General features: G+C 44.4%; 2 protein-coding genes across 2 annotated transcripts; one reads left to right on the top strand and one right to left on the bottom strand.

The window, feature by feature from the left end:
• Positions 1-28,444: 28,444 nt before the first annotated feature.
• kcnip1a (Kv channel interacting protein 1 a) lies at positions 28,445-61,284 on the top strand. Its single transcript, XM_083785781.1, has 8 exons — positions 28,445-28,586; positions 48,949-49,073; positions 54,860-54,929; positions 55,163-55,233; positions 58,015-58,122; positions 58,865-58,969; positions 59,928-59,990; positions 60,424-61,284. Exons 1-8 carry the CDS (start codon positions 28,529-28,531, stop codon positions 60,469-60,471), a joined length of 648 nt encoding a protein of 215 aa, XP_083641907.1. The 5' UTR covers positions 28,445-28,528; the 3' UTR covers positions 60,472-61,284.
• Positions 61,285-64,632: 3,348 nt separating this feature from the next.
• Positions 64,633-67,006, bottom strand: tlx3a (T cell leukemia homeobox 3a; the record flags this gene model as incomplete). Its single annotated transcript, XM_083785688.1, has 3 exons — positions 64,633-64,816; positions 65,460-65,697; positions 66,598-67,006. 3 exons carry the CDS (start codon positions 67,004-67,006, stop codon positions 64,633-64,635), a joined length of 831 nt encoding a protein of 276 aa, XP_083641814.1.
• Positions 67,007-72,089: the final 5,083 nt, after the last annotated feature.

Below are 72,089 nucleotides of genomic sequence, written 5' to 3'. Positions count from 1 at the left end.
TAGGAGCAACACTCCTCCCTGCTGACGGGTACCTCCCCACCCCATAGGAGCAACACTCCTCCCTGCTGACGGGTACCTCTCCACCCTGTATGAGCAACACTCCCTGCTGACGTGTACCTCCCCACCCCGTAGGAGCAACACTCCTCCCTGCTGACGGGTACCTCCCCACCCCATAGGAGCAACACTCCTCCCTGCTGACGGGTACCTCCCCACCCCATAGGAGCAACACTCCTCCCTGCTGACGGGTACCTCCCCACCCCGTAGGAGCAACACTCCTCCCTGCTGACGGGTACCTCTCCACCCCGTAGGAGCAACACTCCCTGCTGACGGGTACCTCCCCACCCTGTAGGAGCAACACTCCTCCCTGCTGACGGGTACCTCCCCACCCCATAGGAGCAACACTCCTCCCTGCTGACGGGTACCTCTCCACCCTGTATGAGCAACACTCCTCCCTGCTGACGGGTACCTCCCCACCCCGTAGGAGCAACACTCCTCCCTGCTGACGGGTACCTCCCCACCCCATAGGAGCAACACTCCTCCCTGCTGACGGGTACCTCTCCACCCTGTATGAGCAACACTCCTCCCTGCTGACGGGTACCTCCCCACCCCGTATGAGCAACACTCCTCCCTGCTGACGGGTACCTCCCCACCCCGTAGGAGCAACACTCCTCCCTGCTGACGGGTACCTCCCCACCCCGTATGAGCAACACTCCTCCCTGCTGACGGGTACCTCTCCACCCCGTAGGAGCAACACTCCTCCCTGCTGACGGGTACCTCCCCACCCCATAGGAGCAACACTCCCTGCTGACGTGTACCTCCCCACCCCGTAGGAGCAACACTCCTCCCTGCTGACGGGTACCTCTCCACCCCGTAGGAGCAACACTCCCTGCTGACGTGTACCTCCCCACCCTGTAGGAGCAACACTCCTCCCTGCTGACGGGTACCTCCCCACCCCATAGGAGCAACACTCCCTGCATGACGGGTACCTCCCCACCCCGTAGGAGCAACACTCCTCCCTGCTGACGGGTACCTCCCCACCCCGTAGGAGCAACACTCCTCCCTGCTGACGTGTACCTCCCCACCCCGTAGGAGCAACACTCCTCCCTGCTGACGGGTACCTCCCCACCCCATAGGAGCAACACTCCCTGCATGACGGGTACCTCCCCACCCCGTAGGAGCAACACTCCTCCCTGCTGACGGGTACCTCTCCACCCCGTAGGAGCAACACTCCTCCCTGCTGACGGGTACCTCCCCACCCCGTAGGAGCAACACTCCCTGCTGACGGGTACCTCCCCACCCCGTAGGAGCAACACTCCTCCCTGCTGACGGGTACCTCCCCACCCCGTAGGAGCAACACTCCTCCCTGCTGACGGGTACCTCCCCACCCCGTAGGAGCAACACTCCTCCCTGCTGACGGGTACCTCCCCACCCCGTAGGAGCAACACTCCTCCCTGCTGACAGGTACCTCCCCACCCCGTATGAGCAACACTCCTCCCTGCTGACGGGTACCTCTCCACCCCGTAGGAGCAACACTCCTCCCTGCTGACGGGTACCTCTCCACCCCGTAGGAGCAACACTCCCTGCTGACGTGTACCTCCCCACCCCGTAGGAGCAACACTCCTCCCTGCTGACGGGTACCTCCCCACCCCATAGGAGCAACACTCCCTGCATGACGGGTACCTCCCCACCCCGTAGGAGCAACACTCCTCCCTGCTGACGGGTACCTCCCCACCCCGTAGGAGCAACACTCCTCCCTGCTGACGTGTACCTCCCCACCCCGTAGGAGCAACACTCCTCCCTGCTGACGGGTACCTCCCCACCCCATAGGAGCAACACTCCCTGCATGACGGGTACCTCCCAACCCCGTAGGAGCAACACTCCTCCCTGCTGACGGGTACCTCTCCACCCCGTAGGAGCAACACTCCTCCCTGCTGACGGGTACCTCCCCACCCCGTAGGAGCAACACTCCCTGCTGACGGGTACCTCCCCACCCCGTAGGAGCAACACTCCTCCCTGCTGACGGGTACCTCCCCACCCCGTAGGAGCAACACTCCTCCCTGCTGACGGGTACCTCCCCACCCCGTAGGAGCAACACTCCTCCCTGCTGACGGGTACCTCCCCACCCCGTAGGAGCAACACTCCTCCCTGCTGACGGGTACCTCCCCACCCCGTAGGAGCAACACTCCCTGCTGACGGGTACCTCCCCACCCCGTAGGAGCAACACTCCTCCCTGCTGACGGGTACCTCCCCACCCCGTAGGAGTATGTGCAGCGAGTGACAATTATCACCCGGCTACCCTCAACCTAACACGGGCCAATTGTGTTCGTTAAGATGCTCAACAGTGCCAGATGCACAGCTGTGTGGACTCAAACCCCGGCCTAGACTCAATGGTGATAAATAAACCTGACTTGACTTGACTTTGGACGAAAACTCCACTGTCCGACTCCTCGGAATTGGAAATGGTGTAATGGACACAGGCAGCTAGATTTAATCTATACTATATCCTCATTATATTGCGTTCATGTGATGTGATCAATTTTATCAATTAATTGCATGACATATGGAGTTCATGTTCTTCACAGAGAAGCTGAGATTTGACGGTTTGTAGCGGTCAACAGTACTTGCGTGCTCTGCTTGCGCACTAGTAGGCCAATTATGGCCTACTTGTGTGCAACAAGCAAGTAGGCACTCGACAGAGTGCAGTTCTAGTTTGACATATGTTTTCTTTCTTTTCTATGTGTTGACAAATGTTGCGCACATAAATATTTTATTTAAAGTTTGGCACTATTATAAGCTTTTGTCTTATGCCTCCGAGCAGACGTGAGAGAAAGCGCCCCTCCTCTCACCCACCCTCCTTCCATCTATCTATCTGATGCGAGGCGGAGCCAGTGAACCCAAGTGCAGACGAGGTAGTGACAGTATTTATTGACATAACATGCAGGCTGGTAGATGGGAAGTGGGAACCAGTTGGGTCAGGAGTGGGATATAAGGGAGCAGAGTTTGTGGGGGTCCAGGGCAGTGAAGTAGGGCTGACGAGATGAGGGACTGGACACCGTCTGTCAGGAACCAGACTCTGAGACGGCAAAGGCTATGATCGGGCAGTGGCAGCATGGAAGTGGCAGGGTATGGATGTCTGTCCACGTAGCGACACTGTGACTGCAAACATGCCTAATAATTCCGCTCTAAAGGTGTCTTCTGAAAATAAGTTTAATTTGAAATTTTGCATCTATAATATGCATACAAAGATCATTACTTGCACAAGCAGAGCGCGCAAGTAATAGTTTTCGTCCAGTGCTTCGATGTGTATGTCGCCGTTTGATGTGTATGTGCCGTGCCAGCGTATGACGTAATGACGTCTTGATATGGCAGTGGTGTCAGATTACATACATGTATACAGTACATAGGGGCATTACCTTTAATCCTCCCGACACTAAAACATATCGTCATTACGTCACCATCGAAAACCAATTACACCCTGGCATTGGGTACTTTCATCCATTCATCATACGTCATCATTGAGAGCTAGTTATACCAGGTATACCCTGACGTCATATGCTGCTACGATACATACGCATCAAACGGGGCATACGCAAAGTAACCACAGTATATCAATTTACAAATTACATATACATTTCCGTTAATCCACCCGACACTGATAGACATATACGTCGCCATCGAAAGCCGTCAATCATCTGTATTAATTACAACATTACGTAATTGATTGTTGTTAATTACGTAACGAAAGAATGAATTTGAAATGCTTAAATAGAATTACCTTCATGTTCTTCACAGAGAAGCTGAGATTTGACGATTTGTAGCGGTCGGCAGTACTTGCGTGCTCTGCTTGCGCACTAGTAGGCCAATTATGGCCTACTTGTGTGCAATAAGCATGTAGGCACTCGACAGAGTGCAGTTCTAGTTTGACATATGTTTTCTTTCTTTTCTATGTGTTGACAAATGTTGCGCACATAAATATTTTATTTGAAGTTTGGCACTATTATAAGCTTTTGTCTTATGCCTCCGAGCAGACGTGAGAGAAAGCGCCCCTCCGTCAAAATTCACTGACGGAAATAGATCAGACAACACAAGACATAGGAATTGTCATAAATGTCGGTACGTTCAAAATATGGGTATAGATATGAGCTCCACGGAGCGGCCTTTTCTAGATCAAAATGTTTTCAACAAGCATTGGTTACTGCAGATGGACTGGTTTGCAGTGATGGGCAAGCTACTTGGAAAATGTAGTAAGCTACACTACCAGTTACTCTCTATTAAATATAGCTCAACTACAACGAAGCTATCCCCAGATAATTGTAGCAAGCTACACTATAAGCTACAAGGCAAAAGTAGCTAGCTACATGGACACAACTTTTTTTTTAAATATTTTTTATCAACTTCATGATCAAGTTTCCACCGAACAAATAGCCTAATAGGCAGGCAAAAATGCTGAGTTTGATTGTTTATTAAAAAACAAACTGGAAACAAGCCCTCTGTCTGGCTTTTGGTGTCAACTTTTTCACATTTACTTGTATTAATGTACCTTGCGGTGTCAGGAGCCAGCTGATTCATGTGTTCAGTGTTGGGAAAGTTCTTTTTTTTATTAACTATAGTTCAGTTCACAGTTATTTTTTTTTAAAGGAACTAATTCAGTTCATAATTCAACATTTTGAACTAAAGTTCATGGTTCCAAAAAATGAACGATTTTAGTTATTTTTTGTTCTTTTTTTTATTATTATTATTATTGCCACAGCCTAGCCATTTGCGCATCAGCTGAGACTAGCTGACCCAGGTCACTAGGTAAAACAGTGCCTCGGGGAGGCACTGTTTTACCGAATATTTGAGGATGGGATACTCAGATTGAGAGAATGCTGACAGGCACTTAAATGAGATGTTAATGTCCTGTAGGTAGACTTAGAAGTAAAACTAGTGTTGACTAATCAATACAAGTGGCTCTTATTTTGATGGGGCAGTTTCTGCACAAGAAGTCAGTTTGACTTGTAAACAAGCTACGATGAATGAGCTGTCAAAGTACTATAGTCGCTAAACCACGTTAGCGATCAAATTTACAATATGAAAACTTTCACTTAGACAATAATGTAGGTTACACACACTGGAATTAAACATGGAACCTGCAGGCAGCATTAGGTGAGTAATTCACTGTGTTGTGCTAGAGATAAAAGCCAAAGGACAGCTGCTGCGTGGGATCCTCTTGCTGCTTAACAACATAACTGTCAGACTCTTATCTAAACCAACCAATCATGGATTTTTTCCCCCACAAAACTTTATTTAACAGTCAATTTGTAACGTATAGCTTTTGTTGAAAGCTACGTCACTACTTGGGTCTAAAAATAGCTACACTACAAAAAACGCTACTTGGTTCAAAAGGAGTGAAGCTACCATCAAGCTACTGATAAATGTAGTTAAGCTATGTAGCTTCGCTACTTGTAGCTAGCTACTGCCCAACACTGCTGGTTTGTAGTCAAGAGTGAGATGATACTTGTTATTAAAGCTGGCTGACAGTGTGTATGTGTTCCCTTAGCTTGGTGGCCTTCAGGGGTACTTGCTATACGTACATCTCATTTCCACATCTGACATGGATGGCTGGACTCATCTTGTTTCCTTGTTGCAGTAAATTAGTGTGTATTCAGTTGAGGCAGAGGATGGAGAGTCTGCTCGAGTCTGGATCCTAATCCACAACATTCTCTTGTCTTGTGTAGCCAGATAATAATAATATCTGAGATCTCTGCCTACTGATACATCTTGTGACATAAAATTCAATGTATTGACTACAACTGGGTGGGGAAATAAATCAGAGATTAAAAAAATAACTGCATTGCAGATTGCAGAATCAATACAGACTTGAGGTTAGTCCTTATTGGGACAGTGATCTGATTTGTTTTCAAAGCAGTAAGCGTAGGTTTTTCTGTGGTCAGTTTCTCAGCTGCTTTAACCATTTACCATCACATTGAATTTAGATGTCACTAGACGGACATCTCCAATCACAGAAGTACACATTTTCTATACTTCCTGTTTGTCTGACTGACTACGTGCCTGTCCATCCGTCAGTCTATCCCGTTCACCTCACGCTGTTTTCTTCTCTTCTCCATCCATCTATCATCCCCTGTTGTGCCTTCCCATCTCCCTCCCTCGTTCCATCCGTGCCCTCTCTTTATTCCTGCCACCGACCTGTCTCCCTTCCTCCATTTTCTATCCTTATTTGTTTCTAATCGCCTCCCCTCTCCCTCCACCTCTCCTCCATTCTAAATCCTCTTGTCTATCCTCATTTTTTTTGCATTCTCTGTCCCTGTTGCCTCCGTTCCCCTTCCCCCTATACCCTCCTCTCTATCATCTATGTTCCTTCTCCTCCCCGCCACATTTCTCTTTCCCCTTCACTCCCTCCTACCTCTATCCATTTATCTTGCCCTCCTCCCCTGCCGTTTGCTCTCCTCCTCTGTGGTCATCCTAGTCAATGATCTGAGATCTACACCTACTGATACGACGGGGAAATCGAAATCTAATGTACGAAGAACATCCACTCACGTCATATCACTGTCCCAATATGAAGGACTGCCCTGAAGTCTTTGCATTCATTCTGCAGTTATTTTCTTACATTTCTGAATTGTTTCCACCCAGTTTGAGCCCATTAACCGATGATCAGATGTATCAGTAGGCTGAGATCTCTGATCATCTGGCTACGCATGGTCATCCTTCCATCCTGGCTTTGCCTGATGACATTTAATATTGGCCCTTAAAAATCTGCCTCCCCCACTATCTCTCTGAACTGCTCAAGCGCCACGCCCCCTCCCGCTCCCTCAGGTCTGGTGATGCCAACCTCCTTGACATCCCCAAGACAAGGAAACGAACCTGGGCTGACAGGGCTTTCTCAGTTGCCGCCTGCGCCTGCGCACTCTATGAAACTCATTCCCAGCTCACATCAAAGCTGCCCTGCACCCTTGCCACGTTTAAAACCACACTCAAAACCCATGCACCTTTTCAGACTCGCATTCCCTACCTAATCTAAACCCATGCACCTTTTCAGTCTCGCATTCCCTACCTAATCTAAATCCCACGTTTCTACCTTCTATTTTGAACCTTTTTAACTAGTTTTTTCTTTAGTTGTTATTTTCTGTTTCTCTTTTCCGTATCTAGAAAAGCACTATAAAATTGTATGTACCAGTATTATTGCGACCGTTGGTCGCATTTACTATGAAAACCTGCATCTCCCGTCCGTCCCTCCGTTAGTTAGTCACACCACACCTGCATATATGGTCACGCCTTGTAACATCACTGTGACATCACGGCACCATATATGGCCATCTCCATAAATCACGACACGGACCTCCTCTAACCCTGCATTACTATACATGGAGAAGACGGGATCATCACCTAGATCTGCATATATGGAGCCGGCCAGCAACTCTACAACTGACCTCAAACCCTTACATCTCCATATATGGAGCTGACCTATTCTGACATTCCATATGTTGATGCTACCCCACCCGTCCTTCCTGTTCTAATATTCCATATGTTGATCTGACCTCATTAAACCCTGTACACTCAAGACACGCTCCATATATGGCCAGTACAGAATTCATTATGTTGATCTGACCCCACATGCCAAAGCGCCAGTGCTTGTCCAGCAGTCTGCCGTGTGCCATCACCCAGGCGGATGCTCGCACCTAAAGGGCATCTTACTGGTTATTATTATATTCTGTCTATCTGTCTGTCTGTCTGTCTGACCTACCAACTATCTGGCTGAATAACATATAGCTGGTGGTTATCTGTTTGTCTGGCTGGCTAACTGACATATTTCTGGGAGCACTCCGGATACATCCTGATAAATGCCTAAAATTATAAATTGTACTCTCTACATGTTACATCTACTCTTTCTGTCTATCTGTCTGCTCAACCCTCCTCTCACCCACCCTCCTTCCATCCATCTATCTGATGCGAGGCGGAGCCAGTGAACCCAAGTGCAGACGAGGTAGTGACAGTATTTATTGACATAACAGATGGGAACCTGCAGTTGGGGCAGGAGTGGGATCCAAGGGAGCAGAGTTTGTGGGGGTCCAGGGCAGTGAAGTAGGGCTGACGAGATGAGGGACTGGACACCGTCTGTCAGGAACCAGACTCTGAGACGGCAAAGGCTATGATCGGGCAGTGGCAGCATGGAAGTGGCAGGGCTGCAGTATTCGTAGAGGTTGGATTGCAGCTGGTGGGGTTCGGTTCTTACTCCAGCACACCTGCCTTCACTCTCTCTCATGCACACACACACACACACACACACACACACACACACACAGGTTAGGGAGGTTAAGGAGACACAGGATGGAGGATTGGCAGGAGCACATGTACTGTAACTCTATCCAGTAAAAGGTCCGTTGTGTACCGCTTAATAAATGATGAACAGAAGATACGTCATGATTAATGTCCTAGACGAGGTTGGCCCTTAACCTTATGACAAACCACATGACCTCAATAGTTGTATCGGTGGAATATGTGACAGGCTATTGGTCTAATGTTTAGACATAAATAAATAAATAAAGCAAGTAGAACAGATTAAAGGGTCCAGAACTACTTAATATTTCACCAAAACCATATCAGAACTCCCACCACGGGACTCGGGCAATCAATTAGTACAGTTGCAACCACTATATTAATGGCAAGTATATTTCATACAGCTTAAATTAAAAAGAATCTGAACTATCCCTTTAAGGCTTAATCTGTTCTACTTGCTTATTTTATTTATTTATTTATTATTCTGCTCTGATAAATGGACTCATTCTGCTGTCCTGTTCTTTTACTCTGCATATTTCTCTGTTTGATCTAACCTTATATCTGTCTTGGTAAGTGCGCAGTAAATTGTAAATGGTGCATTTATATAGCGCTTTTAGCCAAAGCGCTGTGCATTACATTCACCCATTCATACACCGATGGCGGAGGAAACCATGCAAGGCATCAACCTGCACATCGGGAGCAATTATGGGTTCAGATTCTTGCTCAAGGACACTTCGACAGTAACTCTGGGGGAGTCTGGGATTGAACTGGGAACCTCATGGTTCCCATCCGGCTGCTCTACCGGCCACTGAGGCACTACCACCCCCAGTATTTCTAGGTGTGCGTACGTGCCTGCGTGCGTGCATGCGCTTGCATAAACAATGTGGATGTTGCATCAGTATTAGAGGCTGTTGCATCAAATCTGTAACATCCGTTACCACTGCCAGAGAGATGGAGAGGGGAGGGGCTGTTGACAATTCTTGCATACCCAATATATACCTGAACCCACCCTGCGGTCTGGTCTGGTCTGGTCTCTTCTCTTCTCTCCATCCCCCCCCTGCCCTGTCTCCTGCTGTCTACCCACCATTTCTCTCCTGTCCACCCCTCCCTCCCTCTCACACCACTCCCCATCTCTCACCACTGTCTCTCCTCCCCATTGAGCTCCAGTGCAGCCACTAGGCAGGTTACGTTAGGGTTTCTAATGAATGCCGCGGCGGCCCTAATGACTTCATCATTGGTGTCAGCGTGGCGAGCTGCACTCAGCCACAGATTGTTTTCTTTTACTAATGCCGTGGAATTTCAATGGGTGTTGCAGTCGATAGCACTGCTGCAGCCTCTCACCAGTCTCAATAGGACGGGAAGGGTTGCACCCCTGAGCCTATAGGGTTTGAGTTGGGAACAATGGGTTTATGAACCATTGAACCTAAGGGGTGTGGGTGTGGGTGTGTGTGTGTGACTGTGTGTGTGTGTGTGTGTGTGTGTGTGTGTGTGTGTGTGTGTGTGTGTGTGTGTGTGTGTGTGTGTGTGTGTGTGTGTGTGTGTGTGTGTGGTGCGTACAGCCGCACCGATGGATTGATCAATGAAGCAGAGGAGACACTCAATCAGGCATGATACAGTATGTCGATGCTGTAATCTAAGTCGAGCACCAACATGTCGGTGTGTATGTGCATATATGCCGGTGTCCGGTGTTGTACAGGGCTTTGTCCCTGACCCACCCACAGGCAGTGTTACCACGCACACACGCGCAGCAGCATACCTGTCAGACGTGTGTACATGTTGATATAAAGCAGTAAATCTACTCTCCCCAGACAGACTGTTTGCCTGCTGAATAGCAAGGGGAGCTGGGATCATGCCTCACCTCTTGCACTCTTCATCTCTCTCTCTCTCTCTCTCTCTGTCCCTCCTCGTCCTCTTATTCTGTTTGTGAATTCTTCTAATTCATCTCTGTGTCTTTCTCCTGTTCTTTCCCCCCCTGTCTTGGATGCACTTTATTTCCAACTGCTTCTCTCCATCCTCCATCACATCTCTATCCTGGAATCATTCTCTCTTTCTCTCTCTCTCTCCCTTCCTGTCTGTCACCTCTCTCGTGAGATTATTCCTCTGTATTTCGTGTGTGTGTGGCTGTGCAGTGTGCCTGCGTGCCTGCGTGCATGCACGCAACAGTGTGCAACCCCTCTCCTTCTCCTGCCAGACAGACAAAGAGACAGATTGACAGAGAGGGATATGGGCAGGGGAGGGAGACGGAGAAAGAGGCAGACCCATGGAACGTGAGGATCTGTGATGGACTGACAATGTGCGCACGGGAGAGATGGAGAGAGAGGGAGAGGGAGAGAGAGGAGAGAGAGGAGAGAGAGAAGAGAGAGAGAGAGAGAGAGGGAGCGGAGAGGGAGGGCGAGACAGAGATAGGAGGGAACATAACATAGGCAGCTTCAGTGACAGAGACAAAGGTAGTTTCAGAGTGCATTGGGCGCCACATATTTCATGCACACGGGCACACACACACACACACGTACACGCACACACATCCTTGCATTCGGTTTTTCTAAGAGACAAATAAACACAGATACACATACAAACACAGATACACAAACGCACGCACGCACAGGCATTAGAGCAGTGTTGTTGTTGTTGGGCACTATGAAGTAAAATGTTTACGTATGTACACTAGACGGAAAAACTTAACTGAAACACGCAACACACATTTAGACAGACAGACTTTTTGTGGCCAAAGCCAACATGGGTATTGTGGTGGGAACGTTCTCCATGCAGTCCAAGCAGGTTAACTATCGCAAAGGTAAGTGCAGCATTTTCACGGTCTCTCTCGTGCGTTCATGCATGTATTCGGCGCCCGTGGGCGTCACATCGAGGACGCACCTGTGCATGATCTGAACATAAATGATGGAGCCTTGAGGTGTTTAGTTGTAGGATTATGCAAATAGCAGAGACCGGTGCATTACGGCTGGGAGACAAATGTGTATGTCAAATATGCCAAAGCAGTGAAAAGTTGGATGCATTGAGGCAGCGGGGGGGGGGGGGGGGGCATTAATTTTAGGGTCCTTGCTGCAGTCTTGGGGCCATCTGTCCTAATAATGGTGGATTTGCATGCATCTGGGTCGGTGCATATTTTTTGTGTTTGTGTGTGGGGAGAATGAGCTGGGCATGAATGCATGTGCACGGCATGGGGGATGCCTATAAATGGTGATGGTATTCACCCATGTCTGTTATCCAGACCAATCTGCCTCCTATCTGCCCTCTCAGTGTTTGACAGTAGGACGCTGGCACTGACTGTGTTTTGCATTCCTGTGAAGTGTGTGTGTACTTTAATAGTGATTGCACAAATTAATCTGTCCATTAAAGTGTGTATGTGTGTATGTGTGTGTGTGTGTGTGTGTGTGTGTGTGTACAGTAGGCTTGTGTGTGTACTAAATCATCAGTATAGTAAAGCCTTTCAAGGTCCTATAGCCTTGATCTGTCTGCTGACCTCTATAGTCTGTCATTCCTGCAGTACATAGAGCTGCATCACACAAAACAAGCTAGAAAAGTGCCAGACCAGTTTGCCAACCCGGGGTTACGTAGGTGTTTCAACCTGTTATATCAGCACCATGAGGTTTGCCAACCCGGGGTTAGGTGTTTCAACCTGTTATATCAGCACCATGAGGTTTGCCAACCCGGGGTTAGGTGTTTCAAACTGTTATATCAGCACCATGAGGTTTGCCAACCCGGGGTTAGGTGTTTCAACCTGTTAAAGCAGCACCATGAGGCCGATTTGAAACATTTGGGGTGGCAGATCTTCCTTGGCCTATACTGGGAATGTTCTCGCCATGTTTCATGTCAATCAGACACTGCATTCATGATTCATTCGTGACATGTTGTGCAACACCGGCCACTCTCGCAAACCTTGGAAGCCAATCGTGGCCAATCACAATGGAATATGAAGAATCTAACAGATACACCTTGATCACATGACCATAGAGATAATGCGTACCGATTTGCGTGATATTTGAACGAAATAGTAGCAAAAAGGCGTTTTGTTAAATGTGCCTAATGGTGGCGCTATAACAGGCTGATTTGACACATTTGGATAAGGTTCTGATACACAGACATGAACGTTATACGGTAAAAGGAATGTGGATGGGACCAAGTAATGGTTGCGGCGGGTTTGGCGGCCATCCCCAGATGTGGTGTCCTGTATTCTGGTGCATTTTAGCAGGGAGTTTGATTGCCCCAAAATCATTAGAAATGCAGGAGCCAAGAAGGACACACTACACAGGGTAAAACCTTAGAGTATATATTAATAGAGACGGCACCCAGAGGAAACCCTGAGGCGAAATGGACATAGTGGCCGAATTTGGTATTGCTGGGCCAAACACATGAACGGGCTGGTCCGTTGACTATCATTGCGCACGTGAACGCTGTTTCATACGTGAACGCTGTTTCATACGTGAACGCTGTTTCATACGTGAACGCGTGCAATGATAGTCAACGGCCAACACGTTCATGTGTTTGGCTCAATCAATCCCAGAATGCACTCTGTTCCGACCCGGAAGGAGGAGTGAAATCGCCTCATGCTAAAATCAGGAGTGTTGGCAGGTATGCAGACAGAAATGGAATCCTAAAGGGAAGCATGCACATCTAAAAAAATATCTACGGGTGCTGAAGAGGAAATGCGTAAGGAAGGAAGTCTGCACACCGATGTCGAAACGTCTTATTTACCATATTGTGCCGATTGCCGAATATAATAAGACGACTCTGATTATAAGACGAACCCCATTTTTAAAGACTCATTTGTGGAAAAAGAACATTGAATGTCAAATAGTCTAGTCCCCGATTATAATACAACCCCATTTTCTTTATGATATTTCCATTGGAAAATAACAGTCTTACATTCAGGCCAATAGGGTATTCTTTTTGTCTCCACCAGCCGAAGGCATGGGGAGAGTATGTTTTGCACTCCGTCCGTCCGTCCGTGTGTCCGTGTGTCCGTGTGTCCGTCCGTCCGTCCGTCCGTCCGTGAACAGCTAATCTCAGCCACCGTTAACCCGGTCGATGCCAAATTTTGCACACACACTCCCTGGATGCCAACCATGAACCTCTGCCCCAAACTTTCCAGAACGGCCTGTTATAGCGCCACCAGGAGGCCGCTTTGTGCAAAACAAGTTTTTGCACAGTACACCTACAGATTTTGTCCAAACATCACGCAAATTGGTACACAGTCTCTCTAGAGCCATTCAACGAAACGGGTCTTTCAGATTTATCAGACTCCATCCTGATTGGTTAAGATTGGCTTCCAAAGTTCACAGGAGTGCTCAGTTTCAAACAAAATGCTGCAAATCATGAACACATCGCGTGATTTCCGTGAAATTGTGCACCCACATTCCCACTAGGCCCAGGACGAAATGCCACATGAACAATTTCAACTCAGCCTCAAGGTGGCGCTATAACTGGCCCAAAAGTGTTTTTACCTCTAACTGCACGGATCTGTGGATAACCTGGTGGAGACCTGTGCCCGGAAGGGCACTTTTTCTAGTTTAATATATTTTTTATCCCACGATTTTGTAACCCATTTTTCACCCCTGTGTCAATTATCTAATGTGATCCTGGGCTCTACACACCCTCCACCAACCTTAGTCCCCATATATGGGGGACAAGGGGAGAGCAACAGACTTGAACTCATGCTTCCTTCATGCCTGAGTGTCCAAGTTGCTCCTTTACACCTGACAGGGGGGAGTTTCCCTGGTTGGACGTAGCGCGTGGAAGGAACACGTTATTCCAACCAGTTCTTTTCCCCTCCATCAGGCGCCCCGGCTGGCCAGGGGGAGGCAGTTTAGTGACCAGGATTACTGCATGTTTTTTGTGAGGGTACCTACCCTAGGGGACACGGGGAGAACATGCAAACTCCACACAGAAAGGCCCTTTCGCCAACCCCGCCTTCGGGTATGGGCACTGATGACGCGGAGGAGGAAACACGCCGCCAGCACCCACAGCGTCCCGAGCGGGAATCGAACCCAGTACCTTCTAGCTGTGAGGCGACAGCACTACCAACTGTGCCACCGTGCCCCCTAGGGTATTAATAAAGAGCATGGGAGCTTAAGATCGGTGTGCAGACTTCCTTCCAGGTATGCAGACAGACTCACAGGATCCAAAACATAGTTTGTGTGATCACTGATCATTAACGGATTATGTATATTCAGACATAGTCGAGCTATCTGCTTCGGTTGCTGTAGTAACAATGTAAAGATATGTGAGTAAGGCTTAATTTATACTTTGTTGTATGACGGTGTCGCTCGCCCCAAAACAGCTCACAAATGCAATTGGTTGTGGGCTTGGAGATCTGCTATTTACGGAGTGTGACATCATTGTATGACAAAGTATAAAAAAGTCTTCAGTATCTGCATGCCCAGACTGATATGTTTTGAATTGGAATTTGGAATCCCGATTTGAATTTAATTTCAAACCACCCAGGTTCAGATGTGATTCACAAAAATGACATTCCTGTTTTTTGGCCGCTCAGACTTGACCAAACCTGATTCCAATCTGGATTGACCAAATCAAACACGTATAGTCAAACTATTCAAAACTGCCCAATAACACATGAAAAAAGATCCAGGTAGTATTGTACATGATGTGTCTCTTGAAGTTGGCTTATCTGTGTCTATACTATTTTGTAGTCCTTCCGGAAAGTCATGTCTTCATAAGAGTAGTTGTCTCTACCAGGCCGGAGGCATGAGGAGAGAATATGTTTTGTTTTGTTTTGATTTGTCAGAATTATTTAGACACAATGCTGCAGATCCCAATTTAACTACATCCATGCTACATGAATAGTTTGGATGGGTTTTCTTTTTTCTTATCACTAATGTATCCCAACAATTCTGGGATTACAATATTTAAATCAATCCAAATCAATTAAATATCATTGATTGACACATTGAAGCACATTGTCACACATCAGGTTCACCTTGGAAGAGGCCCTTTTTTGCCCTCTCTCATTTGAATGTTACATTTAAACACAATCCATATGCCAGCAAGAAACCGTGGTTACTAAGGAGAAATGTTAGCTTAGAATCTTGTATGGGATAACTTGTCCTCCAGCTAGTGAAACCTCTACACGGTAGCAGGCACTTTGAAGTCTGTGCACGCTGGGGTGCAATTCAAGGCTGTTGGTGGTGAGGCGAAGGCATCGGAATGATGCAAGATTGGTGGAGAAGAGTGAGACAGATGAGGCGCGTCTGCTCCTAGGGGGATGCCTGCTGAGAGTGTCTGAATGTTTGTGCGTGAGTGTGCCTCCATTGTTTTGTTTTGTTTCACTGCAAAAAGACAAATTACAAGAAAACATTAGAGCCAGAGGGACACATTGTGGATACAAACAACAACAAAATGCAAGTGTCCTTAAAAAAATATTGAATGCAGGGCTCCTCCATTTTGCATGGAGAGCTGACCCATCCTTGCCCTGTGAGACTGAGGACTAGTTGGGAGTCTCTCTCTCTAGGTCGTCCTCAGACGAGCCCTCCATCGTCGCTTCCAGTCATCCCGGTTCTCCATACATCTGGCCAGCTCATTGGTGCTTTGCGCTCCTGCGTCGTTCTTGAGTACATCCACATTATGTTAATGTGGGACGTCGTTGTGACCGGTGCCCCTGTGTTGGTTCCCACAGAACTAGTTTGGTGGCTGGCAGTGTCCTACTAGTCTTATTCTCCTGGCTGCTATTTTCTGGCTCACCTTTGGCATTCCATCATACAGATTCTAAAGAGAGAAGAGAGAAGAGAGAAAAGGCTCTTAATTAAATTATGTAAAGAAGGTGGATTAAGATGGCACAGGTGTGGAAAGGTGGCAGGTGTGGAAAGAAGAAAAAAGCGGCAAGAAAGAAGAGGTGTGCGGGGAGCCGAAAGTAATCTAGAAAATTGACGAGTGTTCTACTGAATCCTGAATCCTGCATATGGGCATTTTGTATAGGCTTTGTTCAACTTTTGAACAAATAAATAAAAGACGCAACTTCCAACTTGCCAACTTGGCAATGTGTGCATCTCTCTCTTCCACAGGGAGCTAAATACACTTATCTCCTATGTCACCTTTACACAATCTACGTACTTAGCTCAGATGAAATATATCTGTCCTGATGCTCCGGCTTTTCTTTTCTCTCTGCACTCTCACTCTCTTCCACAGACCATTTCTCTACCGCTCTTTTGTCTTCTTCTCATTCACCTTATTTCACCCATCCTTTGTTCTTCTCTCTCACCTTATTTCACCTGCACCTTTTCTATCTGTCTCTCTCAATTGTTCACTTATTTGCAGAATAGCTCTCAGTTCTTCGATCGATGTCCATCTCGGATCCGTCTTTCTGGGTTAGATACAGATCTCCGTCCATATTAAAGGCACAAAGACTGACATATACAGAGATCTCCATATATGGGCATACCAGTAAGACGCCTGAGGCCTAAAGGGCGAGGTCGCGTGCACACATCCGCCTGGGTGACAGCAGACTGCTGGGAGAGCGCTGGTGCTTTGGCATGGGGTGTCAGATCAACATTATGGAATAAATTATGTACTGGCCATACAGTATATGGAGCGTGTCTACAGGGTTTGATGAGGTCAGATCGATATATGGAATGTCAGAACAGGTCAGCTCCATATATGGAGATCTAAGGATGGCAGTGGGGGCAGTGTCTTGATTGTACAGGGTTTGATTTTCAGTCACGTGATGTCACAATGACCATATATGGTCATGCCTGGGGTGACCAACCAACCAACCAAACAACACACTGACGGGAAATGCACGATTCCATAGTAAACTAGAAAAAGTGCCCTTCTGGGCACAGGTCTCCACCAGGATTTCTTCCTCAGCCTAGTGGGAATATGCGTGCACAGTTTCATCGCAATCGGACGCTGCGTTGAGGAGTTGTGGCGATTTGTACAAAGCGGGCTACTCCTGAAAACTGTAGGAGCCAATCGTGGCCAATCAGGATGGAATATGAGAAATCAAACAAACCTGTCTTGATCACATGACTATGGAGATCATGTGTACCGATTTGCGTGAAATGTGGATAAAATCTGAAGGAGTAATAATAGAAAATGTGTTTTACATATGTCGGCCTCCTGGTGGCGCTATAAAGAGCAGATGTGAAAAATTCCAGGCAAAGGTTTTTCCTTGGCCTCTAGGGAGTTGGCATACAAAGTTATCCACAGATCCGTGCAGTTAGAGGTAAAAACACTTTTCGGGCAGTTATAGCGCCACCTTGAGGCTGAGTTGAAATTGTTAATGTGGCATTTCGTCCTCGGCCTAGTGGGAATGTGCGTGCACAATTTCACGGAAATCACGCGATGTGTTCATGATTTGCAGCATTTTGTTTGAAACTGAGCACTCCTGTGAACTTTGGAAGCCAATCTTAACCAATCAGGATGGAGTCTGAGAAATCTGAAAGACCGGTTTCGTTGAATGGCTCTAGAGAGAATGTGTACCAATTTGCGTGATGTTTGGACAAAATCTGTAGGTGTACTGTGCAAAAACTTGTTTTGCACAAAGCGGCCTCCTGGTGGCGCTATAACAGGCCGTTCTGGAAAGTTTGGGGCAGAGGTTCATCGTTGGCATCCAGGGAGTGTGTGTGCAAAATTTGGCATGGACCGGGTTAACGGTGCCGGAGATTAGCTGCTCACGGACACACGGACGGACACACGGACGGACGGACGGACACACGGATGGACGGACACACGGATGGACGGACGGACGGACGGATGGACGGAGTGCAAAACATACTCTCCCCCCATGCCTTCGGCCTGGTGGAGACAATGAAAGGGACAAGGACTGACATACAGAGATCTCTGTATCTTTGAGATGGGCATATCAGTGTGTGATTATAAAACCACACGGCTTTCGATTGGATAATCAGTATATACTATATCACATGTGTTTTCTCTCGTTTCTTTCTTACTAGCTGTGCATCTTCAGGACGTCTCCTCACTTTGAGTGGTCCTATGTATCTTTACATCTTCAGGACGTCTCCTCACTTTGAGTGGTCCTATGTATCTATGTATCTTTACATCTTCAGGACGTCTCCTCACTTTGAGTGGTCCTATGTATCTATGTATCTTTACATCTTCAGGATGTCTCCTCACTTTGAGTGGTCCTATGTATCTTTACATCTTCAGGACGTCTCCTCACTTTGAGTGGTCCTATGTATCTTTACATCTTTAGGACGTCTCCTCACTTTGAGTGGTCCTATGTATCTTTACATCTTTAGGACGTCTCCTCACTTTGAGTGGTCCTATGTATCTTTACATCTTTAGGACGTCTCCTCACTTTGAGTGGTCCTATGTATCTTTACATCTTTAGGACGTCTCCTCACTTTGAGTGGTCCTATGTATCTTTACATCTTCAGGACGTCTCCTCACTTTGAGTGGTCCTATGTATCTTTACATCTTTAGGACGTCTCCTCACTTTGAGTGGTCCTATGTATCTTTACATCTTTAGGACGTCTCCTCACTTTGAGTGGTCCTATGTATCTTTACATCTTTAGGACGTCTCCTCACTTTGAGTGGTCCTATGTATCTTTACATCTTTAGGACGTCTCCTCACTTTGAGTGGTCCTATGTATCTTTACATCTTTAGGACGTCTCCTCACTTTGAGTGGTCCTATGTATCTTTACATCTTTAGGACGTCTCCTCACTTTGAGTGGTCCTATGTATCTTTACATCTTTAGGACGTCTCCTCACTTTGAGTGGTCCTATGTATCTTTACAGGGCTCTCTATAGTTCCATCTTTAGGACGTCTCCTCACTTTGATTGGTCCTGTGTATCTTTACAGGGCTCTCTATAGTTTCCATACCTCTCTCATCTCTGCACACCAAATGGACCAGTTGGGTCAGGCAAAGAACTTTCTCATGATCTGGCTCAAAAGAAGACCACACATGATTCTTTAAAGTAAAATAAACATATTAAAGACAATTAAATTAAGTAGCCCTTTTAGACTGACAGATGCTGTGATGTTTACCTGGTATCCTAGTATCTTTAAGTATCTACTTATGTGACCATTTATTCTTTGTTGACTTGTTTTCATACCATTTACTCTTAGGCCTACTCTCACAAGTCGCTCTGCATAAGAGCCTCTGCTAATTTGCTAAATACTCAAATTGTAAATTGTAGCTGACAAGCATAGGAATATATTTATACAATATATCCATGTGTGATCTTTTGATTTCTTCACACATAAGTACCGTGCATCTGTGTGATTTAATGTAAATAAACAAAACAGAACAAAAAGCAAACTGGCAATGTGCCCATCATCTTTCACCATCATTCTCATCCTCTAATCTTTGATGTTGCAGCTCAAATCACATCCTCAAGCGTTTTACAAAATAAAAAAATCATTATACTAAACAGATAGTCGATTTGCATAATATTTGCAGGCAAACGCTGTCTCTTCGCTCTTCGAGGATAAACACTATTTTCCATGCAATTTATTTCAGAAGACAGCTCAGCTCTGTGTGTTCGCCTCCAGGGCTGTGTGACGCAGGAGTACAGATGACGAATAGAGATTGCTTTTACACCCAGTGTGTATTGATATGACGGTGGTGATACACGTGGATTCCAGAATAGGAAATGCGATACTTTAAATGGGAAGTGCGCACAAGCTGCTCTTACCGTATATGAAGACACGTATCCATTTGTCACTGAAAAAAGAAAAGAAAGAAAACAGGCAGAGCGTTCCATACCGAATTAGCGGATTTAACGTCCTTCCGGTCAAATGCTAGAACTCTTATTCAATAGCGCAATTTGTTTTTGTTTTTTGTTTACATCTGTTCTACATGATATGAAAGTCCATGGATTGCTGTTGCTGTAACTCTTCCTGTTTCTATGTGAGCTGACGTTAGACACCGCCTACCCTTTTCTTAAAGATGGAGTGCCACAATTAAACAGTAATAATATTACTGTTTAATTGTGGCACTCCATCTTTAGTGACACTATAGCCCCTCCCCTGTGGGTGCGGCTTCAGTTCAGGTGGATCACCACCCAGCACCCATCACCACCCACAAGGCAAACCAGGCATACTTAATGAACTGGTGGGCGTGCACACATAAAAGCATGATTTTAACAAATACTGTACAGTTTTTGGAAAAAAGTTATTCCTCCTTATATTATAATAATACCTGATGATCATGTTTTAGGGTGGAAATAAATCGTGGCATAGGACCATTTATTTTGGTCAATATACATTATTATCAAAATAAATTTGTAATTTCTTTTTTTAAAGCAGACTCTCGTCGTAGAGATCAGATTTTTCACTGCACGCACCAAATGCATTCCGAATGACTGTTGTGACTGCTGTGCCCCGCTGTGCTACACACTGTAAAGTTATACCTAAAAGGAATAGTCTGGAACTTCTAAGAACAAATCAGAAAAGGCTGTATAGTGACTGTTCACTGTTGCATGAGTCAGGAGGGACTCATTTTTAATGAAGGAATATATTAGAAACTCCTGATTTTAAAGGTGGTAAATGAAGCAGTGAAGTAAATGGACCGTAATGGATTGTGCACACCAAGTTGATAACTATGACTACAGTATATCGTTTTAAAAATCGTTCTAACTCAAGTGGCTGGCAACTATACGTCATCAGTGCGGGTGCTCACTTAATTATCATTACAGTTATAGCCTACAGTTACCGTGCTGACAATATGGGTTGAGTTATATAGTTATGCTCGATATGGGTCCAGTTATGTAGTTACGGTATACTGAGGATATCGGCCCTGGTCCAACCGCCGGTCCGTTTATGGTCCATCTTTTCACTCTGAGAATGAAAGTTCACAGTGAGTGTTTTGATCTACACTACACGTGTGTTGTCCTATAGTGGGCTTGTATTCTCATGTTACCAGCCGGTGTTAACAACAGACAATATGATACTGTAAATACTGTAACACTAACCGGTCAATTGTAAAAATACATTACAAATGTGTGACTTGCTGTGAATAATGCATGTTGTGTCACGGTGCACCCTGACAAGCAGAAGGCTGATGACCACTAATGACCCTGGATTCTGTCCATCCACCAACATACATTATGTAGGCGTGCGTACTGCGTGCGTGCTTGTGTACATATGTCACATGTGCACGTAAATGTGTATATCGCTTAGACCAGTGGTTCCCAAACTTTTTAGCTTGTGACCCAAAAAATAAATGAGATGTTTGGACCCAAACTAGTGAAAATAACAGATAAATGGGCTATTTTCACTACTTCTTAAACATTTGTTTTCTAATGTATGGAGTTTCTTTGAGTGTTCTATGATTTCTTCACGAAATTACAGAAAATCTTTGAAATTTGTTTTTGGTAATGTTTTTTAAATGTTTTGAAATAATACTAACCTGTAAGATGCCCTGAGGGCGAGAAGCGACCGGGGCGAGGTCAAGTGCATGCATGCATTCATCTGGGTGAGGGCAGACTGCTGGGTGAGCGCTGGTGCTTTGGCATGGGGTGTCAGATCAACATATAATTCATAATTCTGTACTGGCCATATATGGAGCGTGTCTTGAGTGTACAGGGTTTGATGAGGTCAGATCAGTGGCGTCAGTGGCGTGACGTGTCACGAGGCGTGATGTCAAGGGGCGTGACTATATACTGTATGGAGGTGTGATGTCACGATGCGTGACCATAAATCTAGGTGTGATGTCACGAGGCGTGACCGTATATATGGAGGTGTGATGTCACAAGGTGTGACCATATATGGAGGCGTGGGTGACTAACTGACGCGACGGGAGATGCAGGTTTTCATAGTAAATGCGACCTACAGTCGCAGCAATTATAAATGGGGGGGGGGGGGTCTGTGGCAAGACCCCTCCTTCTATCCTTCCCATCTCTGCCTCCCAGTAAGCCAATAGATTGTCTGTCAGTCATGGTTACTGTTCATCCTACCCTTCCTGCAGGATAAAACCTTTAAATCTTTAAGCAACCTGTCTGCACAGAATCCATAGTGTTCATTTGACTGTGAGGGTGTCTCCCTGCAGTCTCCCAGTAAAATGAGCAGTCAGGAATGAAACGCATGCATGCACTGTGCACGGAAACATGGTGTCACATCAGTTAGACGATAATAACAGTGAAGCAGTGAAGCGTGTCGAAATGGAAGACAACTCTATTTCCTGTATGTCCATGGCCTCCCCTCCCTCTTTTCCCCTCTTCTATTATTGTCTCTCTCACACGTGCACACACGCACACAGAAACATATAGGTATATTTGTATCACTTAAGGGGCCTCTCTAGTTTACCATTCAGTTCTTTCATCATTCTCCATATATTCCTTTCAGACTCTTCTCCTCCTCCTTCTCTAACCTCTCTCTCTCTCTCTCTCTCTCTATGTCTCTTTCTCTCCCCCTCCTTTCATCTGTCTCTATCTCTCTCATCTTCATGGCTCTCTTCTTTTCTTCTTCTTTGCCTCCTGCTTCTACCCGTTGTATATGTCTTCACTATCCCCTCCATCCCACACTCACTCTCATCTCTCTCTCTCTCTCTCTCTCTCTCTCTCTCTCTCTCCCTTCCTCTATCTGGCTGGCCTAGATGGTGATAGATCAAGTGTGGGCTCCCTTAATTATTCTCTTTTTATCCCTTCCTATGATGTGATGGGAGCCAGGCATCATCCTCTAATAGAGATACAGAGGCCGTCTGCGTGCGCCACAACTTGTTTAAGCACACATAGATCACTATTGATTCGTCCCCTAAATAGATATTGTTTTCTCACCCTCCTGTCTGCAGCATATCTCTGCTGTCGGGCAGAAACCAGCTAACTCCGAAATGTTCATTATTCAAGAAATGAAAAAATGAAATATATGTTTTTCCGGAAATTAAGAAAACAACAAAGCAATACTGCATTGTCAAAGTTGGTATTGTGACTTTATATATTGTCAGATACATGTACGTGTCATTATATTATCACCACTTTTCCCCAATCCAGCTCAAGTGGAGTTAGGAGGTTTTGTATATCATTGATGAGAACAGCTGACAATGGTTCTCCAAGCTGCTCTACCGCTGCAGGGGAGAGAGCAAAACCAGCTACCTCCACCCCCTCTGGTGGTTTTAGGATCCAATGGAGTTAGTTGGTTTAGTCAAAAGTGCTTTTTAATACTTTTCATTGGTCCAATATTTTACTAACACACAGATGTAAAGGGCTTCAATAGCATTGATTTATGAAAAGAGGAATAAAAAATATGAAAAATGGAGTTAGCTGGTTTCTGCCCGATAACGACAAAGAGGTGTACTACAGTATGTACAGTACACACATCAAACATTCATGCAAACACACATGTACGCACACGCACACACACCATACCTGAAAAGTGGATTAAAATACATTAAAGGGCATGAATTCCGTGATTTAGCTAAGAAGAACTGAGCCGATTGTACAAAAGAACAAAAGAAAAGGAAAACTTTGGCCTGGTTTTATCTTCAACAAAAATGTCAGTCCTGCATTCTTCTCCTTCATCCTCTCTCTCTCACTCTCTCTCTCTCTCTCTCGTCTGTCTCTGCTTCTCTCCAAATCTTTAGCCTTTCATTTTCACTCTGTCTTTCTCTTCTCTTTATTTCTCTCTCTCTCTTTGTCTTTCAATTCAAATCTTTAGCTCCTCATTTTCTCTCTCTCTCTCTCTCTCTCAATTCAAAGGAGTTTTATTGGCATGAGAAAGCGTGGAAAGAGTGGAACAAATAAATATTTAAAGGGTAAGACCACTTTTTGAGAGGTTTGGGTTGTTTTCTTACCTTATTATGGGCAAACTATTCCATTCCATGAGTTATTTCGCTCCGTTGAGTTGTTTATTAGCAATTTAAGAAATAAAAATAGTCGCTCATTGACTTCCATTGTAACGGGGAAACAGCTCTCAAAGTCACTCTTTTAGCACATAAACCAACGCAACAAAAGCTGATTCTGACAGTTTATGACATCAGGAAAACTCATGCGGTTTTATTTTAGAGAGAGAGAGAGAGAGAGAGAGATAGAGAGAGAGAGAAAGAGGGGTGCACTTGTATACAGCAGTGAGACAATGTTGATATTTGGGCAAAGATTTATACAGAGAGATGTGTATATGAAAGAGCCCCCTTGTTGGGCCCATGCCTGGAGACACACACACACACACACACACACACACACACACACACTAGACAGGAGAGATGCGTAGTGCAGATGAAGGGCCGCTGTATTGTAGGGCCCATGCACACAGGGCAGGTGAAGGCAGATAGACGGATGGCCTCAAGATAAAGATGAAGTGAGGTGAGATTGTCTTTGATGGGCTGCACATACACAGGCATAATAAAGACACTGTAATGTTGAGCTTATATGGAGTAGGGAATAGGCAAGTAAGTGTGTGTGTGTGTGTGTGTGTGTGTGTGTGTGTGTGTGCGTGTGCGTGTGCGTGTGCGTGCGTGCGTGCCAGGGGGGCAGTCAGACAGATGTGAAGCCACTAAAGAAATCGGGATTTCCTGAAAATTCATATAATGGCCTGTTGTGGCGCTGTCATTGGGCCAAAAAAAACCCATAGCTCCATAGAGATCCATGTATTTGGGCCCAACTTCACCTAGACTGTATTACCTTAATAAACATGGTCATGAATACTTTCTGCTTCCAGTCACTAGTTTAAAGTCTCATTTCTAATGTCATAATATTCTTTTTGGAAAATTATGGTCCCATTTATTAAAAGAATTACCATAAAGTCGCGTATGTTCTGAGGGGCGTGGCTACTGTTACAGTCTATGAACGGGATCCCCCACCCACTCGAGTCAAAATAAAAACCAACGAAGAAGAAGGGGGGAAGTCCCGCCTCGTTGTCTGGGCCAGCCAATGGCTCAGCTGGGCCCAAACGGATCTAGAAAGATGGCAATTTACAATTCAAGGACTGACAGGCTTCATTTTACGTCCATATCAGACCCGGAGAACGCTTTGTCCATATTTTTTTACAGTCTATGGTGCGTGCGCAGCATGTGAAGTAGGAAAAAGCCAGGTTGGTCTATGTTGATTGATGCACGTCATTTGCAGGCCACTGCCGTCAATAGAGAATACAGATATGGATGAACAGTGTGTGTGTGCAATATGCCTGTGTGATATGCAATACATACAAAAAAAGTATATCACTACTGTAACTGTAATTTGTGCACACTACAAGCTCACAACATGTCGATGTGATGTGTTGTGACTTGTGAGCTTGTTGATTAGCTATATGTTTTTGAGGGGCTCCTGTGTCCAGCTTTTGGTGTGTGTGCACAAACGTTGTCCTAACGCAAACATTAAATGCCATTGACAATTAATGGACAATTTTGAGTGTTTGTGTAAACACAAACATTGCGCAAACACAAACATTGAAGTCGAAGGTGAGGACGCAAATTCAGCTATTGGCGGAAATGACATGATGTAGGATGATAAGAGCGCTCCTCACTTCACATGGGTGTGATTTATTTTCATTATTATGAATGCAGGTGTGCCTTGCCATTTTGACTTGTCCGTTGTGTTGTGTACGAAAACCACTGTTTATGTATTCTACAGCACATCCTGTTCAGTCCTGGCATACGCAGTGATTTATGTAAGATGAGATGGAGGGCTTTCTAAGTATGATAAAAGTGTCCATATGGCTCCCTATAACTGTTCTGCATCCTGCATTATTCACAGTAACTATCAGTAAACACACACACACACACACACACACACACACAGGCCATATTTTGAGCAGTTGCCATATCTAAAGACAGCTTTTTGTTGCCAGGCCTGACAGTATCTCTTCTCCGATCCACTGATATTCAGAAACCCTAATTTTAAATGTTACAAATTCAAATGTCAGGGCTAGCTCTTTGTGTTTCTGGTAATATTATAGTCTGCTCATTTCTGTCTGTGACAAAAATGTAATTTTGACCAAAATGTAAGGGGGGGGGGGGGGGGCGTGTATAGTAGTACCATGTCCACAGACTCCACACTCTGGTGGGTTTAATCTGTGGGAAGGGGGGGGGCGTGTATAGTAGTACCATGTCCACAGACTCCACACTCTGGTGGGTTTGTATAGTAGTACCATGTCCACAGACTCCACACTCTGGTGGGTTTAATCTGTGGGAAGGGGGGGGGGCGTGTATAGTAGTACCATGTCCACAGACTCCACACTCTGGTGGGTTTGTATAGTAGTACCATGTCCACAGACTCCACACTCTGGTGGGTTTAATCTGTGGGAAGGGGGGGGGGCGTGTATAGTAGTACCATGTCCACAGACTCCACACTCTGGTGGGTTTAATCTGTGGGAAGGGGGGGGGCGTGTATAGTAGTACCATGTCCACAGACTCCACACTCTGGTGGGTTTAATCTGTGGGAAGGGGGGGGGCGTGTATAGTAGTACCATGTCCACAGACTCCACACTCTGGTGGGTTTAATCTGTGGGAAGGGGGGGGGCGTGTATAGTAGTACCATGTCCACAGACTCCACACTCTGGTGGGTTTAATCTGTGGGAGTTCTGCTCATGGCCACAGGCAGATGGTCTGCAGCTGTAAAAATGACTGTTAAATGTCACATAATATTGTTCCCAATGCAGTATTTACTGTAGGAGACAGGGCTTTGCCCTTGAATTCTAGCTGTGTTGTACTGTATGTGAATGGCTGTAGTGCAGCTGTGAGTTCGCACATATATTTCATACAATATGTGACAGGCAAGTCTTGCCCATTTTGCACTTGTGCTTTTCTCGTTTATGCCCTGTGCCCTTTGTATTGATCCACCCATAAATAAAAGATTCACAAACGTATGTGCGTCTTGCAGGAAAGAACGCGTAAAAATAGTGCATGACACTTATCACATATACTGTAGGCTCATGTCTCTCCATCTACCCTCTTACTGTACATCTCATATTCTTTCTTCTCTCCCCTCTGCTAGCTTTTAATCTTTCTCCCTCTCTCTCCCCTCTCTGTAAGCCACTTGTATGTTCTCCCTGTTCCTCTCTCATTTCCTTCCACTATGCCCTGGTAAACATTGCACCACTCCACTCTCTCCCTCTGATCTGTGCTCTTATAGATCTCCACATCCCTCCACCCCTCTCTCCAAGCGTGTATGCATTATGGATGGATTGATGGATGATTGGATGTACGTAATATGTGTATGTACGGACGGACACTGTGTGTGTGTGTGTGTGTGTGTGTGTGTGTGTGTGTGTGTGTGTGTGTGTGTGTGTGTGTGTGTGTGTGTGTGTGTGTGTGTGTGTGTGTGTGTGTGTGTGTGTGTGTGTGTGTGTGTGTGTGTGTGTGTGTGTGTGTGTGTGTGTGTGTGTGTGTTCATGTGGCGGTGGTTGTAAAGAGAGGGACAGGGACGTTAATTGGGGAGAGAGATGGAGTGGATAGATTGGACGGGCCTGCATGGCTTGTCATGATGGGAGAGAGGGAGTGAGAGTGGACCAGGGGAGTGAAAAAGAGAACATATATACAGTACATGCTGTACATGTACTTGTACTGTATGCACAGCATGTACGTGTGTGTGTGTGTGTGTGTGTGTGTGTGTGTGTGTGCGCATGCGTGTGTGTGGGTGTGAGAGAGAGAAAGAGAGAAATACAGATCAATGCTACTGTGTGTTTATGCTATAGTTGTGATATAGGAATGTGTTTTGTATTTATCCTACGGGAGAGATTTGTTTTTTGTTGCATTCTTTATTTGCGTGCATGTTTCCTCAGCAGACTATAGAATTCACATGTAATGATGAATCAATAGCAGACGTGTGTTTCCCACCTGCGTCGCAGGAGAGCAGTGACATATTACATGTATATCACTCAAGCCTAAAGAGGTACAACAGGCAATGCTCACATTGACTCAACGACTCATCATCTACAAATCAATGCACACAAGAGAGTCCTAAGCATGTGTTATTCAGAAAATCAACATTCTGGCCATTTACACTGATTCACTGCTCCTGACTGTGTGTGTGTGTGTGTGAGAGAGAGAGAGGGAGAGAGAGACAGAGAGAGAGAGGGAGAGGGGGAGGGGGAGGGGGAGAGGGAGATCCTAATCGAAGACAAGGGAACAGGGAGGGAAGGAAACTTAGAGCAAGACTGACAGAGGCAGAAAAGGGAGAGTGAGAGAAAGAGAGGAGGAGCAGAGAGAGAGCGAGAGAGAGGGGGGGGGTGGAATTATCCAAAGAGGGTCTCTGGCTGAAAGCAGCCATTCCCCATGCAACAGAGAGAAGGGGACAGAGGAGTGAGAGAGCAAGGAGAGGATGAAGAAGGAGAAGGTACAGGCTTGAGCGCAGACCGTGCTTGTTCCCACGACGACGACAACCATGGGGGCCGTGGTCGGCACGTTGACCATGCAGACCAAGCAGAGGAGACCATCCAGGGGTGAGGGACCGTGTGTGTGTGTGTGTGTGTGTGTGTCTGTGTGTGTGTGTGTGTGGGAACAGTCATAAAAGAGAGAACGAATGCATGCGACCAACAGGTGTCCACACAAAGGAAAGAGAGTGATCATTTTACAACTATATGTCTGTCTGTCTGTCTGTCTGTCTGTCTGTCTGTCTGTCTGTGCGTGCGTGCTAGGGGCATTCAGAACGTGTATACATTGCGGTTAGTGGGAATGAAAACATAAGCGCCCCACCGGAAGAGGAGGGCCTAAGGCAGAACAAACGGGTAACATCCTGCTATCCACATTCTGTTTGGCAATGTTCAAAGGAAGACAGGACGCTGTTAATTTTTTCCGATGGGTTCCCAGATTTGTTGGTGTGTGTGTGTGTGTGTGTGTGTGTGTGTGTGTGTGTGTGTGTGTGTGTGTGTGTGTGTGTGTGTGTGTGTGTGTGTGTGTGTGTGTGTGTGTGTGTGTGTGTGTGTGTGTGTGTGTGTGTGTGTGTGTGTGTGTGTGTGTGTGTGTGTGTGTGTGTGTGTGTGTGTGTGTGTGTGTGTGTGTGTGTGTGTGTGTGTGCTAGCCTGGTTAATAAACCAGACTAATATCGCACGGACCTCGGGCAGACAAATTCTTCTTTTGCCAACGGCTGATTCGGTCTGGTTTATTAACCAGGCTATGTGTGTGCATGCATGCGTGCGTGCATCAACATTGCCCATGTGATTGATTGTATTTGTTTAGCTTATCTTTATGGAAAAGCAAGTCATGATGAAAGCTAGCCAGAGATGGCGTCTGTGTGTGTGTGTTTGTGTGTGCTGGGGGCGTGGGGATTGTGAGTGGCCATGCTGGTAAACACACACGTGTACAAGGTATTTGTCACTCTAATCACACACTGCTGTTCCGTCTTGCTGTTACCTTGGAAGCACAGTAGCCATGGCAACACTAGATGTCAGTTTTGGGTGGGAGGGGTGAGGGGGCTGCAATGGGGGGAGGGGGGGGGGTATATTCCTTCGTAAATCAGGGCCATGCAAATGACAGACGGAGAGATGAGTGTGATGTATGATTATGTAGATAAAGGGGAGGGACAGTGGAAAGTTTGTGAAGACCTGTTGCTCGTCTATTCTGTTGCATATTCTATTCCGCTGCAATGCAACTGCACGCACGATGTGTGAGTGACACACAATGGCTCAACACTAGTTTTTTTCTCTTTCCAGGTTCTTTTTTAGTGTGACCCTGACGTCTAAATTACATTGCCATGTAAATGAGCCTATACAGTCTTTTAGATACAGTTACAGTCAGGCTTAACCACTTACTTAGTCTGGGGTTCCCGGTTCGGTCCCTTTTTCACTCCACACCTAAATGTCTTTGCCAAAAAATAGCCAATCTACAAGCTCACAAGAGGTTGTGTTTTGATTGATTGATTGAAATATTTATTAACAGTTTGCAGAATTTACAGTACATTTTAAGCACAAACTCAATACAAAGACTGTCAACTGTGAGTGGACGACCCAATTAAGCATTACATTTGTTTACAACAGGGTCCACATTGTTCAATTCATCAAAACATTTAAAGACATACAAACATTTAGAGACATACAAATAGACATTTCTATGTAGCTAAATTCATCATATGGGAAGCAAAAAAGGGAAAAGATACAATATACAGTGAGGGAAAATGGGGTGGGGGGGGTGGGGGGATTCAGATTTTACAGAGGCCAGTTTCGAATTGCAGCCATCCGTAGGTGCCATTTGAGAGCGGTTTTGAAGGAGTCAAGGGATTCACATGTCTTAATGACTGTTGGTAGGGCGTTCCACATTTTGGTGGCATAGGAGCGAAAAGAATTTAGTCCCTTGTTTGTGCCGAATCTGGGTTGTACATGGTTTGTTGCACTCCCTCTGGTGTTGTGGGTGTGGACTTCGTTTACATTAAGGAAGTATTTAGACAGGTACATGGGTATCTTGGTGGTGTATCGAATCTTGTGGACCAGACCCATTGCAAGATGCTGTACTCTGTCGACGACCCTAAGCCATCCCAGCCTGTCAAAGTGGGCAGGGGTGAGGTGGGTTCGGGGGGTGAGGCCAAGTAGGAGCCTGACCAGTTTGTTTTGGGAGGTCTGGAGCCTTGTTTTAAGGGCCTTTGAGGTGCTGTGGTACCAAGAGGTGGATGCATAGTCAAAGAAACCTTGTACGAGGGCTCCTGTTAAGGTCTTCAAGGTGTTTTTGCTGACCAGTGAGGAGATCCTGTAAAGGAATCTTGTTCTTTGATTGACTTTTTTGATTACGTTGGTGGCCATCTTATCACCGGAAAGATTGGCCTCCAGGATGGAACCTAGGTAGGTAATTTGATCTTTTCGTGTGATAATATTGTCACCCACTCTAACCAAGAAGCCATCTGCCTTGCTGAGATTACTATTTGATCCGAAGAGGATGGATTCAGTTTTTCCCAGGTGTTGAGACGCGTTGTGAGCTTGTAGATCTGCTCATTTCACCTAATATTTGCCCCAGAAAGAAATGGGACACTAGGGTTCATTTGGTTAATTCATGTAAGATCAGTTCTGTGTTGATTTATTAGTTGTCTCTAGACTCTCCACCAGGCCGAAGGCATGTGGAGAGAGTATGTTTTGCACTCCGTCCGTGTGTGTGCGTGTGTGTCCGTCCTTCCTTCCTTCCTTCCTTCCGTCCGTCCGTCCGTTATCAGCTAATCTCCGCCACCGTTGGCCCGATCCATGCCAAACTTTGCACTCCCTGGATGCCAACGACAAACCTCTGCCCCAAATATTCTTCAACGGCCTGTTATAGCGCCACCATGTGGCCGATTTAGGCAAAACACATTTCTGTAGATTACTCGTACACATTTTATCCATACATCACACAATTCGGTATACACTATCTCCATAGTCATGTGATCAACACGGATCTGCACCATTTCCCATCTTCCATTCTGATTGACTAACAGATTGGTTCCAAAGCTCACATGATTGGTCCGTTTCGAACAAAATGCCATAAATCACAAACACTGTGCAATTTCCATGAAATTATACACACACATTTCCACTAGGCCGAGGACGACATGCCACTCATTTTTTTCCAAATCAGCCTCATGGTGGCGCTATAACAGGCAAATTCCTGTTTTTAGCTATAACTGCATCGATCTGTATACAACTTATGTATGCGCAGTTTGCGCACTCCCTAGAGGCCATGGAAAAACATTGTCCCTGCATCCCTCCACATCTGCCGGTTATAGCGCCACCATGAGGCCGATTTCTGTAAAACACATTGCTTATGTTAGTTGCACAGATTTCATCCAAATCTCATGCAAATCGGTACACATGATCTCTGTAGTCAAGACTAGTCTGTTGGATTTCTCAGATTCTATACTGATTGGCTAACATTGCCTTCCAAAGTTTTCATGCAGGAGTGGCCCGTTTCGCTCAAAATGCTGCACATCCTGCTCATCCAGAATTCTATCCTCATGAATGCTATGAGTGATATGGCTCTGCATTTCCTCAACAAAATGAAGAAAATTGTTGCAAAAAACAAACAAAAGAATTACTCCTAAACATTTTGCCAAACATCTCACACAGTCCTATCCTCCTGGTGGAGCCCTGTGCCCAGAGCCAAACATCTCACACAGTCCTATCCTCCTGGTGGAGACCTGTACCCAGAAGGGCACTTTTTTCTAGTTAATCATCATTTTGGTCACAAGAACCGTTTCTCAGGACCTAACAACGAACCACATAAACCATTCTGACCAATCACCAGCCGCAGTCTGAAAACGGACTCCATCTTAGCCCATATCACTTGCCGTAGTACTTGCCCTGGCCTTGACCTCCTACAGGCGTATACACACTACACAGGCTCAACTTATGTAACTTAAATAGCACTTTATGTAGACATACATGTAGCACTCTATGGTGTATACAGTACACATAGTTTCCTTAGATAGATATTCCACTGTTAGGTTCTTAAGCTTGCGTAGGATTCATGATGATTTTTTATATTTTGATGTATTACCATGTTTTTTGTTCTTGCTTATTGTAAATCGCTCTGGATTAAGAGCATCTGCTAAATGTCTAAATTGTAATGATGTTGCGCACAGTGAAATACTCAGTGTAACCCTATTCAATGCAGCATCACAACAAAGTCACACATTGAATTATATACTAGGGTTTAAGATCTGCTATTTTCACTGAATATTTGTCTTATTTCTTTGTCGACTATTCACCTACTTTTGCTGGATGTCTGTCTGCATAATATAGGGTTCATCTTACAATAAATGCACCGAATCTCTGTGTGTATGCCTGTATTCCATGTAACTTGAGAACCATTCGCCCCACCGACTTCGAATTCGACATGCGGATATAATAGGTATTGCATAGTGCATACTAGGTGGGGAATGTATTCCCAAGTTGCATCGTTCCCAAGTAGGCCGGTGCCCGACGGGCACATGTCTAGTGTAGTTAAATTAACAGTTACAAATTACAGCGTGTCTGCAGCCGGGAATTTACTTTCCGGGGGTTTCGATTCCCTACACACCACAGAAGAGACAAACAACATGGTTTCATTTTGACTGAGCTTTACACCAGGAATGTCAGAATGCTTTTACATATTCAAGGCTTTGCTGCATTAATACTGATCTGAACTGAACTGAGAGTCTGTAGATTTGAAGTGTTTGTAAGGCAAGTCAACAAGCACACGCACCGCCAAAATATTGAACCAGACTGTCTAGTGTCTACAGTTTTCTTTGCAGACTGTCAAATCTGACATTTGTTGAGGTTTAGAACAGTCTGCTGAGCACATCTGGTACTTATTATCTTATTATTATTATTATTATTATAAGCCTTATGACATACTGTATCTGCAACAATGCATGCTAGATAGGTTATAATATAAGGGATCTCGACGGTAACGGTGAGAGTGACAGTGTGATGTGTGAGACTGTAATAAAGTCAGGTTAGATTCCTAAACACACACATCCTCTGAACGGTTTAGGTGTCAGGTTGGGTTGCTTGTTTTATTGCTTACAGGCTGTCTTGTCTGCCTGTTTTATAGTTTATCTACCTTTTTTAGTTTGTCTTGTCTACTACAGTATGTGAGGATTGATGCCAACGTCAAGAGACAGACAGGCAGGGAACAGGTTAGAGGCCAGATTTTGGCACTCGTTTATTTAAACCAAATGATATTCACAGGGATTGAATTGGGAAATAATAACAATAATAACTCAGGCTCCAGGGTCGTCAACTTAAAAGTTCAGCATTCTATAACTCAAAGACTTCTGGGACGTCCTGCACTTGCACTTGCCAGCCTCTTTCCAGCCGACCCGGGGACCCGGATATCAGTAATGAGCCTATGAGGTGAGAAAGATAGTCAGTCGGACGTATTTGGATTACATTATATTTGTGAGGGAGTGTGTGCTCGCTTACCGCTAGACCGCGCACCAACCTGCCACGGAGAGAGCTAGGAGTGAGTGCGGGGAGATGAAGCCTTCTTGAAGTGTTTGGCTGGGAGCACAGGTGTTGCTCAAAACCCTCCAGCAGGTATGATGCAGCCCAGCCTGTTGTGCTCTACTCCGCCTCCCCTGCTCTCTCTCTCTCCAGGGAGGTGGTCAGGTGGCACGCGGTCCCTCAGCGAGAAACCACAAGTACCTGTTTCATTGCTTATAGCTTGTCTTGTCTGCCTGTTGCCTTCATGGCAGGCGTGTCTTTTGTAAATATATGTTTTTTTGTGGCTTTCGCCTTTATTTTATATTTTTCATGGAGGGATATAGACAGTATAGGCTGACAGGAATTGAGGAGAGAGATGGGGGGGTGACATGTAGTAAAGGCCGTCAGGATCGGGAGTCGAGCCTGCGGCCAGACCTGATTACCAGCCACGGTGCCTGGACCGCTGAGCCATGGCCCAGGCCAAGCGTGTCTTTTGTGTCGTGTCGCTCCTAGCTGATGACATGTTCTGGGAGGTCTTTCTCATATGGCTGTAAAACAAATCATTTATTTTCCACCACCATCTCACCCCCGCACTGTTGTCTTAACCTTCTCGCTCTCTCTCTTCATCACTCTTTGTCTCTTTCTCTCATGTTGCTTTCTTCTTGCCCTTCTTTCACTAGCTTCTCTCTCTCTCTCTCTCTCTCTCTCTCTCTCTCTCTCTCTCTCTCTCTCTCTCTCTCTCTCTCTCTCTCTCTATAAATAATATTATATAATATCTCCCCTGCTGTTCACTCCGTTTTAAACTCCCACACTTCCCTTTTCCTCAGAACTATCTCTTTTTTGCTTTCCTCCCTTGGGCGGAACCCCACAGATTTTGGCTCAGTGTGACAATCTGCCCCTTATCTCTCTTAATTTATACCTCCGTTCTTCCTCATCTCCCACACTCTCATTAAGTGGTGTGAAAGTACTTATTAAGTTATCTCACCATGAGACTCTTCCTTTCTTGGAATCCAGCCATGCATGCGTGCGTGCGTGTAGTTACATACATGCGTATGCATGCCTGTATTTGCATGCAATACAAAAGAGGCCTGTATATGCATGTATAATTTGTATATGCGCATGTATAGGCCTAGTGCCTACACATGTACTGTACATGCATCTACTTGCAAATCAATAGGGACTTATGTGAATCATCTTCTATCGTCTCTGTTGGAGTGAATTTCACTCCCATCCAACAATAGGGTAACTAACGATGTTGATGTACGGTGATGCGGTATGTGACTATGTGTGCACATGTGTTACCATACGCACTAACATACATGTGTATTTTGAATACATGCACGTGTGTGCACTGACTGCACTCATAATTGTGTGTGTGTGTGTGTGTGTGTGTGTGTGTGTGTGTGTGTGTGTGTGTGTGTGTGTGTGTGTGTGTGTGTGTGTGACTGTGTGTGTTTGTGTGTGTGTGTGTGTGTGTGTGTGTGTGTGTGTGTGTGTTTTCTCGGCTAGAGAGAGTGTGGAATTGTGGAATTGGCTTGGAAATTGGAAGACAATGCAGCTGGTTCTCAGCTGTATTTTTGGAACTTGAATTCATGCCACGGAGCATGATTATGGATGGGCACAGCTTTTTCATGGTGTAAATGTGATTTACGTCTATTACTTTGAGTCTATTTTTGTGTGTGTGTGTGTGTGTGTGTGTGTGTGTGTGTGTGTGTGTGTGTGACTGTGTGACTGTGTGTGAGCATATGAGCATACGAGCATACGTGTGTGTTTCCTGTACAGTATACCTGGGTATATTTCACCATGCCTTTGCTTGGAGAGAGCGCTCCACCAATAAAGCAGAGAGTGAGAGTGAGGGCTCTCCATCGCCACTGGGAGGACAGATTAAGCTAATTCAGATTATGCAAATGATGTCTCCCTGTCATGGATTACAGGACACAGTATGAGGGGAGGGAGAGAGAGAGAGAGATAGAGATCAAGTCTCAATGTGTCTGTTTACACATTGCTTTATTCGAGGTGGCCTATAATTTTAAATGTACATACATTTCTTAGTTTCGATTGATTTTAGAGAGGGGGATTCAGGTGTTGAAAGGAAAATGGGTCTGACATTAAATCCCACATTGGCAGTTAGAAGTATGGTATGAGCTGCACTCCAGTCCCATCTTGTTTTGGACTGGTGGACAGATCTGTCAGTATGGCCGGAGGAAGTCTATTTTAGAGCGGTGCGCACCGCTCCAATGACTGGTCGTGTGTCCCTTACAGTATATGTATGTCTGTTTGGAGTATGAACAGCTGCAATACCACTGGGTAACCTACCTTCAAGTGGCGATGTTGAGCTCACACTGTGCACTAGAACTATTACAATACAGAAGATTGTAAAATCCTAGAGTTAATTAACACAATCATTCCCGGGATTCCTTCAAAATATGAGCTCTGGGGTGCCGGGGGAGACATGGCCGCTTGGGGGGGGGGTCAATCGAATGGATTACAGGAATGTGTCCTGTAATCCATGCTATTTTACCTTGCTCTCGTTTCCATCTATATGCTAAATAGTCCAAAGTGTTCACATTTTGAACGAGAGGCGGATGAGAAGTCTAAGCGCTTAGTATATCCATCAGATCAAAACCACGGAGAGCGCCCTAGATTAGCAGAGACGAGGCATTCTTTCTGCCGCGCTAACAGGGAAGTGAACGGTGGCCTTAGAGTCCCACTCAAAAATAAAAAAAGGAAAAATTCAGAATATTATTCTCTCACCTGATATCATTGATATCATTGATTCCCTAGGACGCGTGGACACGTCGGATGGACGGAACCTGTTAACAGTGTAGATTGGGGTCCCAGAGGTAAAAATGTATACATTTTAAATCTTATCAAATGGGGTTCTGCAGCCTAATGCATATTAAGCTGGGGGTCCTTGAATTATAAAAGAATCACTGATGTACATCCCTCTAGTCTGCTGAGCTACTCTACAAAGGCCTGTTTTACTATTCTAGAGCGGTGCTCATTGGACACTGGCCTATATGGAACGATGAAAGTTGGAAATGAAAGCCCCACCCAGTTATGTCTGTGTCCCTTTTATGCCCATTATTGTCTCCACCAGGCCGAAGGCATGTGGGGAGAGTATGTTTTGCACTCCGTCCGTCCGTTTGTGTGTCCGTCCGTGTGTCAGTGAACAGCTAATCTCGGCCACCGTTAACCCGGTCGATGCCATATTTTGCACACACACTCCCTGGATGCCAACCATGAACCTCTGCCCCAAACTTTCCAGAACGGCCTGTTATAGCGCCACCAGGAGGCCGCTTTGTGCAAAACAAGTTTTTCGATGCCATATTTTGCACACACACTCCCTGGATGCCAACCATGAACCTCTGCCCCAAACTTTCCAGAACGGCCTGTTATAGCGCCACCAGGAGGCCGCTTTGTGCAAAACAAGTTTTTGCACAGTACACCTACAGATTTTGTCCAAACATCACGCAAATTGGTACACAGTCTCTCTAGAGCCATTCAACGAAACGGGTCTTTCAGATTTATCAGACTCCATCCTGATTGGTTAAGATTGGCTTCCAAAGTTCACAGGAGTGCTCAGTTTCAAACAAAATGCTGCAAATCATGAACACATTGCGTGATTTCCGTGAAATTGTGCACCCACATTCCCACTAGGCCGAGGACGAAATGCCACATGAACAATTTCAACTCAGCCTCAAGGTGGCGCTATAACTGGCCGAAAAGTGTTTTTACCTCTAACTGCACGGATCTGTGGATAACCTGGTGGAGACCTGTGCCCGGAAGGGCACTTTTTCTAGTATGGAGTTCTTTATCACGCATGTCCAAATGTGGAGTCTATGCAGATATCAGAACATCATTGTGATGTCAGAACAGGCCAGCTCCGCTTCCTACGGAGATCTAGGGCTGATCAGGTGTGATCAATTGGCTAATTTGGGCCCTGTCCAGAGACTCTAGAGCAGTGCCTGTTGGGCACTGGCCTACGTGGAACGATGCAAGTTGGAAATGCGTTGTCCACTCAGTTATTACGTCTGTGTCCCTTTTATGCCCATATAGGGAGTTCTTTGTCAGGCATGACCAAATATGGAGTCTATGCAGATGTCAGAATGATGTCAGAACAGGCCAGCTCCATATATGGAGATATAGGGGTGATCAGGTCCAAAGCCCGGGCAGAGGCTTTGTGCTGGTTCTGGACAACTGGCTATACGACGGACTCGACACCAGGCACTGCGCTCCCTGTGGGTGTGTGGAACGCGTGAAGTCGGTGGGCCGAACGGTTCTCGAGTGTGGATTACAGACGTACACACGTACGTACAGAGACATTTGTGCATTTATAGATAGATAGATGAATCCTGCTGTTTTACCCCACAGCGACAGACAGTAATACACTGCATACTATTTTGCAGCTAACAGCTAACACTACTATTTGACGTTTTGTTCCTACAGTACATCAAAGCATTACAGGGCTGCAACTTATAGAATTTGTCTGCATAATTCATCCCTAGTGCAGAAACCTGTTTTGCTAAATGGCAGCTGTTTGACAAAATCTGGCTGAACTAGGACAAAAATGGAAAATTAGAACATGGCAGAAAAATAAAGGACAATAAAATACACATACCTGTATTAATTAGGATTTTCTTAATTTACCTGACCATGGTATATCTGACCAACATATCTAGCTACTTCTCTGTGTGAATATTCATCATTGACATTAACGCTATCAAAGGTTAGTCTAAATTAGTCAAATGTTGCACCTTAAAAAACCCCATAATATTGTCATTATGTTATTCTTCAACACAACAGAATTATTATTTTTTCAACTTACATTTTATTCATTTTTCATGAACAGAAATAGACAAGGACATACAGAAAGCAAAAAGACAAACAATTGAACATTACAGTATGTGTTGCCAACTCAGGAAATAAAAATAGTAGACAAATGCTATAATTGCAGGAGATCACACACAGACAGGATAATAATAAAATGGAAACGATATGTGAGCGCACGCACACACACACACACACACACACACACACACACACACACACACACACACACACACACACACTCACATACTCTCACACACACACAAACACACACACACACACACACACACACACACACACACACACAGTAATATTGGACAATAAAGTACCGTATATAAAGAGAATAAATAACAGTTACCATCCCATCTATGTATCATAAACATGGGTATTTGTGTCAAGGATTCAAGCATCATATCTATTATTTACATTTGGAAAAAAGGGGAAAAAAGCCAAACATTCTGGTTCCTAGCCCACCTGTTGTTCAGTAGTGTAATCAAACCATTTTTCCCATTTGTTTTCAAAAGACTCTCTCTTCAATCTCAAATTAGCGGTCATTCTCAAAATGTCTGAGACTACCTGGAATCATTCATCTATGGAAGGAGGATCTACCTGTAGCCATTTTCGAGGAATGGCTTTCTTCCCTGCAGCCAGGAAGATTTTCATCAGATATCTGTCACTTCCCATAATTTCATCTGGTAAATCTCCTAGATATAGCATTAAACAAGAATCTAATATTTGAAAGCCCAGAATCTCCTGCTATTTCTCTGTGACATTTTTCCAAAAGGTGAGAATTTCAGAGCAACCCTTTTCCAATGATTGGCTTTTGACAATGTGCTAATATCCCATTTCTCAGAACCCTTTAACATTCTGTTACACAGACTGAGCAGTGAGGGAGGGCTGACTGAGCAAGGCCATACGTCACCCCTCTTAATGTGCAGAATGTGCAGAAATTTAAATGGAATACATTCTGAATACTTGAACAAACACAGGGGAGGCTCCGTTCATCTTATCACGCAGTGCACCAGTGATGCTTCGATGGGAAGCTCCTCGTTTTAGCATCTGGCAAATTCAATTTGGTGCTCCACCATAATGTAATTTTCCCCGTCACTCGAAAATTTGGTTGCAGAGCTGTAAGAAACACAAACTTTCAATTCACATTCACAACTCACGGCAAACTCACAATACCACAGAGCCCCCTGGAGTTTACAATTCAGCGGCAACACTAGTCAGGCTGTAGCTTGGTTGTGCATGCACCTCCATATTTGGATACATAATACTTTAGTCATGTCCACTTACGATGGGCTATTGTGTGTGTGTGTGTGTGTGTGTGTGTGTGTGTGTGTGTGTGTGTGTGTGTGTGTGTGTGTGTGTGTGTGTGTGTGTGTGTGTGTGTGTGTGTGTGTGTGTGTGTGTGTGTGTGTGTGTGTGTGTGTGTGTGGCAGAAAAGGTATGCCTTGGAGTGGCTAGCACCACTCAAAAAATATAATAATTACACACAAAACCTTGACGAATGCTCACACTAAACAAGAGTCTAACAAATGTTTAGTGTCTGCTGCCCTCTGCTGGTCTATAATCTGTAGCAGCATGATGCTAAAATGATGTTACAGCTCCCTTGCATGGAGCTGCCCAGCTGCTTATACCTCTCTGGCTGTATTCAGCAAAATCGTGGTTGCTTTAATTTAGGTAAATGTCACCGGAATAATTTAGGAAATATTTAGAAAAGTCACTTTGTGGTAAATTAAGCTTTTGTCTCGTTATTGGGTGCACAGTGAAAATAAGGTACCGGTACTTCTTAATGGGCCCAATTTATCAAATCCAGATGACACGCGCATGTGCACACGCACACGCACACAGACACTTACACAAATGTTGAAAGGGGAGTTTGGCATTGCCTCAGTTTACTCGGGTCACGTACTAAAGTTACACTTCTGGCCCCAAAGAGTGAAGGACGGTGTGGCTACAACGCAGATGGGGAACAGGGGAGGAGGTCAGGGGACGAGAGAGGCCCCAGGGGGGTGGAGAGTGAAAAGGATAAAAGGATAAAAACAGACAGAGAGACAGAGAGAGAGGCATTGAGTCTAGTCATGATGAGATACAGTAGGAGACGCAGGGAGGAGATAGAAGTAGTGTGCAATACAAAAAACCAGAGATCAAGTCGTAGCGCATCAAGAGGTTGAAGATGGATCGATGGATGGAGTATTATAGTGAGTTTACTTTAGTTCACATTCCTTTTTAAAATATTTGATTTTTCATACATGCGTGTATACATGTTAAAGTAGAAAAGCACAAACAAAGGCAAGTAAAAACTACAACCTAGAAGAGGAGAACACATGGATGTCCATGAAGGTTAGGGCCTGTGGAAGGACATAACGGTGAGGGATGGATGGAGAAAGAGCAGGCGATAACAGCCTTCACACCATAGCCATCATTCTTCTATGCTGTGCAGCTGTTAAAATGCTACACCTGCTGGGAGTCATCCGTGTAGAGGGTGAGTTGGTAACTAAAACTAATAGTAGTAGACAGTAGTAGCTACTAGTGAGCCCTGTAATCCATCTATTATGACCAGTAATAGTTGGTTCAAGGTTTAAGGTTAACTTTTGTTTTGTTGTAATCTTTAAAAGGTGTACTATACCCGAGGTTGAACAAAATGTTATGGTCTGTGTCAGTCCTGTATTTATTGTGTACTTTGCCGTGTTGCGTCTATTCTTTTGTATTGTGGGACATCACTGCTAATTCCATTTCTGAACATCATACCTGGCAATAAGGTGCAGTATGTGTGTGTTAAAATACACTTTCTTGGGACGTCTGGTTGGTGCAGGGGTAAAGTACTTGCCTACCACAGTGGACACCGTGGACCAGTGCGTCTGGCTTCGCAGAACACAATGGGCTCTATGCACACACGCCATTTTGGAAAGAACTTGGGCCGCTTCCCTACTTCTTTCACAGGTGTTACCGATGATAATAATGAAGGCTCTGTTCCATTCTGGCCAAACAGAGTCGCTACACCAGTGGGTCTCAGAGTGTCCTTGAGTGCGTTCCAAATGGCTCCTTACGGATGTGTAACTCAGAGAGTGTACGAATGGAACCAAATGGACTCGTAATTCTATTCGTACACTCTGAGTTATCGGGGTCCTTGAAATTAAAACATTTGAAAACCACTGTACACTAAATGGAACAGAGCCTTAATTAGTAACACCTGTGAAGGAAATACGGAAGGGGCCCGGAAGTAGGAAGAATTATTCTGTGTGCATAAAGCCCATTGGCACTGTTCATTGGGTGAGGGCAGTATAGTCCTTGACACTAGTGACTCCAGAGAGCTGGGGGAGAGATGGTGCTGCCCAGGTGAAAGTCCTTACTGTCCTGTGAAAAGAAGTGCATGGCGTGTATCGCTAGGTCCTCAACTAGAAATGCTGAAGGTCCACTAATAATTGTTGAAAAAGAACCGGTCCCATGAGTGCGATGCGGGTCACGCAGCGGCCAGCCGAGAGCGTGCCTGTTTAGTACAGTCAAACCATGGCAAGCTTATACAAATCGGATCCCTTCCCAACCAACCAATACTGGGGTGCAGAGTATGGAAATAAAATGTTTTACAAATATTCCCCTCCAAGAATTCACAGCAAATGTGAATATGTTGAGGCACAAAGAACACTTTTATTTTGTCAAGATTTGCCTGCTTAATAATAAGAGAAATAGCCCCTTTAAGAGAAATAGCACATTGGTTACCAAGACTAACTTTGTTAGTTTTTTTCTTAATTTAACAAAAATCAGACCCATCTGAAGTGAGTGGTACTGTACTGTACTGTACTGTACTGTACTGTACTGTACTGTACTGTACTGTACTGTACTGTACTGTACTGTACTGTACTGTACTGTACTGTACTGTACTGTACTGTGTCTGTGTGTTAGGCTGTGCAACAGTGACACTTGGTGGTGAACAAACGCTATTTTCGTGCTCGGACACAGGGAGACACACACACACACACACACACACACACACACACACACACACACACAGCTGTCTATAGGAGTGGTTGCACCACTCAAAAACTAAATTAATACTCAATAAACTCCCCCTTTGCCTCATGCCCTCATCATAATACCTCACAAACACCACCAACTGACCATTATCTCTGGTATCATCATAATACCTCACAAACACCACCAACTGACCATTATCAGTGGTGTCAGTGGACTTGTCCACTGCTGGGGAAATGCATTCTGCATTTTATATTCCCACAAAGCTGTTTGGACAAATCACCATCCAGTAATTCAGTACTTCTGGTTGCTGTGGAATCTGAGAGTGGGATTGGCTTTATTTTATCTGTCATTTCCTCCTTTTCTAAACATGTTGTTCGTCACTTCATTATGAACAACATTATTTTATTAAAAATAATAATAATTATATATATATATATATATATATATATATATATATATAATTTTTTGCCCAGGGTCCACTGAGAGGTGGTCCACGGTCTGGTCGTGGTGGACCGCGGTCCGCCTATTGAGGACCCTTGCGCTAGTGTCTCTACAGTACACCCACTCCAAACCAACAGCAGGGCTTAGCAGCAGAAGGGACCATTTATTGTGTGCATTGTTGAAGGGGAATTAGCAGAACGACTAAAATGGCAGACATACAGGAATGTATTCATATGTTAAGACTTATTCTACAACTGTTGTTATCACTGGTAGTACAATCTGAGAACCCATTGTCAAAACATTAATGAAAACTCAGTTTTCAACTCATGAATGGCTGGAATATATTTATTGAATATAAAATGAGCAATATATTTCTTATGGTTTGGCGATGAATTGGATCTGCAGGTACTCTGATCAAGCGCATCAGTCCCAACCATAAGGACTCTGGATCCCCCGTACCTAAACAGCAGATCCATAGCTATAGCTGCGGTGGAGGAGAGTGAGGAGCAAAAGTTTAAGCAGACAACAAGCAAGCAGGATGATCAATGCAAACGTCCAGTTTAAATAGCCGGTGTGGAGATGGAATGAGCGTGTAATGGGTTGAGTGAATCATGTGAATGAGAACGTGATGCTGCGGCGGCCCAATGAATGGCCGCTGGCAACTGCACTGAATTTCCTAACTGAACTTGCTTTGCACATGTCTGTGACAGGCATGTCGCTCATTAGTTATGATTGTTTTACTCAGCCCTTCCTGTTAAATTTTAATTGTGATCTATCGTATCTATCTTTCTGTTTTTGTTCTTGAAGAGTGTGTGCGTGCTTGTGCGTGAGAGAGAGAGAGAGAATGTTTGTATGTACAGATAGCCCCATATGTGCCCTCTCCCTACGCTCATTCCGTAGCTCCGAGATGAGGTCACACACTGGGCCCCTCCCACCGCGTTTCAGAAAAGGCGCAAGTTTCCACAATACACGTTTCTTACCCTTTTCGCCACAATTAATCAAAAACGTAAAGGGGCAGAAAGGGTTTACACTAATTCAACCTAAATTAGTCGTGCGTGTGCATGTCGAGTGAACTGAGTCAGTTGGAAATTTTCGACCAGGGGAGGCGCCGGGGAGGCGCTAAAGCTTTTCAACTTCCTTGAAAAACATGGAAGCGACTGACAAAAGATGGGACGTAAAGGCTCGGTTCAAATGGCTAGTTGGATTTTCTTGGGCGTTGTTAAGGTTGAATTAGTGTAAACCCTTTCTGCCCCTTCACGTTTTGGATTCATTGTGGCGAAAAGGGTAAGAAACGTGTATTGTGGAAACTTGCGCCGTTTCTGAAACACGGTGGGAGGGGCCCAGTGTGTGACCTCATCTCGGAGCTACAGAATGAGCGTAGGGAGAGGGCACATATGGGGCTATATGTACAGTATGCCTTTGTTGTCTGTAAACCTGAAAATGTATAAATAAAATTGTAAAGAAAAAAGAAAAATGCCAGAGACAATGAAAGAACATTGCTGAGCACTCCCAGTGCATTTGGTGTTAAGTATCTATTATAACAAGTGTAAACATGTCACGTGCGAAAAAGATGTGAGCACAAGCCAATGAAAAGATGTGCCCATAAGATGTGGCCACAAGCCAATGAAAACTCAACCAAAGCCAACATGTGCGCACCCGTCACTAGCTCTCAGCCCCTCCCCCTCTGCCTCCTGGGATCATCTCATCTCCCTCTCCAAGTCCGCACTCCGCAGGAGAAGAAAAAACACGGAAGGAGAGGAATTGTCGCCTCACGATTTTGCTTATTCCTTCTAAATCTCTGTATATAAAATATAGCTCCAACAGCAAATCTCTTAGTTAGATCAACATTGTTCTTCGACAATAGTTGTTTTTTGCCTAAGTAAAACGATTAGACTGTTCGCAACTTCGCATTGGCTATTTCGCTACTTTTGATTATACACACACACACACACACGCACGCCTGTAAGCCACCCCCCCCCCCCCACACACACACACACAACACTACCCCGTCCCCGTGTCCCACACACACACACAAAAAAACAGCGGAGCGCCGAGAAAACGTGCCAGCAGACTCGCTGATTTAATCTTAGAGTAAGGATTTAATGGGTAACAGACTCAGTGACTGTACTCGCGGACAGTGGACTCCCACGCATACTACCGCGGACCCCCTCCGCCCCGCGCCGAAGATCACACACGGCAAGAGTTCACCAACATGCGATCCAGACCCGAAACATATAGGCAGCGCCTACATCATTTGTTTTTTTTATTCCAATTAATTTTGACGTGCAGTGTCTCTCGGAGTCTCTCTCTCTCTCTCTCTCTCTCTCTCTCTCGGCACGCAACACACACAGGAATTGGGCTAATATAGGCTACCAATACAGGACGTTATAATCTTGAGTTTCATTAAATAACTGTCTTTCTCCGCACGCGCACGCGCGCACACAACATTATTCAAGTGAAATGCATAACGCCAATATTGGGCTAATATGTGGGTATAGCCTACAGGGATTTACCGACGGAATGAATATATATATATATAATCATCTATACCAGGGGTGCCCACACTTTTTTTTACTTGAGAGCTACTTTCAAAACGACCAGCTCAACATATCCACCAAATAAAACTATCATCCCATTGCTGAAAATAGTTACAAAATGTAATTGAGGGGCCTTTCATAGGCTACATATAAGACAAACGCACATGGAATGGGAAATAGAGGGGGAAAAATGGAAATGGTAGGGTTTTATTTTTGTTGGTATTTCACTTTGCTACTGATGATTGTAAGCAACAACAAGTATTGCATTGTGTGTTTGAGCTGACAGGCCCTTTTTGATGTCAATCAAGTCATCTCAGGTCATCTAAAGCGGCAGATGCAAAAATCGTTTTTAATATTAAAATTATATATATTTTTAGGGGCATGTCATGTGGTCTACCTGCAAAGCCTTTGTAGATCGTGATCTACCATTCAGACCAGGGGTTTTGTCGGCGAGCGCCAAAAATGCTCCCCGACAGCATAATCGGAGCAAATACCGGGCAGTGTGTACGAGCCATAACGTGTTGACTACACTACACTACACTAATAAGGACACATAATAATAACTAATAACCCATCCGTTACTACATGTGGAGTCAACTCCCGCAATTACCTTCTTCCCATAGTGCGCTGCAACGTAACTAGGATGAGCGGCCCGTCAGGGCCGTGAAATTCTAGTAATTAATACTTATAATATTATGCATATTACAATCAAGCAATTAAGATTGACCAGGCTATAGAATCTTTATTGGGCCATATTTCACTGATAATGTGCTAAATGTTGCTAAGTGAAGTGTCCCAGGCTCTTACGTTTATACAGTATAGTGAGTGTGATGGTGACTATATCTGCAGAGAGCTCTGTTTACTTTTCGGCTCTTTGAAAATAGCCGATCTACAAGCTCACAATGAGTCGCGTTGCGACGCACTGTGAGCTTGTAGATCTGCTATTTTATAAAGATTTTCTTTTTATCCATTTACCTGTGAAACGGGACATTCTGCATGATGAGAACTTTTTACTTTTGGTACTTTAAGTACATTTTGATGCCATTACTGTAAGTAAATCTTGAGTTTCGCACTATTGCTCGTAACGGAGTATTTCTACATTGCAGTATTAAATTGATACTACCGGTATCCATTTTCCACCACGGCGTGATACAGTGTTAGCAAAGTGGGTGTTGCTGTATGACACATAACCCGTGGGGTGACTTTATGTGCTCATGTATGCATGTGAGGATGGCTGCATGCATGACAATGTCACTTGCAGACGTTCATGTATGAAGGTTTTCTTTTGCGGACTCACCTGTTTCTGCACACATGCGTGTGTTCGTGCGTACATCTGTGTGTGTGAAGTGGTTTTGTTGTGTATGTGTGTGTATATGAGTGTTTATACATACCTCAGGGCTGCTGGGATCTCATCTGGGTGTGAATTACTTCACCTTGGGCCAGAGGAAGACCTCTCCACCTCCCACTAATGTGACACTGACAAAGACTGAACTACTGCCTGGCTGATGAAATGAATGGCCTGCAGCGTGCGTCTGTCGGGTCCTGATTATTAGTTTCACGCTGAGACTTTGATTACACTTTGATTATGTACAGTACACGCTTTGTTTATATAATTGTATTTCTTAATCTGTGCTTTTTATGTTTGATTGACTAGCCCACTTTTATGTTGTTGTAAAAACTGCAATGCACTTTTTTCTGGACTGCCTAACAAAACAACTGACAGATTACAACTTGTCCAAAATGCAGCAGCCAGAGTTTTAACTAGAACTAAGATGAGAGAACATATTACTCCAGTTTTGGCATCACTGCACTGGCTTCCGGTTGTTTTTAGGATTGATTTTAAAATTATTTTACTTGTCTATAAAGCTCTCAATGGTCTCGCACCTTCCTACCTACATGACTGCCTGCCTAAATATGTCCCAAACCGCCCCCTAAGGTCTTCCACTGCTGGCCTGCTCGCTTTGCCTAAAAAAAAGGCAACCAAAAAATACGGGGAAGCAGCTTTTTGCTTCTACGGGCCGTCGGCATGGAACAAGCTCCCACTGTACCTTCGTCAGGCAGCCTCTGTAGACATTTTTAAAGCTCAGCTCAAGACCCACTTCTACAACATTGCTTTTAATTGATCTTTTTTTTTTTTTTGTTATTCATGTCCTCACTGTATTGCATTACTGCTTGTTTTTTTAATGTCGTTGCCTTGCTTTTCTTTTATTCTCCATTGTTCTGTAATGCACTTTGAGCTGCATTTCATGTCATGAAAGGTGCTATACAAATAAAGTTTTATTATTATTATTATTATTATTAATTAAAGCACTTTGTAACTTTGTTTTAAAAAGTGCTTCATAAATAGTATTGTTGTTAATGAACTCTAAGGTATATTAATGGCATACAGTAGTTCAATGTTGTTCAATCAAAATGAGTGGTATTTCCCTTTATTCAATTAACAAACCTTAACTGCAAATACATAATGAATGTAGGAAAGAAATGTCTGAACTCTATGGTGAGGATATGGAGAGAAATGTGTGTACTTTTCTTTTGTTCCTATAAAGCCCCATTCCCACTGGCGTGTGTGTCACCAGTCCTGTCTTCTCTCACCTCCCCTATGGCGGGGAGAATAGACTAATGTGTTGCTAATGTTGGGGTCAGTCAGGGGGAGGAACATGCCGGTATTGGACTGACCTCTACTGTACCTCTTAGTCTCCACAGCCATCTATCTCTCTCAGCCTCACTTCTCTTCTATATTGTACCTCTCATTTGCTGAAGGTTTTCCTCCCAGCAAATGGAAGGAAGGAGTAGAGAGAGAGCAAGTGTGAGAGATACAGGACATGGTAGAACAGAGAGGAAGCACAAGAGACCGACAGAACAGCCATGGGCTGGAATAATGCAGTACAAATTCAAAGTAGTGTTAATTTTAGATAGATTATACAGACTGACTGACTGATAAGAATAGAAATAAAATATGACTGTTGAACTGTTGTAACTAATAAGTGTGTGTGTGTGTGTGTGTGTGTGTGTGTGTGTGTGTGTGTGTGTGTGTGTGTGTGTGTGTGTGTGTGTGTGTGTGTGTGTGTGTGTGTGTGTGTGTGTGTGTGTGTGTCTGTGTGTGTCTGTGTGTGTGTGTGTGTGTGTGTGTGTGTGTGTGCGTGTGCGTCTCCCCACAGACAAGATAGATGATGACTTTGAGATGACCATGGTGTGTCATCGGCCAGAGGGCCTTGACCAGCTAGAGGCTCAAACTAACTTCAACAAGAGGGAGCTGCAAGTGCTGTACCGGGGTTTCAAGAATGTGAGTAATCTCTGTTCAATAATTCATGACATTTCTAACTCTTTTTGTCCCATCCCCCAAATTCTAGCATATTCTTTTGTTCTACTTTTTGGGGGGGCTTTAGCTAAGCCTGAGACTCTACACCTTTGTCAGTAAATGAGGGACCAAGTCACGCTTTTAACCAAGTAACAGACATTAGTTAAAAGCCTCCAGGTTACAAGCAACCATGTAAGATAGAACCATATAACATTTGTTTATTTCCTTTGTACAGCGGCCACTAAAATGCCATAAAACACAATGTTTACTAAATCCTAAAATGCGATATCAAAACTAACTATATTAACAAAAGAACAAAATAACAACGCCTGAGAGCTGTCAGTTAATGACGCTGACGTCACACCAAAGTCCAGCGGAGACGGAACTCACTGCACACATCCAGGATCATACATTTAATCGACAGCGTTAAGTATTTATATATATATATTTTTTAATATATTTTTTATCCCACGATTTTGTAACCCATTTTTCACCCCTGTGTCAATCATATAATGTGATCCTGGGCTCTACACACCCTCCACCAACCTAGTCCCCCATATATGGGGGACATGGACAAGTATTTATATATATAATAAGAATAAGTCACTGAATGGGTATATAATACAGGGTATTAATGCAAAAATAAAAATAAAATAAAGATAAACCTGTTTTTGACACCGGTCACAGTTACATCCAGATCACTGCTGGAAATTTAATGAGTACATTTACTCAAGTACTGTACTTCAGTAAAATGTTGAGGTACTTTTATTTTACTTGAATATTTCAGTTTCCCTTTTTTCCTATATATTAATATATTTCAACTGGCTCGGATCCTGCCTGGCGAAGGCAGGGGGGCTCTTGAGCCTGCCCCCCTGGGGCCGACCTGGTGGGCCTGCTGCTGGGCGGCGTCGGGGAGGTGGCGGGTACCTGAACGGAAGCACAGATGAATGACGGGAAGGAGAGGACGCGCTTTTAAAGGGGCGCGGATAAGGTAACGCTGATCTGATTGGAGCTGTTGAGTGACGGGTAGTTCCACCTCTCAGTTGAAATGGCGTATATAACTAACACTTCAACTGTACAGAGATTACACAATGCGGAGGATGAAGGCGAGATTTATTGCAGATAGATTGATACAAGTATGGAGCTGGGATTGGGTGAATGGACAGAACAGGTGACTGATGCATGATAAACAGAATGATGAGGAGGAGACATGGTGAAGGAGCTTTGGCGTGAGCCCCCGTGGGGACGGGCCGGAGCCTCGGCTCGGATCCTGCCTGGCGAAGGCAGGGGGGCTCTTGAGCCTGCCCCCCAGAAGGAATTTAAGGGTACGCGCCTGGAGGAAGGTACGAACTTCAGAAGGAGGAGTAGATTAAAGTTTACCTGGAAGGGACTATACAAACGATGTTGGCGAGATTCCCTCGACGAGCCGGGGCCTTTAGCGAGAAGGGGTCCGTGGGAGAGTGAGGAAGGCCCTGCGCCATTGGAGCCTCACGATGGCTGGTGCTGCCGACATGGGAGCCCTCGCGGAAGGGGCTCGAGGGAGAATGGTTAGTAGGTATGGTTGGTAGGCGAACAGCCCGATGGTTAGCGAGCCTCTGGATGGTTAGCCGGAAATCGTTTGCCGGCAGAGTCTATTGGGATGAGAGTAAAGTTGATTAGCATGGCATGAATGAAACGTGAATGGGATGATTATTTAGCAGGCGTAGGAGCGGGCGTCCTCTCGACAGAGGGTTGCTCAATGAAGGCAATTTCGCCTGACGGAACAGGGGAGCTCCCGGCGGAGAAGGCCGACGAGGCCGGAGACGGGCGTAGGAGCGGGCGACCTCTCGGCAGAGGGTTGCGAGATGGAGGCAACGAGTGAGAAGTTGTTTCACCTGACGAGACGGGGAACTCCCGACGGAGTAGGCCAGCAAGTCCGGAGGACGGGACGGGCGGCGTTTTGGTAGGAGTAAGTGAGCGTCCTGGAGAGGGAGAACATGTTAGAGATGGGCAGAAGAAGAGGTACCCGCCACCCGACGCAACCACCAGTCAGTGTATGTACCGCACTAGTAGACACCATGGACTTCTGGGCATCGAGCACGGATGCGGCAGGGGTCTGACGTAGGAGAGGTAGGCAGAGGGCGACCAGCGGCCCATGGATCGCAGGGTGAGGGCAGGAACGCCGCTGGCAGCAGCGGTGGTGGCAGCTCCGATTCTCAGGGAGTGGCTGGAGTAGCGGTCAGGAGGAAGACCGCATCTTACGAGCAGTGAGCGGAGATGTGAGGTGAACTCTCTACGTCGTCCTCAGATGAGCCCTCCATCGTCGTCTCCGGTCATCTCGGATCTCCGTACATCTGACCGGCTCCTTTGTGCTTTCCGCACCAGTATCTTTCTTTAGTGCGTCCGCGTAGGTAGGTGTGGGACGTCCTCTCGATCGACGCCCGTGTGTTGGTTCCCACGGTGCAGCCTTTGGCCGGGAGTTCTTCATGGCGGTGGCAGTGACCAGCTAGTCTCATTCTCCTCACTGCTATCTTCTCTGTTATACTTGGTAATGCCCCGTACGGACGCTTGGTGATGTGCTCAACCTGGTTGATGTTAAGTACCACGCGTAACATTCTGGTGTAGCACCCGTCCAGGGATTTCTGTAGGGCTTGTGTGGGTGTCCAGCATTCACAGCCGTAGAGGAGGACGGACTCCGCGCTAGCAGAGAATAAACTGATCTTGACGTGGAGGGGGAGGAGCACGGAGGAGAGGTACCCGGCCACCCGACACGACCACCAGTCAATGTAAGTGCCGGACTAGTAGACGCCATGGATCTCTGGGCATCGAGCGAGGCCTGGGCATCGTGTTGTTTGACGAACGCGGGCAGACCCAAGGGGAATGGTTTGACGAACATAGGTTTCTTGAGCTATGGCTGACGCAACGGACGTGGAACTGATATTATTATTAATGTTGTGACCGACTGCGGGAAACTATTCCGCTTGGAATTCCCCCCCAAAACTGAAGTGGGAGCGTAGAACGGTGGCCTGAGCTCTCCGAGCAATGGAGGCTGCGAATAGGTTATGGCTTATGAGGTGAGTGGTTTGAGACGTTGTGGGTGGTTGCCTATGTGTTTAGACATTACGGAGCAGTTGGGACGTTACGTTGCATGGCTGCCTATGTGTTTAGACATTACAGTGCGGTTGAGACGTTACGGTGCGTGGCTGCCTATGTGTTTAGACGTTACGGTGCGGTTGAGACGTTACGGTGCGTGGCTGCCTATGTGTTTAGACGTTACGGTGCGGTTGAGACGTTACGGTGCGTGGCTGCCTATGTGTTTAGACGTTACGGTGCGGTTGAGACGTTACGGTGCGTGGCTGCCTATGTGTTTAGACATTACGGTGCGGTTGAGACGTTACGGTGCGTGGCTGCCTATGTGTTTAGACGTTACGGTGCGGTTGAGACGTTACGGTGCGTGGCTGCCTATGTGTTTAGACATTACGGTGCGGTTGAGACGTTACGGTGCGTGGCTGCCTATGTGTTTAGACATTACGGTGCGGTTGAGACGTTACGGTGCGTGGCTGCCTATGTGTTTAGACATTACGGTGCGGTTGAGACGTTACGGTGCGTGGCTGCCTATGTGTTTAGACATTACGGTGCGGTTGAGACGTTACGGTGCGTGGCTGCCTATGTGTTTAGACGTTACGGTGCGGTTGAGACGTTACGGTGCGTGGCTGCCTATGTGTTTAGACGTTACGGTGCGGTTGAGACGTTACGGTGCGTGGCTGCCGAACTTGGCTGTTGCAGTGCATGGCTGCCGAAGAGTTTAGCTGTTGCAGTGCGTGGCTGCCGACTGAGTTTGGCTGCTGCAGTGCGTGGCTGGACAGGAGGAGCACAAGCATAGAGTCGGACCGACGTAGCAGTTGGAGTGTGAGTGGAGTCTTAGGACTTAGTTGAGGCTGGAGCAGGAGAAACAGTGCAGTTGACGGGTGAGTAGCAAGGAATACCAGACGGAACACGACCACCCTGGCTGCGCTGCAGTCTGCAGAAACAGACTGATCTACAAGCTCTCAACGCCTAGCGAATGGAGCTGCGAAAACAGGCAGGACGCGGTGCCTTGAGAGCTTGTAGATCTGGCTTTTTGCGACCTGCAGTGAGCTGTTCTCACTTTACTTTTATGACACGAATACTGTACATCGTCAATCGGCGAATATTGGTCAGACAATTGGCGGTTGAAAAAGATTGGCATATCGCCCAACCTTACTAGCAGATTGCCGTGGCAGAATGAATGGGGCAAGGAGTTGCCATGTTGGAAGAGACAAGCGGCCAGGTCCGCGAAAACATGCCACAACAACTATCTTGAATCATTATGAAAACGATCCGACAGCGTCAGATAGTTTACCATCATGTTAAACTAAGGGTGCTTCGAATGAGCCGCGGGTTTAAACGACGACGTTCACCCGGCAAGTGATTTAACTAAAACAAGCCTGGGACGCTTATAATGAGCAGACGTGGCAACATGCCTGACGGGCACGAGCAGACATACTCAGAGTAGTCTAGGATAGTGGTGACGCTAGTGTTGACTCCCGTGGCAACAATGGAATGCGGAAGTGCTCGTTCTATCTCAATGGGATAGTTCCAGCCAAAGGAACAATGTTTGGAACTATACAAGCGTGTCGTCACTCCTACTCTATACTGTGTATTTTTAATCCTGCTGCCTTGGATGGATCTATACTACGTCCAGATGAAGACTAGTAGTAGCCCACTGCTACGCACCCAGCCGTGAAAGCAACATTTAGTGCATGATCGCCCAGACGCCACTTGTAGCAGTATAGAATTGAGCGGCCTTTGAATACGGCAACGCGCGTTTATACGATAAAGCACTGGAGCAGCAGCAAGCAAGCGAGCCGGGGGGGCTGTTAGCAGTTACGTTTGTTTTGTGGGTTGAACCATTCAGTGGATAAATAGCAGTAGCGAGTAATTAGTATGTATCTGATGGAGGCGTACAGGGCCTGGGACGCTGGCGAAACACCCGTCGGTGTGTCCTGGGATGAAAGCTGCGGTCGTGGAGGAATTTTTGTTGTCTTCATGTTGGACTACAGTTGGTTGGAAAGATGACGGATGATGATGGTGAGCTGAGATGAGCTCTCGGTCGTGTCTGTGTGCTACCTGAACGGAAGCACAGATGAATGACGGGAAGGAGAGGACGTGCTTTTAAAGGGGCGCGGATAAGGTAACGCTGATCTGATTGGAGCTGTTGAGTGACGGGTAGTTCCATCTCTCAGTTGAAATGACGTATATAACTAACACATATAATATATATACAGTATATATATATAATATTCAGCTATTAGTGTAGACCCTCGTCTCACACAAACATTAAATTCCCATTGAAAATGAATGGAGAATTTTACATCATAGTGTCTGAGCAAATAGACATGTTACGTCATGATGATGTGCGATGATAAGAGCACCCCTCACTTCACACGGGTGTGATTTTTTTGTTTACTATAGTTTTTATTTAATATAATTTCGAAACATTTTCAAAAACCTTTCCCAAAAAACAGCAGGCAGCCTATTACATATGTTATGGACCTGCCCACTTTTGGTTGATTACTGGTTCATCATGTCTACTGTCTCTGATATTGTAGAAATTGATATACCACATGATCCAAGAATTTGGTTACTGGGTGACGTTAAGCTGATCAACACAATTTTTAACCGATTATTTTGTGTCACTCGCCAGTACAGCTGCCAAGAAATCATTCTGGTCGCTCTCTCTCTCTCTCTCTCTCTCTCTCTCTCTCCTCTAGGAATGTCCAAGTGGTGTTGTGGATGAAACGACATTCAAGCAGATATACTCCCAGTTCTTCCCACATGGAGGTACAGTGTGTGCTTACAGACAGTACACTACAGTGTGTTAGGGAACTACTACTTTCAAAATATAATTTATTAAATATTTATTAGGCCCTACTTGAAATTAACAAAAAAATATATTGTATAGTTGCGTAATTGGTCATATCTTATCTTATGTTACTGCGTTATTGTAATGCACCAGTACACGCAGGTATATTTGAAACCTTGTGTCCTCATGTGAGTTTGCTCTCTGCTTGCAGATGCCAGCACATATGCACACTACCTGTTCAATTCTTTTGACACGGCGCAAAGTGGATCCATCAAGTTCGAGGTCAGCAGAACGCCGTCCATCTGAAATTTATCCTCTGGAACTATTTTGTCATTATGCTTAGCAAAGGTTTTCCAAAAGCGATCACCTACAGAAAATGCTTTTAGGTGGCTTTTTCACAGCGACTGCATTGTTTAGCCTTTGGTTCCTATACTAATCTGTCAAAACATACAGTATTGTATAGGTAGATCGTAGAAACCAAGGCCAGACATAATGTACTTGAAATACTAAATAGCAATTATTTGTGCATCTCTTAACCCATTTTGACCTGAGATCAGATTCTAAAAATGTCTTCTAAATCCTGACAGTTTTATGAAAAAGCTATGTTTCTATGTCAGTCGTTCTTTGATTTTTCAAAAATAGCAGACCTACAAGCTCGTAGCGCACCACTCGGTGGCGCGCTATGAGCTTGTAGATCTGCTATTTTTCAATAGCTAAAGCATAACATAATGCTAACACCAAAAGGGGTTCCGGCCCAAAATGGGTTGTACCTTCAGTAACTCAATATTTCAGATTGACTATACAATTTTTACTACTGTATAATTATAAGAGCCCCGTCTTAGCTCTCGAGGAGTTGATCCCGTAGATGGACCTGGTTGACGCGCTGTTTCAATGTCATACTATTTGTTCTGTGTGTCAGCCCCACAATGCATAATAAACACACTGGCAGGCAGCTCTTGCCTTTGACACGTTTATTTCCAAGTGGCGAGTATGGCATCAATATCTGCGTGATCAGAATAAACAATAATCAGCATAGACAGACAAACATTTCAGACCAACAAACATTTCGCTCCAGTGTTTGAACAACACAGTGACGTACCTGCGGTCAAAAACCATTGCCCTTCCGGGTCAATCCTGCCTACAGATGCCAGTGAACCTGACGCTTATAAGGATAACAGCGCCACCCCATGGTCACAAATTCACTTGATAATTGTACTCATTTGGCCCTTACAATAATGAAGGATATCTTTGTATAGCCTGGCATGGCCAGACTAATACATCTGCCAAGGATATTTATTTATTTATTTATTTGCACTGGCAGATTTGTCTGTTTATATGCTTTGTAAAACTATCCTAAAAGATCAGTAAATCACTTTCAGATGCGTGCCATAATCTCTTAAAGTGAAGACAATTCATTGTTATTTCATGTTTATTATTATTATAGTATTAAGTATTTAATAATAATTTACAAATGAACAAACATTTTGTTGAGCAGTTTTTTTTGCAATGCATTCATTTAATCACTCAAGTATTCCTCAATTAACTTGTTTTTCATTACCACAAATCCTTCATTTATTCTAACCTACCATTCAATATATACTCCTATGATGCAAATTAGTCAGAAATTACCTGTATTCATTATTTGTAGTACTTAATGCGGGGAATGTTTCTTTGTTCTATCATTTTAAATATGTTTATTTAATAATTTACTGTAATATTCCAATTTAAATTATAACTTTTTTTTCCTCCAGTTTTTCATTTGTCTATGAGGTGACAGTACTTCATTATCTCCCTTGGTGTGTTATGTGCAATGATGTCTTCCCGTTGTATTTAGGGTTTCTTCCTGGAGGCTGAAACCTTGACAGTCAAACGTGCCAATGAAAAACAACAGTGATATAGTGACATCACAATATCATCCCCTCCCCTACCCCATCCCCCTTTATCATACAACAACAGCTGTGGGTGTGGCTTCAGTTCAGGTGGATCACCACCCACCAGTCAAACCAGGCATACTTGCCTGGGCCGCAGTGTGGGGACACAACCTCAATGCCTCCATAATGCCCTCACGCAACGGCAACTTACCACCATTACAAATGTGCCATGGAAATCTATCACTTTGACATCCGTGCAGTGTGCAGACACTTCCCTAAGATCCCTCTTCAACCAGTACAAACGGTGCAGCTGAATGCAGTGAATGAATACCATGACTGGGTGGGTACCTGGGACTGCCTGTCGCCTCACGCAACACAGACCTCTCCCAACTATGGCCCACGTCCAGTATCTTTACAAGACCCACCATTAGGCCCCGAAGCTTCAGACAGACCACTGACTGGAGAATACATTCATGCGTCAGGCGAGGTTGACACTAGCATTCATGAAGCGTGCCCTGCACACCCCGCTTCAGGGGTCGCCCTCTCCCAGAGAGTCCCTTTGTGCAAGCACTCCCATCCCAAGGTCCATCTGTGCAAGGCCCTGCTCCACGATTGGAAGGTAACACATGCGGCCCAGAGGTTTCTCACACCCTGCAGGGCTGATCTGCACCTGCAACAGCGCCACCTAGGCCCTGCACGCCTCGGCATCCTCCTACTCGGAGCGGCATAGCCGTCGTAGCTCCCGTTGTCACTGATATACTTCCATTGCCACCACTCTGCTCTCTGCATGTATATCAGTGATGCCTTATGTACAGTATGTTATGTGTCAATGGATGACCAAGTGACATATAAACAAATAATAAATAATATATGTTTTTGGTTCAAATAACTGCTAAAGTAATTATTTAACATTCTTTATTTTGTTAAATCACACTTGTGTGTAAAAGTAGTAATACAAAAATATAGTTTTTTTCATAAAAAAGTAAAATGGAAAATAACGATTTGATCAAAAACAACATATCCAATGAATACTTAATGAATTATGGAATAAAATGACAAAGGATATAGGAAAGAAACACGAGCGAATGAAATAACGGATGAAATAATAATATGATTCCAGGCCATTTTTGACCTATGTGCATTAAAAGGGGGTTGCATGTCTTCATCCTATCCCTTCCTCTCTGTGCTGCAGGACTTTGTAACAGCCCTTTCCATCCTGCTGAGGGGCACCGTTAGAGAGAAACTCCAGTGGACGTTCAATCTCTATGACATTAACAAGGACGGATACATAAACAAAGAGGTTGTGTTTTCCATAATGTTTTTCATAATGTCCACAAATGTCACGTGTGTTTTGTTACAATGTTGTTTACTAGGGTTCAAGTAGCTGGCAAAAACATCTGGGAACTCAGATTAGGGTTCAAGCCACGTACTCCGATCTTGCACTTTTTAAGTCACTTGGTAAGCCTAAATTGTAAATTCCAAATTGTGTTTGTATGTCAGTCTTTTTTTCAACTAGTGTTTGTTTCTACTATTTCTACTAAAGTCTTTGAACAAATTCTTTTCACTGTTTACTTTAGAAGGCAGCATAGAGGTGTATACAGCGAAAGCACCCTCTGGTGGACAAAGTTGTGAACACATTCATATGCATTAAGCCTGGACCAACAGCCAGCCTCATTACAATATCACCGCCAGGCTGTAAATTTGTGGGCAGAGCCTATTTCTTACAAGAAATGCCATACATCATGAACGTACCATCCAATAGCATGTTAGAGGTGCTATAAAGAAAATCCAAAACCACTTTGCCCATAGAGACCACCACAAACGGCAACAGCTGCACCATTTGCTGATCAACGTCTATATCCCCGCAGCTTCCTTGTGTTCTGACGTCTGCATCCCACGACTGAGAGAGCCCTGTAAAGCCAGGAAACCTGGCCTGGCGGGGATATGCGCTCTGAGAACCTTTCTATTCTCTAGTCTAGTCTTGTTCTGTGCTTTGCGGCAGCTAAACTATTAATATGTCTGTGTGCACGTGTGGTTTGCAGGAAATGACAGACATTGTCAGAGCAATATACGACATGATGGGGAAGTACACATACCCTGTTCTGAAGACGGAAGCACCCAAACAGCATGTGGATGCCTTCTTCCAGGTACAAACTTTTACAATCATTTATTTTCTGTCCTCAAAAGCAGCCAAGGACACAAACATTGATAATAATGATACAAAGAAAGGATGCGCTTGTGACTTATGTGTCACTGAGAAATCAGCTCTACATGTAGTACAGCTAACAAAACTATTGTATTAATATCTACGTGGGAGTGTTTACGGTAAGATAAGATTAGATTCATCCTCAGGAATCCACATATCACAATGCCTCACTAGGCAGCTTCTAATTAAGCTATGGCTTTCATTACCATGCATGGGGCAATGGTTATAACTTATGTTGTTGTAAGAAAATGGCAATGTCCAGACAAAGGTTTCCATTGAATCTGTACATTTGTTTAATAGGTGCACAGGCATTAGGTCACGAGCGCAAACTAAATCAAGAGTGTAAATGTATTTTAGAACTACTAAAATATCTTAAAACTATTTTTTTTTAAATAGCAAGTCATTTAAACAGATGCTAGGTTTATTGTTTACCTGGTATCCATGTAATGAAGCAAGTCAGTAATGGAAATCGCATAGAATTAGCTGCCTGGCAGCTAATGAAATGAAATAATGGCCGGGGCGGCTATAGGGTAGCGGTTCGGGCACCAAGGCTGCTGATACAGCCTGACAGCGTGCCGCGGGTTTGAATCCCGATTTGCTGCGTGTCACCCCCCCCCCCCCCATCTCTCTCTCCCCATTTCCTGTCAGCATACTGTCCTATCAATAAAGGATGAACAGTCAATAAATGATGACAAAGGGCAATATCTGCAGTCTAGTTACAACTCCTGGTTTTTAGCAGGGCCCCCACCACAGGCACTATGGTCATCACTCACATGATCGTCCATGTAGTTTCACATTCTTCATAGTTTTCTATTACTTTAACGATGGTAAATAGAATAGCTGCGTGACCTACTGTAGAAATTGTACCGCTTTCACACATTCTGCGTTGCTCTCCACAGAAAATGGATAAAAACAGAGATGGAGTGGTCACTCTGGATGAATTCATTCTTTCCTGCCAAGAGGTATACTGTCTGTCTGTCTGTCTGTCTGTCTGTGTCTCTCTCTATCTCCCTCTCTCCCTCTTTCTCTCCCTCTGTCTTTCTCTCTCTATTTCTTTTTCTCTCTCTCCATTAGCCTCCTCTTCTGGCCATTCAGTATTTTTGGCATGCTGTACTTTGTCACACAGGTAGCACTGTTTGCTTTCATTCTATGTTTGACCAGTATTGCTATATTTTATATCACATGATAGATGTCCTCTTGTTATCTCTCCATGAGGCCATACCACTAGCAAGCACATTGTCCTCATGTTGTGGGCTTTTAAGCATCCCCAGGTGGTGAGCTGGGTTATGACTGAGTTGAGTTTGGATGTCAGACGCCTTTTTCTTTTTCTTTTCTCACTGACCCCCCCCCCCCCCCCCCCCCCCCCCCCTCCCCATCTCTTCTAATTTCACACAGGACGAAAATATCATGAAGTCTCTACAGCTGTTTGAAAACGTCATCTAGACAATGAAGAGTGTACAGCCCAGCAGAGCAAATCAAAGTACGGAGCGAGCTAAGATGAGTGGAAAAGAGAGAGGGGAACCGTGGGGGAAAACCGGATGAGTTTAATTTGTGGCTGAAAGCAGACATTGGACATTTTTGTAGTTGTATTCTCAACAGCCTTGTCACAAAACTGTGAAGTGTCTCACTATATCAATACCATGAAACCATCATTATACTCGGTTAAGCCTGATTCATTCATCTTTGTCGCACGATGGTGTCGTGTGCCAAAAATAGCTGATCTACAAGCTCACGATGTGTCACAGATGCACCGCGTTGTGAGCTTGTACATCCATTATTTTCAATGGACAATGGAGCATAACTTATGCATTAGGTGTGGTTTGTCGTCCAGACTCAATCCCCAGGTTTTCCCTGACCTTGATTATGACCTTCCTGTGATCTTGTAGACTTTTCACCTCTGACCATGGTCACGGCCGGGTTTGCGTAAGGACGCGCTGTGATTGGCCAGTGCACTTGTGTAAGGACGTGCTGTGATTGGCCAGTAGACACTTTGAGTGGCAGTCGGGGCAAACGCTCTCTCTGATTTACTATTCTCTGCCTATCGGGTTGCAACTTGAACGGGGCTGAGTCGGCTAAGCGAACTTCGCAACGTTCGACACGGCAACTAGCACGCTTTAGCACACTCGGTGGTGTCTCTCGTTCGCTTGAGTCGGCGCCCCTCCGTCACGGTCTAAAACTTTACTTTATCCCCTACTACTGTAGTAGGAGGGGGAGGAGTGGCCATTTACGCAAACCCGCGACCATTTCCATGCTCGCACCTCTGACCCTGCTGCCCTCCATCTCGTTCAGTCGCTGTTGTTGACGTTGTTATAGTTACCGTCTTCTTGGACAGTTCGTTACTACACGTCATTGTTTAAATACTGGTCCTGAACTCGTCTCACACTTTGTCAAATGCTTTTGTGAAAGATGTGATGTTAACCAGTTCAGTGTGATAACCTATATGGAAATGCTCTACACAACATCAAAGAGGATTATTGTATATATGGAGTTTATAAATGAATGCATCCTTGTGAATTTCCATGTCAAATATTACAGCAACACGAAGGAATTGCATAAAGCACAGAAGACCTCAGCTGCCTGCAGTATGTGCAGTGTTATAAACTTGGTGTCCAGAAGTTAACCTGGGTACCAAATTAATTTGGGAAGCTGGGTTCTTATAGGGGGCATCTTCAAAGAAACTGAGCCAACTCCTTTGTTTTCTGTAAAGCAGTTTTACTCATATGTGCTGTATATAGAGTATACAGGTATGTGACAAATTAGCCTCAACTCCTACTGTGTGTGTGTATGTTCCAGTGGTGTGGGTCAGTGTCGTTATGATTATGTAGGTAGTTTATCGTCATGTTTGTGGCTTCTTCTTGGAAATGGGTTGTATTTCTGCGTTCACACGGGCAAGCGCAAAGACAAATGGGAGTATATAATTTTGGAGCAGCTATACATGCATCATTGCAGACATCATTCATCTTTGCATCGTCACGTGTGAACGCAGCATATTTGTCTTTCTGCGTGTCCATTTATCTGTCTGTCTTCCAGTCTGTCTGTGTGTCCATTCATCTGTCTGTCTTCCAGTCTGTCTGCTTCCTGACCGTCTATACTCATCTCTCTGCCAGAATAGCCTAATCTGCATGGGTCGGGACCCATGCATGTTTGGGCGCAGACCAATTTTTGTGGGTCGCGACTCTCGAGTAAGTATCCCCTTTTTTTGTTTTCCTAGTATACTTTTTAATATATATATATATATATATTATTTCAAAAGATTTCAAAAAGTTTAAACAGAAAATCTCAACTTTTCATCAATTAAAAACAATCAATTACAATTTTTTAAAGGCATTTCACAAAAACTAAATCTAATTTCCAAGTACTGAAAATTGCAGATCTAGATTCTTACAACGTGAAGCGAAGTGATGCGTTGGTCGCAGGCAAGCTTCTAATTTCGCTTTTGGATCACTGTCGCGTGTGTGTGTGCGTGTGTGTGTGTGTGTGTGTGTGTGTGTGTGTGTGTGTGTGTGTGTGTGTGTGTGTGTGTGTGTGTGTGTGTGTGTGTGTGTGTGTGTGTGTGTGTGTGTGTGTGTGTGTGTGTGTGTGTGTGTGTGTGTGTGTGTGTGTGTGTGTGTGTGTGTGTGTGTGTGTGCGCGCGCGCGCTTTTACATTTCTGTATGATAATTAAAATGTAATTCTTGCTATAGTTACATCTTCTTGTTGGAAGTGCATGACACCTACAAATGTCACTAAATCCAGCTTTTAGAAGCATTCTCCTGAACTGGGGGTGAAGGCAAGTATTTCTACCAGAGAGAGTTTAACTGGGACATTCAGCTCTGTTAAAAAAAGAAAGAACGGAAAAAAATATTGATTCTCAATAACTCTCCTTACACTGTGAGTGAGGGAGAGGAAGGGGACGAAACAGAACGGAATAGAAAAACGGACTATAGCAAAGATGTGAAAACAGGTACGAAATGAAAGATTAATGACCTTGTCACTGATTCTGGAGGAATGGAAGCCATGTTTCACATGAAAGCCCATTGCTATAGGATTGAGCAACAACAAAAACAGATTGATAGCTAATTATTTACTGTCATGCCCTCTCACTGTGCTATAATACAGTATAATAATTGTAGAATTATTTTTGCTTGGATGATCTGCAGCTCATCTCCAATGGACGCAGACACACAGACTGACTGACAGACAGATCAACTGACAAGCAAACTGAATGAAATAATGTGTGTATTGAAATACTGTATAAAATCATTATATTTAACAATAAACTTTTCAAAAAAAAGATGGCTTTTTTGTGTGATATATTTGGTGTTAAAACACAAATGGACTTATATATAAACCGCACGCAAAAGGTTCACAAGAATGTTGTATTGCAGAAGTACAAAAAAACTTATTTTTTTTATAGAATGGGGGCCTATACATTTCAATGATCTGGCCCATCAATTGGGAAGCATGATAATGTGCAAAAGAAAAGGTTAAAATAAAAAATAAGCCAACCTTAAAGAACATGCATTTCTGCCCTTTCTCTCTTTTTTGCTATTCTGTCTTCCTCCTTATTATAATTTATTTAAAATGTCAAATTTTCATTTTGTTCCTTACTTGAGTTCAGTGCACCTTATCTTATATAGCCATATTGCATATTTACATGATATAGGGACTGGTTGGTGCATTTGCGTTGGTGCATTTAGACAACTTTTCCACACATCTCACAATGGCCTCTCTTAGATTGTTGTACAAAGACAGTCTTTAGTTAAACTATAAGCACAGTCTCACAAAACGAGTAATTGCGTGTGTCCATTATCACAAAGTTTTAGATGCAAGGAGGGAGTGTCCGTCAGGCCTACTGTCTGCAGTAGCCTATGCTCTTCGACATGGTTGCATCAAACACCTTTCATGTACAACATTAGGCTAATTGGTTCACCGGTAGAGAATAAACGGCGTCCTTAATTGCAGCAATATTTTCACTTTCCTATGGTATAGGCTACTCAAATAGACATAAAATGTACAGGCAACAGACGATCACAGCACAACAATATAACGTCCTTTTGAGTAGGTACAACAGACTCATTTTGCAACCTTCTTCTGAAAGGTCTTGCTGGATCAATCTGTCTCATTTGCAATGTTTTATGCGTGGCTATGTCAAAATCCATGTAAATGAGTCGGGCGCCACTCACCATAATAGTCTTCCACATTTTCTCAAGTGAAAAATCCAATTTCATAACCGGAACCCTTGACTTGAGTTCTTCAAAGTTTGTTGTGTATGTGTTTGTGTTTGTCTGTCGAATCTTGTCCACTGGTTTTTAAAAGATGTCCATGAGGAAACGATCCTAATTAAATGTATAATTATTAACCACTTTATTAGCCATCCCTATAGTGAAACGGACCTGAGTTGGCTCTGTAGGCTATGGATCTGCTCTTAGTTTCCTTCTATATGTCTTCCCCAGTCCCCAGAAATAGATAGCCAATCTACAAGGTCACACAACTCGTATAGCAACGCCACGTGTTGCGGGCTTGTAGATCGGCTATTTCTGGCGAATGTTCCCCCCCAGAATATGGGGGTGTTGGGGTTCAAGTGGTTTACAGTTAAAGGTGACCGAATAGGGCATCTGCGCGCTATTCCCTCTCCTCCACCCAAGGCTGGAGGTTCTGCAGGGCGTAGAGGGAGGAGTTATGAGCGCACAATGGGTCCGAGCCCGCGGATTCGCTCAGAGACTTTTGGAGGGCGGAGTGCTGCAGTTGAAGAATGAGACGATTGGCTTGTTGACGCTCCGCCTCTCTCTCCTCGGCAGTCTGTCTCCTGTGGGAGACACAATAATATTGAAGAAAGTGTGAGGTTTGTTATGTTTTGTTTAGTTTGTTCGTTCGTTTGTTTTTATGGAGTGAAACAAAAACAAAAAATAGCAATGACAAGTCTATTCGTTAAACTGAGTATGGAAAATGGCCTGTGGTTATATACCCGGCTATTAAGGAAATAAAGAGAGGTTGAGGTGCGTAGACAATAAATAAATTAGACACTACAGAGTACAGACACTTTAAGTCTTTATAATTTAATTTTGTATTTTGCTTTTACGAACTTATAATTGACCAAGCACTAAATATAGGATATTTGGTAGCCTATTTAAAATGCGCCGCCGTGTGTATCCTCATGGCCTACACAAGATTATCTCTCATTCAGGCTTCAGCTATGGCAGTTCTGTGCTGCATGTGCTGCAAACGAATTTCCCCATACGTACCCATTGATATTATATTTCAGTGTTATTATCAATTATCATTAGTATTATTATTAGTATTTCAGTATTATAAATTAATAATTTGAATTGTCATGAGGGTGGAGTCAATTTAGGAAATTACAGTCACATAGAAGTGTGCTTTTGCACCTGAAAAGTGTGTGAAAAATGTGTTCAGCGGCTTTTAAAGCTGTCGCTCTTTCAGTTCTTTACCTCCATTTGGTCCTGCGATTCTGGAACCACGTTTTGACCTGAGCATCTGTCATCTTCAAGCTCTTGGCCAAGGCCGCCCGCTCGGCACTGGCCAGATACTTCTGTCTGTGGAACCTCTTCTCCAGCTCACAGATCTGCACGCGCGAGAAGGACGTGCGGGGCTTTTTCCGTTTGGGTGGCGTTCGATTCTGGTACGGGTGACCTATCCGCCGGGTGACCGCAAATGGCACCAGAGCTGCTGCAGGGAAAAGAAGTGGTGAGTGAGACATATACCCACCTCACAACATATGATTCACTAAGCACTTGTCATGGTAATTCAATGGCATACATCACCGATATTCGCCAATAAGCCATTTGTATGGAAAAGAAAATGGTCTATATATACAGTGTATAGAATCACGTATGCTTTATAGCCTTTTGTGGCTAGAGCAGAAAGCCTTTTTATTTATTGTTTATTCATGCATCTATGTCGGCTATAAGAGTTGTCAGGCATCATATTGTGCCTATAGGGTATGAGTATATGAGTTTGTTTTTCCCATGCTGGCTACTGTGCACTGTCAGCAGGCACGTTTGCCTTTTGAAGCTGCATGCGTTTATGGTGGAAAACCTCAGATAGGCCTGTATACGTTTTACACTGATTTTATTTAACCTAATTTATAATTTACCGACATAGCCTATACCTCAATATAAAACATGGAATAATATTAGTCTAAAATACTATTATTGAAGTTGTAGCACGTTTATTTAATTCAATTTTAATCACAAATGGCTACACACAATCTGTCTGTAATTTTAATTGTGTATATAATTCCTTGTCATCCATAAATTAAATATGAGCTCAAAGTTATTGAGAAAGTAGTTGATTGTCAAGATACAAAGTTGATCCCTCGATTGCAGAATTTATAGTTAATGATATTCAAATGGACAGTGAGCTATATATCCTATCTTTAGCTGATTAAATTGTTCCGATATTATTTTATCTTTTTACATGCACATAACATTTGAATGTCATTCAAAATTCGGCATATACATTAAGGACCATTTAAATAATGTTTGGCCCTGTCTCATTCCGTATGACGTTTCAAATTCAAACTGTATAAATTGTGTTAAGCTCTTTAAAAGATAACGGTTGGCCTACCCGATAGTCTGTCCTTGGCGAACCTGTTCCCTATCCAGGGAAAGCACAGCCCTCCGAAGCTCGGCATAGCGCTCTGGACCGGGGCTTGAGGCCCCGTCATGGGTCTGTGTGCCGGGACCCGGATCACTCCTCGGCTACCGAGACTCCTATTCTCACCGTATGCACCTGAAGCCTCTGCGGGAGGCACTATGCCGGACAGGGAGATGGACAGCGCAGTGTAAGAAGACGGCGCGCTGTCTGTGTAGTAACCGTCCCCGCTGTTTAGATCCGAGCCGGCGCTTTGTCTGCCAACGGTCCGTCCGTTATCTTGGTCCGTACCGGCCGCTAGGATCTGATCGATGCCAAAGCTGATAGGTTCGTGGTGGACCGGTTTGGGTGGAGGGCTCGGTGCGCTGGGTGCTTGCTCCATATCCCCACCACTCACTCGCAACAAGGGATATACAGAAAGCTGTTTGAGAATAAGGCTGCAAAATCTGGTCAGATTGCTCCAAAAGTGAACACTGAACGTGCAGTCTCCATTGCTTTCCACAACAGTCTGTTATTGTTATACTTGTAAGAATCCCGTTTCCTTGCCGTCTAAAAATCCGCCATTCATTCAAAGGTCTCCTTCTCTATGTACCCGCTTTGGTGAAAGTTTGATGAGCGTTTGGAGAGATGTGACGCTCTGTTCTCCTCTCAGCGCGTCAAAGCCTCCGTCTCGCAGCCCCCCCGCCCAATGTCACTGTCCTCCTCTATCGCTCTCGACCGTTCATTGGCTGGCACATGAATGACTGATTGAATGTTAATGGAGGTATGTTTTGGCACAATAACTCAGATTTCCCATAACCACTTTTCAGCCTGCATGGAAATTACGCATCATTTCCGTCCTTGCATGTGAGCTTGGATAGTCCGTTTTTATTTGACAGTTACACACAGACATTGTATAAGCATAGCCTATAGGGCATAGGCCTATAAAGTCAAATTAGTTGAACATGGTCTGCCCAAATTGAAAGAATGATTTTGATAGTATATGGAATAAACATTTATACTTTATATCCTATAGCTAAATTCATAGCTTAGTTATAAGGCCTATACTTTATGCATTCCTGAAGGCTATATGTATCACTGTCTTATTGCTTATTATATATAGCCTATATATATTAATATAAAATATATATTAGTATTATTTGTATACAGCAAAAGTATCTGTCGATGCCGTTCGTTCTTGAGGAAGAAAGGTGACAATTCTGTAATTGTTGCGTAATTACGCACACATCCATGCCAGAGCAGTACAGGCGTACTTTACGGTTCAATGAGAAATACATACATAAATAAATGTGAGAATAAATGTTAGGAGCTTAAACAACAATAAAGACTATATATATATAGTTCATTATAGGCCTTATAGCCGCCATGCACTGGCGTCAGCACCTATTGAACTTGGTTCTATGGCCTTATTTGTTAATTCTTGTTCCACATTGGTACCACATTAAATGACCTGACAAGTGCAGGCCACGGGCTACTGCAGATAAAGTGTCCGGAGTCTGCAAGCTCCTAAACGGTCAGACTCAATGTAGCTACTGCCCAAAGTGGTCGACTAATCGCATTTCCACTAACTTGTCTCAAGGCGATATATAACTGCATAACGGCCTTAAAACTTAAAAGTGCACGGCTTTTTATGAGGCTAAATAATGACGTAGCTATAGCCTACACGACTATTTTGAGACATAGGTTTGTTATTTATCCTGTGAATTAATTCAACAACAATAATAAAAAACTATATATTTTAGTATATTTTAGGATTAGTTTACAATTTACAAATGCAGAAATTAACAGATCTGATATCTGATATACCGGTGTGTGTGTATATATATATATAATATGCCTATATACTTCAGCAATATAGGCTTATGAAGTATGAAGCAATATGAGACGCGGGTCAGGGCCCGAGGTGTTTGTTTGGCAGAGCATGTGGACAGACTGAGTGCTGGCTACTTCACCCCGCCATATGTGAGCACACCGGTGGCTTTTGATGGGGGAGAATTGGTCTGTTAGCTGTCATCTTTGCAGACATTTTTATGTTTCTGTCGCTGACATTTGGGTTGATCAAGGTGAAATCTATTAAAAACAAACGACGTCGAATGAATATGTCACTTTATATCAACTTAGAGTGCATTTCTTTATGGGATGACTAATTTTATAACTCGGCATAAACTCATATCTGTGTAGCTTTTGGTGTTGAGTAGCCTATAAGTTAATAGTATAACACTTCCATCTGCCCTCACTCAATTATGGCGTGAAGGCAGCCCCCCGAGCACAGACGTTGACCCGCTCCTTCAAGATAGTGTGGGTGTTATAGTAAACTGTTGTAATCCAATAATTATAAGACATTAAGTGATTATGAATGACACACTATAGCCTGTCCTGACATATACCGAGACATACCGGCAAACAGGTTGTGCGTGACCATGACCACAGCTGTATGCAATTTATTGATAGCAGTGTTTTGTCTGAATAATATTGAGGACAGTGTCGGTCCTTTTCATTGTTTCATTATATTGGAGTCCCAAAGATAAATAAATTGCCACCAAGAGTCCACTAAAACCATGCAGATCCGTGACAATGATCCTGAAGGGTTCGTTTACGTAGCCTATATATATATATATATATATATATATATATATATATATATATATATATATATACTATATTAAAACCGTTTGGCCTATAGGCCTATATAGTATATAGGCCTATAGGCCAAACGGTTTTAATATCGGCACATTATGGCTGTTTTGGAAAGCTTAATCTTGCACGAGCAATTAAAATGACGAGCATCAATCAATCCTCGTTTTTTTCACGGGCAATATTAAGCTGACACCCTTATTCAAAAGTCCAAAAGAAACGACAACAAAAGACTGAAAGAGTGCGATTTGTTTGAGAAATTACCACTTGATCTGCATAATCGGGGTCTGGGCTGGTGCGGTACCCGGGGGCTGCGTTTTTATTGCGCGCGTCTCCACCGTTATCAATTTCAGCAGCGCGGCTGACTTTTTAAAAGGGGATGAGGCCGCGGCTCCCTCTGAATAATGAATGACACGCTTTTATATTGTCGCTAAAGTGCCCGTGATGTTACAATATGAAAAGGCAGCGGTAAGTAATAGTGCATTTAAAGGGGATGTAGTGTATTATTATGATGTAAAAGAGAGGGAGAGAGAGGGGCAGAGAAAGGGAGATGAGTGGAGAGCATAGCCGAGAGAGATTGTTTTATTACAATAAGAGCGACGCGCTATATATGAGATGAGTTTGCCTCGCAGCGAAATAGGCCAGTTAATGAAACTTTACCGAGGCTAACGATTTCCCCTCCCGCGCTCTAAAACCACCCTTATGAAATATTTAAACTATTTAATATAGGTAGTATTAAGCTGAAAGACATTGGCACCAGCCATCTGACAACATTTACAAGGCTGTAGATTTTTAAGTTGTATAAATAAAGGTTTATGGGCTGCTTTCTTCGACTCAGATACGACAAAAGTCCTGCACTAAATCACACTCACACTGAGTGGAATGCACTGTTTTTGTTTTGCTCGTCGTGGCCTTGATTTAATTTGGACGTATCTTCATTCGCAGCTGCATTTCACGCAGACACGGTATTTAAGCTTATCCTATCAATATATGCCTCTCTTGTCTCGAAGTGGAGAGCGATAGCCTAGGCCGGTCCCAGTGTGGGAGTATAGTGTTTCATATTGACATGCTCAGTGGGATTGTTGGAGGAGAAGAGAGGAATGGGATCTCCCATCAGAGACCCAGTCAGGACCATCATCTATATGTCCTGTCACTGACGCACACTCACTCCCTGCCTGGGACCCCTGCTCTATAGAATGCAGCTGCACTGGAAATAATTATTTCACAGCAGAGGATACAATACGATAAATTGTAATTTAAATGTAAGCTTGCATGGGCAGCTTTATCAGCATAGGTTTCAATTCCAAAGGTTTCACTCTTCAAGATTATTATAATTTTATGTGAATCTGTACGCTGTTCAACAATGCATGTCAGTAAATATGGAAAGATATCAGCGGGATAGTGTTTTTTATCAGGATTCCATAATAGTCTTAACTTTTCTGCAATATATAGGCTATAGTTAGAATTAAGCTTTAAATTGCGTCATACTTAACTTCTTGGGCGTACAGATAAGGAAGACAGAATGGCAACAGTGTTCCACTATATTTAGATTTTAGCCTATATGTCTCCTTTTTTATAAGACCAAGCATTAATAGATTGCTTTAAATATTGATTATATTGTTTTGGACCGAAACTCTTTATACTAAGTTGTGGTTATTTAGACCTGGACTAGTAATTTGTATGAGCTTCATTTATGCAAATCCTATATGTTTCCAATCCTGAAAGGATTGAAGACATGCATGAGTAAAGGTAGTATTTTTTTTAAACTAAAGTATCAGTATACACATTTAACCACATAAAGATGCCATGGCAAATATTTGTTGCGAGGAACATTGCATTCTTCTGTAAGAGAGGAACAATAAGGTTTGACTCTGTATGTGCACAACGCGTGTTTATGTGAGCGTGTGTGCATTTCCTGTGCACGTGTCTGTGTGTGTGTGTGTGTGTGTGTGTGTGTGTGTGTGTGTGTGTGTGGACTACATGCTAGCCTGTCTGATGGTTGAATGCACGGCTGCATCTTCACGCTGGTTAAAGTCAGAGATAGGGAGGGCAGAGAGACGGAGAGGAAGAGAGTTGTGGGGGTAAGAAACCGCACAGACATGAATTAAAGGGATGGATGGAGAGCGGCGGGCAAAAAGGATGGATGGATGAGGTGGAGATGTGAGAGAAAGAGTTAAAGCATTAATGGGGATCATTTGGTGCTGATGATAATTGAACACATGGCTCTAGTTTGTATGCATTCTCATTGCATTGTCTTGTCTCATTGCATTGATTGCGTTTGTGTGTGCGTGTGTGTGTGTGTGTGTGTGTGTGTGCGCGCACACGTGCGTGTGTGCTTGTGTGTGTGCACACACGCATGTGTGTGTGTTTGTGTGTGCACGTGCATGTCTTGTGGCGTAACCTCCCTCTTATCAGTCTTCAGCAATAAGTACAAGTATCAATGCAGAGTCTAAAAACATGACTTGTTTTCAAGCCAATGTATTTCTCAACAGCTATCATGAGGGACAACATGACTGATGTAATTAATAAGCGAGTGTGTTTGCTTGTGCTTTAATGTGTACATGCACATGCGTGCACTTGCACATGCACGTGTGCTTAAAGAGCAGCTGAGTGCTCCTGAACGCCCCTGGACGTGGCGCTAATGTGTTAATTCATTACTGCTTGTAGTCAGTTGCATTGTGTCAGAGCTGCATTTCCTCTCTCCCCCCCTCTCTCCCTCTCCTCTCCGCTTCATAAAAGCCGATTATCCTGCATGTCGCCGTCGTTCCGCTGATTCTCTCCTGCCTCTTGACCCCGTCACCCCTCCTGTTGCCTGCCCGCAGGGCACTGGA

Source organism: Protomyctophum parallelum (genome assembly GCF_964188405.1).
Source record: "Protomyctophum parallelum genome assembly, chromosome: 16".
Classification (NCBI taxonomy): Eukaryota; Metazoa; Chordata; class Actinopteri; order Myctophiformes; family Myctophidae; genus Protomyctophum; species Protomyctophum parallelum.
The sequence above is the reverse complement of the archived record's forward strand: the minus strand, read 5'-3'. Positions and strand labels throughout refer to the sequence as shown.

Bases quoted from the DNA above. Each gene is read 5' to 3' on its own strand.
- kcnip1a (XM_083785781.1), top strand. From the start codon at position 28,529: ATGGGGGCCGTGGTCGGCACGTTGACCATGCAGACCAAGCAGAGGAGA. The intron at 28,587-48,948 runs GTGAGGGACCGT...GTCTCCCCACAG, and splicing joins GCAGAGGAGACCATCCAGGG to ACAAGATAGATGATGACTTT. The intron at 55,234-58,014 runs GTCAGCAGAACG...TCTGTGCTGCAG, and splicing joins GTGGATCCATCAAGTTCGAG to GACTTTGTAACAGCCCTTTC.